Source organism: Neolamprologus brichardi, chromosome 6 (assembly GCF_056152115.1).
Source record: "Neolamprologus brichardi isolate AB-2024 chromosome 6, ASM5615211v1, whole genome shotgun sequence".
NCBI classification, from domain to species: Eukaryota; Metazoa; Chordata; class Actinopteri; order Cichliformes; family Cichlidae; genus Neolamprologus; species Neolamprologus brichardi.
This window is the reverse complement of record NC_142109.1, coordinates 36,951,596-37,023,684: the sequence shown is the minus strand read 5'-3', so window position 1 is coordinate 37,023,684 and position 72,089 is coordinate 36,951,596. Positions and strand designations below refer to the sequence as shown.

At 46.7% G+C, this 72,089-nt stretch overlaps 1 protein-coding gene across 1 annotated transcript; it reads left to right on the top strand.

The window, feature by feature from the left end:
* The first annotated feature begins 14,736 nt into the window (after window positions 1-14,736).
* LOC102780741 (glycine receptor subunit alpha-3-like) lies at window positions 14,737-64,822 on the top strand. Its single transcript, XM_087842289.1, has 10 exons — window positions 14,737-14,966; window positions 30,197-30,333; window positions 31,985-32,052; window positions 44,411-44,634; window positions 47,692-47,774; window positions 51,938-52,075; window positions 53,773-53,987; window positions 57,243-57,392; window positions 58,586-58,714; window positions 64,148-64,822. The coding sequence occupies exons 1-10, from the start codon at window positions 14,905-14,907 to the stop codon at window positions 64,472-64,474; spliced, it is 1,533 nt and encodes a 510-aa protein (XP_087698415.1). The 5' UTR covers window positions 14,737-14,904; the 3' UTR covers window positions 64,475-64,822.
* Window positions 64,823-72,089: the final 7,267 nt, after the last annotated feature.

Sequence of the window (72,089 nt, the reverse complement as noted above, 5' to 3'; positions counted from 1 at the left end):
CGGAAGGGGCCCAGCCGGGCCACAGGCGCCAGGCCCCGCCAATCGGCCACCAGCAGTGAGCCGGTACATACATGAGCGCCCAGCCCCAGTCGACAAGAACCACCAACACACCAACGTCTGAGGGCATCAGCCACCGGCAGGGAGTGTGGTGAGGGGAGATGGGCCTCTGTACTTTGGAGGGCCTGAGATGTTCCCAGAGAGGCAAGGCAAGGCAAGTTTATTTGTATAGCACAATTCAACAACAAGGTGATTCAAAGTGCTTTACAGAGACATTAGAAACAAAAACAAATAAAAAGCATGATTTAAAATTGATTAAAACAAGCAAACAAACTAACTAATTAACAAACAAACAAACAAACAAAATAGTATATAAAATCAAAACAGATAAAATCAGAACAGTAGATAAAATCAGTAGTTAAAATGTAAGTTTTGAGTGCGGATTTGGTGCTTTATTCAAATGCAGCTGAGAACAGGTGAGTCTTCAACCTGGATTTAAATAAACTGAGTGTTTCAGCTGATCGGAGGCTTTCTGGGAGTTTGTTCCAGATATAAGGAGCATAAAAGCTGAATGCGGCTTCTCCGTGTCTGGTTCTGACTCTGGGAACTGATAAAAGACCGGATCCAGATGACCTGAGGGATCTGGAAGGTTCATACTGGGTCAGGAGGTCACTGATGTATTTTGGTCCTAAACCATTCAGAGCTTTATAGACCAGCATCAGAACTTTAAAGTCGATCCTCTGACGGACAGGCAGCCAGTGTAAAGACCTCAGAGCTGGACTGATGTGGTCCACTGTTTTGGTCTTAGTGAGGACTCGAGCAGCAGAGTTCTGAATGAGCTGTAGTTGTCTGACGGATTTTTTAGGTAGACCTGTAAAGATGCTGTTACAGTAATCAAGCCTACTAAAGATGAATGCATGGACTAGTTTTTCCAGGTCCTGTTGGGACATCAGATCTTTTATCCTTGATATATTCTTGAGGTGATAGTAAGCTGATTTTGTTATTGTCTTAATGTGTTTTTCTAAGTTTAGGTCTGCATCCATCACTACACCCAAATTTCTCGCCTGGTTTGTGGTTTTTAGGTGTATAGACTGAAGTTCTCTGGTGACCTGTAATCGTTTTTCTTTGGCGCCAAAGACTATTACCTCAGTTTTGTTTTTGTTTAGCTGGAGAAAATTGTGGCACAACCAGTCATTAATTTCCTCAATGCATTTACCAAGAGCCTGTACAGGGCCTCGGTCTCCTGGTGACATTGTGATATATATTTGTGTGTCATCTGCATAGCTATGGTAGTTTATTTTGTTGTTCTTTATAATCTGTGCCAGTGGGAGCATGTAAATGTTAAACAGAAGAGGTCCCAAGATGGAACCTTGGGGAACTCCACATGTGATACTTGTCTGCTCAGATGTGAAGTTACCTATTGATACAAAGTATTTCCTGTTTTCTAAGTATGTTTTGAACCAGTTTAGTACAGTTCCTGAAAGACCTGTCCAGTTCTCCAGTCGTTTGAGTAATATGTTGTGGTCAACTGTATCAAATGCTGCACTGAGATCCAGTAAAACTAAGACTGACATTTTTCCACTGTCTGTATTCAGACATATGTCATTAAACACTTTGGTCAGAGCGGTTTCAGTGCTGTGGTTCTGTCTAAAACCTGACTGGAAGGCATCATAGCAGTTATTCTGTTTTAAGAAGTAATTGAGCTGTTGAGAAACTGCTTTTTCAATGATCTTACTTAAAAATGGGTGATTTGAGATCGGCCTGTAGTTGTTCATTTGTGTCTTGTCGAGATTGTCCTTTTTTAGTACAGGTTTAATTACAGCCGTTTTTAGTGATTCTGGAAACACACCTGATAATAAAGAAAAATTGACGATCTGTAACAGGTCTGACTCTAAAGTCTTTGAGACCTTTTTGAAAAAACTTGTTGGCAGGACATCTAAACAGCAAGAGGAGGAGTTCAGCTGACCTAAGATGTCCTCCAGGTCTTTGCTGTTAATCGGGTGAAACTGTTTCATGGTGTTTAAACTGTTTTTCGGTGGACACAGTACATATTCTGGATCTGCTGTTGATGTACCAATTGCTTGTCTAATCTTTTGGATTTTTTCTGTGAAGAATTTGGCAAAGTCATTGCAGGCCATGGTCGAATGAAGTTCAGCTGCCACTGACACAGGAGGGTTTGTTAGCCTGTCAACTGTAGAAAATAAGACCCGAGCATTATGACTGTTTTTGGTGATGATGTCAGAGAAGTAGGACCTCCTTGCACTCCTCAGTTGTAAATTATAATTGTGAAGTTTCTCTTTATAGATGTCATAATGAACCTGGAGGTTTGTTTTTCTCCATCTGCGCTCAGCTTTCCTACACTCTCTTTTTTAATTTTTCACTAGTGTGGAGTTTCTCCATGGAGACTTTTTCCTTCCAGAGATAACCTTCACCTTAATGGGAGCAATTGTATCCATTACATTTAACATTTTAGCATTGAAGCTATTGACGAGCTTATTGACTGAACCTCTGGACAGGTCAGGTGTTAATGGGAAGACCTGGTTAAATATCTCACTACTGTATTCAGTTATACACCGTTTTGTGATCACTGCTGTTGATATATTTGTGTGGGCTGAGATTTTACTTTCAAAGAAAACACAGTAATGATCAGACAGGCCCACATCAGACACAGTAACCTTTGAAATGCTCAGGCCCTTGGAGATCAGCAGGTCAAGAGTGTGTCCTCTATTATGTGTGGGCTCTGTTACATGCTGAGTCAGCCCAAAGTTGCCCAGAGTGTTACTCAGGTCTTTAGTCCCTTTATCCTGAGGGTTGTCCACATGGATGTTAAAATCCCCAACAATAATTACACAGTCGAAATCAACACAGATCACAGACAGCAGTTCACTGAGATCATTAAAAAAGTCTGTGCAGTATTTGGGAGGCCTGTAAACATTAAGAAACACAACTTTGGATGGGGCCTTCAGCTGTAAAGCCACATATTCAAAAGACTGAAAACTTCCAGGAGACAGCTGCTTACATTGAAATGATTCATTAAATAAGACAGCAACCCCTCCTCCTCTCCTGCTCACCCTGGCCTCACTGATAAAACTGTAGTTAGGAGGGGTCGTCTCGATGAGAACAGCTCCACTGTTACTTTGGTCCAACCAAGTTTCAGTTAAAAACATAAAATCAAGGCTGTGCTCAGTGATTAAATCATTAATTAAAAATGTTTTCCCAGCTAAAGATCTAACATTTAATAAAGCCAACTTAAGTGTTTTAGAGGTATTATTTGTCCCCTCATGTTTGGGAGCAGTCTGTGGCACACAAGGTATGTTTACTATATTTAAAGATCTTTTAGAGTGCAGCTCTCTGTGTTTTGACCAGGCCACATGTCTCCTTCTGTCACCTAAAAGTACAGAAATTTTAAAACCTTCTAGTAAACAGGGTCCCAGCTTCTCCTGGGAAAAGTCACCACTGCCATAATCCTCGCAGCCCGGACCCTCCACACATCAGACATCAGACTGCGGAGACAGGGCATGAAGGTGGTAAGGAGGAACTAAGGGGGGCGAGGCTGGGCAATGTGACTTCGATTGCTCTGTTGAGGGTGGGGCTCGATGGCGAACCTTTGGCTGCTCTGGTGGGGGGTTTATGGGTCTTAGGCGGAGCCTAAGACCCAACCTGACATATAGACACAGACGAACAGGCGCACGCGGACACAAACGTGCATTTACACCCCCATATACACAAACAAATACTCGGCACTCACCCAACGTGTAGACAGACACAAATAGACACCGCACAGACAGTCGCACTCCCCAAACATACTCTATATCCCAGGTCCAGGTAGCCCCGCCCCCAATGGGGGGCAAGCCGCACCAAAACCCAGGAGATGGGCAAAATCTCTGGGGAAATCTGCCGCAGCTGCAGTATTGATTCTGCTCGTCCATCCTGACCATCAGCCTCCTCCTGAAACAATCGATCCAGCTCCACCAACTCATTCACTCACTTTATTTATTAAAGATCTGCACACTCAGGAGGCGCGTGGGGGCGGGGCTAAAGCTTTAACCTTAATAATATAAAGTGTCCTGAGATGAATGATGTGATAGTTTGACCTGATATCAATAAAACAGAAGTGAATTTATTGACCTGTGCGCGTCACAAATCTGTCCCCACAAGGACGCGCTCCGACCGCTCGATAGCTGCAGATTTAGGGTCAGTGTTCAGACCACAGAGGGTAAAGGTCAACGAGCTGAACTTAAATTAATTGTTTTTAACTGTAAACCGTCTAATCAGCCTGTCTCGTGTGTTTGGAGTCTGCAGTGCTTTAAAGACTCGCTCACTCTGCAGAGGGCGATGATGCACGAGGACAGTTTCAAACGATAAATATTCTTGTTTTCATTTGGACTCCTTCTGTCCTACCAGAGGAATGAAAGCATTGTATTTCTCCTCTGATCGCTGACGGTCTACTTTAAGTTCAGGGTTCTGTTTTTTTTTTGTCTCGGTTATTTAAATGTTTAATTACATCTACAGCGAGGTCAGAACGTGTTCTCATGCTGGTGTCAAATAATCCAGTGTTTTCAGATCCACGTCTCACCATCACACACAGCTGGTGTCAGCACCTTGATAGAAACATGACTGTGCTTTTTCTGCACACCGGGCTGGATGTGTAGCTTTGGTTTATCACTGTCTGCGTTCTTTAGGTACATAAAAAATAAATTACCGGCGTAGTTTTAGGTCAAGATTGCAGTTTGGGTTAACATACAACATGTATATACACTTTATATACTTATATATTTATATTTACTACTTTCTAAACTGAAGACTTCATGTATGAAACAACAAACAACACATGGAGGTAGCAAAGAAAAAATGATAAATTCCATGTGTTGTTTGTTGTTTCATACATGAAGTCTTCAGTTTAGAAAGTAGTAAATATAAATATATAAGTATATAAAGTGTATATACATGTTGTATGTTAACCCAAACTGCAATCTTGACCTAAAACTACGCCGGTAATTTATTTTTTATGTACCTAAATTGGGGCGACCGTGGCTCAGGGGGTTGGGAATCGTATCTGTAACCGGAAGGTCACCGGTTTGATCCCTGAGCTCTCTGTCCTGGTCGTTGTGTCCTTGGGCAAGACACTTTACCCTACCGCCTACTGGTGTTGGCCGATGGCGCGATATGGCAGCCTCGCCTCTGTCAGTCTGCCCCAGCGCAGCTGTGGCTACAATGTAGCTGCCTCCACCAGTGTGTGAATGTCAGAGTGAATGAATAGTGGCATTGGAAAGCGCTATATAAATCCAATCTATTATTATTATTAAATAACTCTGAATATGTCTTATTCTTTGCTTTGTTGACAGCGCTGCAGACACTCAGTGAGCTTCATGATGTCGTCACCTGAGATGGTTTCACTTCACAGGTGAGCCTGGCAGGGTTCATTTGTGGGATTTTGTCCTCTCAATGAGGTTGGGACCATCAGGTGTGTTTGCAGACGTCAGGTTGGTGCACAGCTGACATCACTGAGATGCACCAGCAGCTTTTTAACAAATCCCTATTATTTGACTCCCAGGGAATCAAAATTAACTGACACTCTTTATAAATCAATAATATCAACTCATTGATTGACTCGTGGGCGTGTCCCTGTTCTGGTAACAGTAACAGTTTGACAGCCCAGCAGACCTCTCTGGCTGTTTGCTCGTTTGCACATTTAATATAAAACGCTGGTTTCTGACCAGAGCTGCTGACAAGCTGCTACTAGTTTCGCTTTCACTGCACTGGGATCAGTTACCATCAGCAGCTTGTGTGGGAATGAAGCTAGCAAATAAACAAGCAGCCTTAATATAAGTTTCCTCTCACCAACATGTGAGATTAGAAAGCTTAGAGCCTGATGTGAAAACGAACAGCTCATTTAGCTCATCACTCACTAGCTTAGCTTAGCTCCAGCAGCGTCTGGTTAAATACAACAGGCAAAATGAACCAGATGCTCCATCAGAACAGCATCTCTGAGAAATCACAACCACATGTTTAGCCGCATGTTCTCCTTAAACTGCTGGCTGTCTGAGTGGTGTCCCAGTAATGATGTGGGCTTCATAGATAATTGGCAAACCTTCTGGAGGAAACCTGGTCTTGTTAGGAGAGATGGCATCCATCCCACTTTGGATGGAGCAGCTCTCATTTCTAGAAATATTGACAAATTTATTAAACCCCTCAAAATATGACTATCCAGAGTTGGGACCAGGAAGCAGAGTTGCAGTCTTACACGCCTCTCTGCAGCTTCTCTCCTCCTGCTACCCCCCCAAAAACCCATCTCCATAGAGACTGTGTCTGCTTCCAAAAAGACAAAAAACAAACTAAAAACCAGCAACAAACAACTTAAACATTTACAAAGAAAGAACAATACAGTATCCACATCTGAACCAAAGAGTAAAACAGTGAAATGTGGATTATTAAATATCAGGTCTCTCTCCTCCAAGTCTCTGTTAGTACATGACTTAATAATTGATCAACAGATCGATTTACCAGACAAGTAAAGATGCCCATGCAGCAAACAAGATCCAAAGGCTGCCAGCATGCGTAGAAGAAGAAAACAGAGGCAGCTCAAAGTCATTGTTACGTGCCAAGAGGTGTGGCTTTGCTTTTGTGTTCTAGTATCCTTCAGGTGTCAAGCCTCCACCTATTGGCCAGTTCGAAGTTGATTGGCATGTGTCTATTGGCTGGTCTGGGCCCAGTTGGCCAATCACACGCCGAGGATCACTACAAATGAGCAGCTCCCTGGCCTGCTGGTGGCTGTGTGTGGTGGGAGGCTGGACAGGTAAGCTGTCTAAACCCTACACACTGACTGCAGGCGTTAAACTATTAGACACACTGGCTATGCGGTTGATGCCACTCTTGTCGAGCAGCAGGTAGGCCTTTTGTTTTGCATTTTTGTTTCAGTTAGGCCCTGCGAGCTCTCGACCTCTTTTTGTTTTATTACTTTCTTTGATTTGGCTCAACCGCCCAGTCCTCCTCCCCCACCTTTTTCCTTATAGACTCCAATAAATCCTGATTCTTAACTGTCCTGTTGTCCTCCTCCTTCATTGATTGTGGTTGTCCGGTGTCTCCTTCCTGCAATTGCCGCCACCACCATGGTGGGGGGTGGTGGGGGGGGCGTAACAGTCATGAAATTGTTTTCATCTTGTCCAGTTAGTTCTGGAGAAAGATCTTTCCTGTGACTGATGCAAAATCATCCAGTACGAATGAATATCTGGTGTCTTTGCATCAGGCGAGAATAACTCAGATCTATCTCAGAGCTCCTGGTGCTGCTAACAAACCAGTGAGACCACAGTAACTGTGGGTCATGTGCTCTGTGACCCAGACAGCCTCTTTGCTCATTACCCATAAATCACAGCCCTGCGTTCCTCTCTGTGAATCCTGTTCTCCACACAGGATGATTTCCACAGTAAAAACATGCAGTTCTGGGACACTCAGGGTAATTTTACTGTGCGGCACACTGAGCCCTTTATAATAAATATATCCTGCTTAGCTGCAAAAGTGGATTATCATATACAGAAAGCACATCTGTGAAAGAGTCTAAGCAGCTCGCTGTGGTTAATGTGGGACAGGTCAGCATGGACGGAGCAGCTTCAACCACGTCACAGTTAGACGAACCAAAGAGGCTCAAAGGTACCAGGACACACGCTCGCACTTCTTTGCTTTTAAAAGATGCAGTGAAGAATCTTATTATCAGTTAATGTCAGAATCCAAATATTTATTAATCCCAGAGGAAATGATGTCATCGCTGCAGGACAGGAAGAACAGCAACGACCAAATTAAAGCATCAATTAAATAATACATTAAAAATATATAAACATCCCAGTAGTTACACAAAACTGGACACACAGTGTTGGAGATACACATATCCTGGTCTCTCCATCAGGTGATCAGTGATCCAGGACATCAGCGAGGATCCACCTGCATCGCTGTCACGCGCTCGAGCAGGTAGACGATGGCGAGTCAGGGCCACAGGGGCCACTGGGACGCGGCGTCTTTGGTACAGGAACGAGGTGTGACGTCCTCCACAGCACTGGGACCCTCTGTAGGAGGTTGGGTTGGTTTAAATGGACTCACTGTGTTGGTGCACGGGTGTGGGGCGTGTCATGGGTGTGGTAGATGATAAATGTGGTTGCACTCACCTGTTCACAGCACCTGATGTTGGTGAGCAGAAAGGTGAGCGTGAGCATGAGGCAGAACTTCCTGTTGACCACAGCTTGAATGATTTTGATGTATTTTAACTGGAACTTGATGGTTTTTGTATATTTGTGCACTAATTGATGCCATAGACCAAGTTGTAAGTTGGCATTGTAATTAGTGCAGTTATTGGTGAGTTGCAGTTATTTGTTTGTGCAGTCTGTGCATTTGTTTAATAGTTAATCCCATGTGCTGATTTATATATTGGACAGTTGGAATAAAAGGAGCAAATGGTGCAGAAGTGTTTTTCATGCGTTTATTGTTGCGCGTCATCTGTGCCCTCATGTTTAGCCTGCCGCGGCCATAGGTTGGAGGAGCCGCAACACCCTCTGTTTGGACATTCACAGGAGGCGACGGTGCCGTGTGGAGAGAGAGTGGAGTGGCTGTGGACTGAAGGCTGACTGCAGGCTGCAGGAGGGGTGAGCATTACCTGAAAAACTCTTCAGCTCTGTCCTCAGCGCCCACAGCTCCTCTGCTGCTGGCTGGCATGAATCCAGTGATGGTCTTCATCCTCTCTCGTGCTGCTCTGCTGAAGTTTCTCCTGTAGCTGTCCTCCCTGATCTTGCCCCTCAGAGACCCCTGAACCATTCTCACCTCCTCTCTGAAAGCCCTCTTCTTGTCATTGAGGAGAGCTTTAATGTTCTTGGTCCACTGCTTGTTATTTGTCCAAGCTGGGACAATGGAGCAGAAGGTTGTAGTCAATGAGCCCACAGATGTCCTCACTGTGGGGCCACAGAGAGCCTGACAGTGAAAGCATGCTTACACAGCAGGAGTATCGACTCGCCACGGCTCAACTTGATTTGACTGGTTTTCCATTAAAACCGCCTAATGGTACTCGTCGTTATGGCAACAGGGCTGAGCGTCCGTGATGTAATTATGCGACACAAACGCTACAACAAAGGTGGAGGCGATGATGCACCTGCTGCTGTCTGTGGCTTGTCATTCCCAGGTGTCCCATTCTCATTCCCGGGTTTCAAAAATGGCAGTTTTGGTTTTCATGAGATGCTCTAAGGACTCAAGTGGCGCCACTTACAGCCAATCGGTGGCCTTCAGTCTGTTGGCGTCACATTTTGGGACCCCGAGCAGGTAGAAACAGCACCTGGTGCTATGAGCTAAAGGAAAAGGGACTCCAGTAGCCACAAAAACAATCCTGCTTTGTGGTCGAATGTTTGATGCAGACGACAGAAGAGCTTTTGTTTCATATTAACAACCTTTTAAGCGAAAGCCTCAGGAGCACGGCAGATCCAGCTGTAAATTAATGATAGTATTGTTCTAATTTAGGAAAATGCCTTTTGACAGGTTTGGGAAATGGAAGCCCTCCAGCTACGACCGGTCGGTCTCCGGCTGTTTGCTCCGAGGCAAAAAGATGAAGCGACATCTTCAGAGGCAGATTAAGGTGAGTCAGAGTCGCCTGCAGCGGCTCCACCTGCTTTGATGCTGTTTGTCTTTGCAGACTACAGTACATCGTTTATTTATTCGTATGTGTGCAGCAGCTGACGTGGTGCAACCGCCCATGATGGCTGTTTATTAATGAGGAGCATTAATAATAAAGAGCTGAGAGCATGTTGGGCTGTGACGGGGGAGAAACCACGGGGCAGAGGAGTGCGTTTGAGACGGGAGGCGTAACCTTCAACAGTCAGAGGGAGAACGGCCTCAGTGAGGTCGTCCCTCCCTCAGAGGAAGGTCACCTCTGCGCACGCTGAGTGCGTGAAGCGACGGGTGTTTGCTGTTTGGCTAACAGATCGTGACTGCTTTGCACTTCTGGCTGATCTTTCACAGATACGCCCACAGAGGATGGTGATGATCATGTGATGCTGTTGGCACAGCGCCGCCCTGATGAACGCAGTGAGGATTTAGGACGTCTCAGGTGAGGTCTCAACATTTCAGGTGTTCCTGATTTTAAAAAGAAAAGAAGAAGAAGAAACAAAGTCCAAAATCCAAATCTGCAGATGTTGAGTGCAGAGCCAACTGGTATGACCCGCTGATAGCAGCAGGAGATCCTCCTGCACCAAGCAGCATGGTGGTGCTGGACCAATCACGCGCTTTGCCTTAGAGGGAGTTTATCCTCGTCTTTAGGTCACAGAGAGGAATCGTTCTGTTGTAGCACTTTATACAACTCGCCTCAATCACACGAGCACTTTTTCTCTATCAAAGTGCTTCGGCTAAATTTCCTGCCCAACGATGTTTGGCCTGCAGACTGGAGTAGATGGGAATTGAACCACCAACCTTCCAGCGAGTAGGTGACCTGCTGTACTTCCTGAACCCCTGTGGAGCTGACAGTAGCCGACACCGCCCTTACACCATCAGTGTTCGTGTATGTGGAGCAGGTTTCTGTACATTCACTAAAAGCTGACAGACTCATCGCTGATATTTAATCTGCTGTAAGCGTGCAGACTCAAGGACTGCAGAAGACGAGCTGCCCGGACATATTCTTCAGGTCCATCCATAAAATCCACTCATGATGTCACTCTGCAGGTGAACTGTGGACAGTCGGGGACTCCAGCTCTTGTGCTCCAGCACAGCGAGGCCTTAAAATATATGACAAAATATAAAATAACATTCAACTTATGTAGATACTCGAGCTTTATGGTGATCAGCGATGAACTGAAACATGACTCAGATGGAAAACTGGTACAAAAATAGATGCAAGAAAGAGCATGTGCGTATTTGAAACGTATTTGTTTCTATGTATGTGTAAATATACATGAATAAATATGTCAACAAAACAAACGCAGCACAAAACAGATTTATGAAAACAAACAGGAAGTAACAGTGTGCTTCTTCCTGCTTCTCTTGTTGATGTATTTAATATTTTTTTTTTATTATTATTATTATTATTATTATTATTATTATTATTATTATATTATTAGTGTTGTTGTGTTTTGTGTGTAGATGTGAAATCATATTCAGCTCTGGTCGTAAAGAAAGGTTGTGAAGGAAATCAAGAGATTCACCTTAAAACAAAAAGATTTGACATCTTTTATTGGACATATGCTGGAAACAGAGCTGTGTGTGTGTGTGTGTGTGTGTGTGTGTGTGTGTGTGTGTGTTGGACCTGAGGCTCGGTGTTTTCCTTCTTGTTTCTCTTCAGATGAGATCATATGATCGTTGGAGAGTCCGGTCTTCCACAGGCTGTAATCTGCTGCGCATCCTTCGGGATGTTTACCATGAGAAGGGGGGTGGGGGGTCTGAGGGGTCGGCGGCTGCAGCCACAACGATTTGACTTCTTTGGGTTCCTGGCGACGCTATAAAAAGTTCTTGGTGATGTAAAGGATGTGTCTGACAGGCTGCAGTCATCCATGATGGATGTGGTGAGAGTGGGATCAGTCCAGGTATGACATGTGAGCTTTGAGCGTCCATGTTTCTGTGATTCTGTGCAAAACGAGGCTCTGTTAAAAACTCCTTGAGTTTCTCAAACTGAATGAAGTGAGAACACGAGCTGGAGACAGCCGTCATGGCTGCTGAGTTTTTTGGAAGTAGAAGAAGCGTAGCACACGCCTCAACCCTGAAATCATCATCATGACCAGCAGGGGGCGACGCGCTGGATCGTAAGCCCGTGTTACTGCTCTGTGCACACCCTCCTGGTGGGTTTATGTTCTCAAGCTAATTTCATTCTGAATAAAACATGTTTACTTTGGAAACTCCGTCTCATTTGAGCCCAAAAGGAGAATAAAGGCTCACCTGTGAGCATGAAGAGGCCTCTGACCTGGGGCTGGGTATCACTGATTTCTAGAATGATTCAAGTCCAAATCACAAGGTTCTGGAACGATTTGATCCACGATTCGATTCAATTCGATTTGATTCTGGGAAATTTTGACAGTCAGAAATATTATAATTCAGATCAGTACATTTACATATTTTTGTATCTATAAAAAGGAAGCTGACACTTTCCAGACTTTATCAAAGGTGTGAGCGTCACAGCAGAGGCCTTTGTGTCAAAGTAGCTGAAGATAAAACACAGAAAAACATGAAGGTGATTTTCCTGTTCTGGATTTTATAAAAATATTCTGCAGTACATCAAAAACAAAAGAAAACCATTAATCAGCACATGAACATTACCTCTGAGTTACAGCGGTTTGATTAGAGACAGGGCTAAGCGTTTTGCATATTTTTAAAAAGTTTAAATTTGTTCAGTATTGAACAGCAGAAATTAGGTTTTATTTTCGGAAGTATGTAAAACGAAAAAAACGTCGGCTGACAGCCTGTAAACAACGGTGGACTTGTGCGTAACAAGCAAGCGAATAATGCAGAAAATAGATTTTTAGACAGGAAACTGTTGTTGAAGAGAGAGAGAGAGAGAGCTGTGCATGAAGTGTGATTTTATCCTGGTGGAAGCAAAACAGCAAAAGTCAGAGTGAATTCATGACGATGTTTATGTGAAGCGTAGTTTGGATCTTCTTTTGCTGCTGATTCGGTCAATATTGTTTGGAGAGAGATAAACTAACAGCTTCAGAATCAGCGCAAAAAGGGCGTGAACACAAAGCGCGGAGCCGCCGAAACATCAGAATCAGCGAGCTGTCAGTTTTTAGCCCCGACCATGTCCGTGCCGTCGGTGAGAAAGTCACATCTCACTGATTCTGATGCGTCGGCGGGTCGAGCTTTGTGTTTACGTCTCTGTGCAGAATCCATGTTCCTGCTCTCATTTACTGTCTTAGCTGTTTGGTGGTTGTTGAAATTTTGAGATTTCACCTGAGATTCTGGCATTTCGGGCAAAATAAATTTATATTAGAAAAAATCGATTCAGGGGTGGCACGGTGGTTAGCACTGTTGCCGCACAGCAAGAAGGTTCTGAGTTCAATTCCACCATCAGGCCGGGGTCTTTCTGTGTGGAGTTTGCATGTTCTCCCCGTGTTTGCGTGGGTTCCCTCCGGGTACTCCGGTCCAAAGACATGCAGCTTGTGGGGATAGGTTAATTGGATAATCCAAATTGCCACTAGGTGTGAATGTGCGAGTGAATGTGAGTGCGAATGGTTGTCTGTCTCTGTGTGTTGGCCCTGCGACAGACTGGCGACCTGTCCAGGGTGTACCCTGCCTCTCGCCCTATGACAGCTGGGATAGGCTCCAGCGCCCCCCGCGACCCTGAAAAGGAGAAGCGAATGGATGGATGGAAAATCGATTCAGGATTTTAATGAATCGATTTCACGATATCCAAGCCAGAATCAATTTTAATCAATAAATCGATTATAAAAAGCCAGCCCTACTCTGACCCCTCACTCGAAGGTAAAGCGTGCTGTGGTGCTGCACAGACGCTGAGAGCCGGGGGCGGGGACCATGTGATGAAGGGGCAGGTGAAAGGAGTGCGTTAAAGTGTCACCGCGCTGATGTCTCATTCATACACATTAGTGTGAACATGATGATGAGTGCCTGAAAGATGTTCTCGCTTTCAGCACCTTCATCATCCCATCAGTGTCACATGTGCACGTGCAGCGAGGAGTCAGCCACGTTCTGGGTCGTTCAGTCAGCTCAGGAAATGAATGGAGGAGGAGGAGGAGGAGGAGTGAAGGTTCCTCCATCAAAGCTTCAGTACATCTGCTCCCACCCACTCCTCAGGTAACCTGAGTGTTACCAGTGTTCAGCATCCCGGATAAAAACATTCCCAACAACATCCCAAGAAGTCTGCCACACCTAAAGCACACCTGTGGATTCATCCACCCGCTACAAGCGTGACATCACCTGGACCTCTGATGACCTCACAAGCAAAACAAAATAACGTTAAACCTCCACATGTTAAAATCATGTTTATTATTCCTGCAGCTGAAACTCCACACGTGAAGTCATAACTGAGGGATTATCACCACGGCCTCCATCCAGCGCACGGGAGCGCCGTCCTCCACACAGCCGCCAATCACAGACACATGTGGTTCTCCAAACTCCTGCTCAGCGGAGCAGAAAGACGATGAACCAGAGACAGATGGAGCCAGGAGAGGGGGAGGGGGCAGCAGGGAGAGAGGAGGGGGGCGGCAGGGAGAGAGGAGGAGGAGGGCAGCAGGGAGAGAGGAGGAGGAGGAGGAGGGCAGCAGGGAGAGAGGAGGAGGAGGAGGAGGAGGAGGAGGAGGAGGAGGGCAGCAGGGAGAGAGGAGGAGGGGGCAGCAGGGAGAGAGGAGGAGGGGGGCAGGGAGAGAGGAGGAGGAGGAGCAGGGCAGGAGGGCAGGAGCAGGAGGGGAGGAGAGGAAGAGGAGGGGAGGAGGAGGAAGAGTACAAGAGGGCAGGAGGGGCAGGAGCAGGAGGGGAGGAGAGGAAGAGGAGGAGGCAGGAGGGGCAGGAGCAGGAGGGGCAGGAGCAGGAGGGGGGGGGGAAGAGGAGAGGAGGAGAAGGCAGGAGGGCAGGAGGAGCCGGGGGAGGGGGTAGACACATACAGGCGGAGATGAGAGCGGTAAAGACGCCACTCTGGCTGCAGCTCGCGGGCTCCTGGAGTCAGACACGATTGGTCGAGCTGCCTGCCACTCACGTAATCCGGAGCGGGGGCGGGGCTTGGTGCCCCGTGCCTCGCGAGGGCACAGAACGAGCCCAGAGCGGGTCTGCACAGCTGCGCGCGCTGTCCGCGGTGATGGGACCCAGCGGAGCGCGCTCCGTTTCTCCGGCATGTGCGTGAGCTTCCCCCCGCGTGCCGCGTGAGCACAGTTGGAGCGCGAGCGCTGTTCGCGGTGCTGAAAGCATCCAGAGGCGCGAGGACAGCAGCGCGAGGCTCTGACCGGCATGAGGAGGACGCTGTCCGCGGCGGGCTGCCTGCTCGCGTGGCGGGTAGTGCTGCTGCTCAGGTACGACCCCCCAACCCCCCCTTACCTGTGTGAGGCACGCTGAGGACTTCCTGTTGGAGTCACAGGTGCTTCAGGATGAGCTGAACTTCAAACTGTTTGAAATGTTCATGTGAGAGAAACGTGGCTGCTGATTATTTTTAATGTTTTTATTTCATATTTATTTAGTTTTATTTTTATCGCTGATGTTTTCTGTGTGAAGTCTCCTCGGTGTAATTTGCTGGGATCAGGGTTATCAGTGACCCTCGCCTCCGCTCGCGCCCATGTGTCACGTGACACCTGACTGATTGAGGAGCCTGGAGTGGCTGAGCACGTGCACGTGATGATGCTTGTCCTGAAGCAGCTGTTAGTCCAGTAGTTTACCTGTGCAGGTAAAGTCGTTAATTATTAGACTGCTGCCTCTGGTGGAGGCACCAGGACGCCTCTCTCTCTGACGACGCTCCGAGCGTGAAAACGTGTCGCTCAGATTTCATTGATGTGGTCAGTCAGCAGAGATGGTAAATGGTCTGTATTTGTACAGCTTTACTCGTCCCTAAGGACCCCAAAGCACTTTACACGTCCAGTCATCCACCCATCCACACACTGGTGATGCAGCTACATTGTAGCCACAGCCACCCTGGGGCGCACTGACAGAGGCGAGGCTGCCGGACACTGGCGCCACCGGGCCCTCTGACCACCACCAGTAGGCAACGGGTGAAGTGTCTTGCCCAAGGACACAACGACCGAGACTGTCCAAGCCGGGGCTCGAACCAGCAACCTTCTGATTACAAGACGAACTCCCAACTCTTGAGCCACGATCGCCCCAGATGGTGGTGATAAGCAGCTGTTAGTCCCAGCCTGCGCCCCCCCCCCCCCCCCCCCCCCTCGTTCATAAACCCCAAACACTTGAACTCCTCATCTTAGAGCAGCGGCCTCAGACTGGGAGGTGCTGATCCTCATCGCAGCTGCTTCACACGCAGAGCTGCAAACTGTGGTCGAGCCAACAACTGACTAGCTCCGCCCCTTCACTGCGCCTAAAATTCTGTCCAGAAAATCTCACAGCTACTGTTTTAATCTGCAGGGGAGCGACGGCGGGCTGCTCCAGGCTGCCGTGGACTCCGTATCTGCGTGTCTGTATCTATACGGTCTGTGTGACGGCGTCTTTACCGTCCTGTGGTGTGAACATGTGTAAACGTCATCGCTGGCTGAGTCCACGATCATGTGACCACATCTCTGAGTCACACATGCAGGGATCAGAGCGTGCACTCGAGGGACAGCCGTGGGACAAACGACTCCTTTTATAGGACGCAGTTTGAGTCTGCTTTACAGTTTGTTCACTTCCTGTTTGGATAATTAGGCACAGTGATCAATATCACCAAACGGTGCTGTGACTGATCGTGACCTGGCATAACTCCGAGGCTGCCCCTCAGCGTCTCACCAACTGGGTCAGGCCTTCAGCTGCGCCGTGACTCATTAAACTCTCTCATCATTCAGTCCCAGTGAGTTTCCAGCCAATCCGCTGACAGCACGCGCTCACAGGCCATCCTCGCTCTGCAGGAAGCGCTCCTGAATGAAACGTCGCTCACACAGACAGCGAGGTCTGTCCGAGGAAACAAAGTCAGAGGTTTGAGAAGCTTGAGCCGTCAGTGCTGTGATGGCTTCCTGTCAGCCAGCCTCGATGACTGAGGTCAGGGAACGAGCTCACGTTCAGCTCCGCTGTGACAGCAGTGTGGCTGCACACGAGGAGCTCAGTTTATTTGCCTTTTCACTTATTTAAAGACCGAAGTACTGGATCATGTCCAGGTTTGCTGTACCCTCACATATTTATGACTGTGAGTCTTCATTTTTGTTGATTTCTTGTAAGTTTACAGCGTTAATCTCGGCTCATTATCCTCTTCCTCCGTCTCTCTCTCGATGTAAGGAGTCACGCTTTTGTTCAAACCTGCTGAGCCTGAAGAGTCTGGAAAACTGGGATCAGTTTCTGAAGTGTCACATGATCAGACCGGAAAAACCCTCAGACAGGAAATAAAATATCCACATTCGGTTTGTTCTGGTGAAATCGAGTAAATGCAAACTGAAGGTTGGAGTCGCACCAACATGTAAAAACCATTCCACCTTAAAAGCTGGCACGGTGCTTTTCCTTTGGTCGTCTTATTTAAATTACCCTGTTTATACAAACTCAGTGTTTCCTGTGGTTGTTTCAGATTAAAAGCTTCTCTGTGTTTCACATAGTTTTCTTAATCAGGCTTTTATTGTGAAACGTTTAAAGAGACGTATCAAAAACTCAAAGCAGTTTTAACTTGAGGAAATGTCAGAATACCCGGCTGATGAGCGGAGCAGAAAGAGGAAGACGAGGATGTCGAAGCTTTAATCTTCAGTCTAAGATTGAATCCTGGGGTCGGTTAGCCTGTACTGGACTAATGTGTGCAAACTGGGCTGAGGTCACACAGCTTTGGGAATGAGCCACGACTCAGCTGTGGTTGATGCTTCGACGTCTGCTCGTTCAGCTCGTTGCTCCTGTAGCAGCAACAACCTAAAGTAACAACAGTAATCATTCTGCGTTTCTCACGTGGACACAGATTTTCACGCACGCGTCTTCACAGCGTTGCTTCAGTTCACTGAGGTCGATGCACGGCTGGGTCACACACTGAGGTCTGGACAAACGTCTGCAAACGTCAGCCGTGTTGTTCCCAGAGAGGAGAGGCTTTCTCCTGCAGTCCTTTCAAACCAGCTTTAACTTTAACCTTTAGCGTGCTAACTGAGGCCTGTAGAGTCTGAGCAGGCGCTCTCTGGCACGATTGCACGTTACTGGATAATGGATGTCACATGACTGATGTTGGTGTGACTGTAGCTCCTGGTTCTGGTGGATTTGCAGTGGATCTGCCTTCCGTGATGTGAAACTTGAGGCTTGTGAGATTTTGTCTTTGAAACCACAAATAGTTCCTGTAAAGTCGGGCTGATACTAAAGCGATTTCCTGTTCTGTCGCGGCGACTCTTCCTCCTCCCGCAGCCTCACATCCTTTATTAATGAGCCAACTTTTAGACGGAGATACTCTTCTCTGCATTTTTTATTATCAGCTCTGGAATGAAAACAATGGCGGTTTCCCAAAAGTTTGAGCGAGCTGCATAAAAGGCTGAACACAGGAGATCAAAGCTGCGGTAAATCTTCTTACAGGGTCACGGATGGATTCAGAGACAAAGTTTAACAGGCTTACGGTCTGTCACTCCCGAGCGCCGGATGGGCCGTCGCTCCTGCGTAATACCCAAACGTCTGCTTTGTCTTTTCCCTGCCTGACGTTGCACAACAGAGGCTGAAATATTAGAGCAGGTTCTCCTACCTTCACCATCTCTGTGGGCGACCAAGGGGACACTTTACACTGACATGTCCACTACGATAAAAGCTGTTTCAGTAGCTTTTTCCTTAATTTCCATAATTTCCCTGCATAATGCAGTAAACATGTCGACTCCTGCAGACTCTTTAATGTTTCAGTACTCGCTGCTGCCTCCGTGCTTTGTCACGAAGACTCTTTCTGCACTCCGAGTGTTTCATGCAGATGCTGGAAAAGACACGTCCATCTTTTCCACGAGACGCACAGAGATCTGATAGCTTTGCCTGGGTGGATGAAAAGGACGGAGGTCACGGTGGCCTGAACACTAATCCAAACACAGGAAGCAATCATGTAATTTCAGTCCAGCTGTCGGGAAGAAGGACATTAAAACAGCTGTTCTGTGTTATTCTGACAGTGTGTCGCTGTTCCTCTGACTCACAGCCTGTTTATAAACACAGATGACGCGTCGCTGCTTTACATTAGCGAGGCCCAGATATGATGGAAATGGGCCGTGTCATCTCGCACCGGGGAAGTCGAGCTTATAAAAACCCACAGAGTTAACTAACAAACTGCAGCCTGACGCCCAGAGCACAGCAGAGCGTCCACGGCGGGGCGTCCGCGGCAGGGCGTCCGCAGCAGGGCGTCCGCGGCAGGGCGCCGCTCACATTATTATTAACTGAACTGTAAAAATACTGATGTGAAAAAAGTAAATCAAGAAGAAATTATGTTCTGGAACATTTTAGGCGCATTATGTTTGCAAACCTTCCCCGACTCCTCTGAACAGTTTGACCCGTGTTGCTTCAGCTCAGCTTCAGTGGCATTTTGAGTGAAACTCTGCAGGAAGGAGTGGGTTTGGTGTCACCAAAAACCCCAGAAACTCTCAGGTGAGTGGATGCACAGAGTCAGGTACCCCCCAGCTTCAAACCGGCTCAGTGACTCCGTCCTCAAGAAGCCGGCCGGCCTCCAACCCTCCTCTCCTCAGGAAAGAGCCGTGTCCACCCATCCAACGATCTTCTCATTACTGCTGACTCCCACTGTCCTGTTTGGGTTTTGCACCAGAGAGGCTCCAGAACTCAGCTGCCAGGTTTCCAACATGCACTCAGCTCTGGGGTCACGTCACCCCCACCCTCACAGACCTCCATTGACTTGTGGTCAAGTCACCACATCACGTATACGACCCTTCTGCTCGCTTGTAAATCTGTCCGGCCCTCAGCACCCGTCTGACCTGCTGCACCTGCACACAGTCCTCTGCCATGGGTCTGCTTCCTGTCCCATCCACAGAGCCTTCGGTGGGGCGGCCCCCACCCACTGGAACTCCACAACGCCCCATCGCTGCACTCAAAACTCACCTCTTGGCCCTCTTGAAAGATGCTAAACGAATCTAAATTATGATGATGATGATGGTGATACAGTTCAGCGCTGACGTTCAAACACGGGTGACGAGTGAGTTCGTCCGTGTGCGCTCTCTGCTGAGTTTGTGGTGACGGTAACTAGTCTGAAGTTTTAATGGATACAACGTTCATCCCACTGAAGTCAACAAGCCGATAAAGCAGAATATTTACGACTGTAATGCATCGCAGCGCTTCTCCGTCAGCTTCTCCGTCAGCTTCTCCGTCAGCCTCAGGGTTCAGACAGGACCTCACTAACGTGTGATCGACTCGTCAGGCAGCTTCTGAAATGCAGAATTGGTGCAAAGCTGCACGAGGAGACGACCTTAAAGGGGAGCTTGGCCAAATTTCATGTTTTCATTAGCTGAGCTACAGGACACGATGAATGTCCTGAATGACTCCCAAGTTCCTGCTTCAGATTTCGTCCATCATCATACCCCGTGGAAATGTCAAGTTTATTTACGTTTGTTCTGACTTTATGCTTTTCTCCCTTAAACATGCTTCTTAATATGTACTTTGTACTTGCTTCAAAGGCCGCTCTAAGTGTACATACAGAAACATGTCACGATGGTTTATGTCAGCCCAAGGAGGATGTCACAGGAAAATACTCGACACTCCAGAAAGCGTTCCCGAGGCTCCACGTCGGGTTATCTCTTGCATTAGCACGAGGGAATAGCTGCAGAGCTACTTCGTGAAGTCGGTGTTTATCTCCCATTTCACAGCTCCTGGGAGTCCATACTTCAACAGTCCAGCTACAAAGATGCAAATATACACAGATACAGAATGAGATCATCTGAGTGCAGATGGAACATGTTTCACCTGCAGACGTGCTGCAGAAAACGCCGCTCCCAGCTTTTAATGTGTTTCCTGTTAATCAGCTGTCATGATTGCATTAATGAAAAACACGAAGGAGCACATCCTCTGCCGAGGCCGGTGCCCTGTACACGCCCCCAGTCCATCTACACAAAGACCTAATGGCTTCCTCCTTTCTTCATCTTTCCACCGAGTTTCCTCAAACGTGCCCACGTCACATGTCCTTGGTGACCAATCACAGCCTGTTGCTAAATGATGTGACATTTCCAGATGCCAGTGGTTGATGTTGGTCTGTTGTGTCAGCGTAGCTTTGTGCCGGTTAACGCTCACTGATGGTGAGTAAACCATTTAACCCTTTAAGACCTACCATAGAACCAAGTCCGCCAGAGCTCATATTATATGTTTACATGCTGTGGAGCCATTTTTGGGAGCATTTCAAGTTGCTATACATCAATACAACCATTATAGTCCAGATTTTAATAATATGTCTGCATTAAGTGCATAGTAATTACATAAATTGCAAAAAAGTGCAATAAACTACAAAAAAATTGAAAATCGTTTTTGTTTTTTTAACATATATTTCTAGTTAGAGAAATTTAAGAGGTTTATCCCTCAAAACTGTAAATACAAAAAAGTTGCACAAAATAGTTTCCCACCACAGGAAATTTATTTTAAGTGTCTTCATAGTTTTATTTTTGAAATACACCAATTTTTATACACTGCAGGAAAAACGAAAATAAATATTATAATGCAAATTTGCAAAAAAGCAGCATATGCATCAAAATAAACTATTTCCAGCAGTGCAATATGAGTCCTAAGCATCCCAGAAACCACACAGAAAGTCAGAAAGTCAAACATAACTTTTAAAAACACCAGTATAGGCTCATGAGGCCCTGATGGTAAAAAACTACATTTCCGCGAAAATGACGTCACTTCCGGTTTTGGGCAGGTCATGGCGGACATGCAATAGATCACGCTGATGGACGTAGGAAGTGTTATGAACAGCTGATCGGATCAGCAAAGCGTGTTTCTGGAATATTATGTTTTTGTTGCTGCAAGTGCTTTTTATGCAGTTTTTGCAAAACTATATGTGGAAGGAAACTGTGACCGAGGACAAGCTGATGGCATAAGATGTAAGTACAACTCCTCCGGTTTCGTATGCAAAAAAAATTATTGCGCTAGCTCACGTGGTTGCAGAGCTACCGGGATTTAAAAATAGTTACGCAAAACAGAGCGTGCTGCTCCGACCGGCTTTAAAGAGTTAAAGACTTGTTTTGTGTCTGTGGCTAAAAACCATCACTGCCGTCCCATTTTATGATCTATGCAAACGCAGTAAATATTAATACACAGCATCAAGATGCACATTCAGACGTGAAGCACACATTTACATGTTGTCAGTGCAGTCAGAAAGAGGCACAGGGAACTTAGAGAGGATGCAGAAGCTCCTTGAAGTTTTAGGAAGGCTCCAAAAGCTGCAGTGGCAGCTGAGCGTGTGCAGGAGGGGTTGTTGAAGCTCGTTTCCTGTGGACGAGCTCAGCTCTCGTCTCATCGCAAAGGCTGCTCAGTGCACACGGGATTATTGGCAATGTCAGAGAATCAATATCAAACTGTTTCAGTGACCTTTGACCTAGCATTGGGTGAAATTATGGGTTCTCCGAGGATGCTCCTACACGAGTAGAGGAACCGGGGATTGAACCGCTGACCTTCTGATTGGTAGATGACCCGTGGGTCATGACCCAGCTATGAGTGAGTGAAACTGGGGGAATAACCGGAGTCACCACCCACCGGTGGTCACAGGAAGCTGAGTGTGGGGTATAACAGCGATGAGTGTGTCTGTGGCCTGCATGACAAATATGAGTGAAACAACACTTGTTACTGCTGAAGGAAGCATGTCGGTGCTGCGGCTGGTTGTGTGCACGTGGTGACGGGCGGCGGGAGGGGGCGGTCTCTACGCTAAGTGAACATTTGGCCGAGGGCAGCAGTCGACACCGTCGCTGTCACGGCACCGGGCTGTCCTCGGCTGTAATGCCAGAAAAGGCCCGAGGGGGAGCTGCAGAACATACGTGTTCATCGAGCAGCTAATTAGTATGAACAAGCTCCACAGCAGCAAACGGAGCAGAGAGGCTTCAAATTAACACGAGAGACACGACGAGAGGAGCGTAGGCGGGAACTGTTTCCACCTCACAGCGGGGTCAAGTGTCTGCAGACGCCTCGGTTCACAATCACGCCAGACCGGCGCTGTGGCTGTGAGGCCCGAGAAGGCCAGACGCAAGCATGCGGAAGAGGAACGCATGCTTCCACGCCGTCTCCCCCAAAACAAACTGAGGCGAGTCACATGACTCGGTAAGCCCCTCCTCCTGGTTTGTCCCATATTTATTGATACACTCGCCGACTCACCAAACTAACCGATGAATGTGTTTATCAAGAACAGGAAATGTGACGCCTCAGCCAGATCACGCAGAGCTCAGAGGGTTTACATCAGGATGCTTAGTAATGCACCTCTGGAGTGGAGCGCCACACAGTTTAAAATATTAACCAACCAGATGTGGCTTTGCTGGTATTGCTACTAGAAAGAGGCAGCACGGCTGGAGAGTTTGAGGACGGTGCACGATGGCGGCTGTAACACAAACACGCTCCTCGAGCAGGTTCGTGATTATTGGAGGATGAGTACTGTAGTGGTGCTTATCAAAGTGCTCAGAGGCCAGCCCTCCAGAGGAGCCGATCCAGCTGTTGGCGCTGCAGTGGGCGTGTCAGAAATAGCCTGCAGCTGTGGTAAATGACAGGGCGACCAGATACTCAGAATCTGAAGAGCAGCGCTGGCAGAACTGAAGAAGCAGCTGTACACAGACGTGCTAAAAGGACAGACGCCATGATTACGTCACGTGCAGGTGAAGCAGAAGACAGACCTGCATTCATATTTCAGGCCGAACATGGAGCCAGTTTGTTTGTTGCTCAGCATGAAGGAAGTCGTCCTGCAGGATGTTCTGCTCGGACCCACAGAAGTGAGTTCTGGTGTTTGTGGGACCTGCCTGACGTCAGCAGCAGCTACACGGCACTGAATCATTGGTTTCAGCAACATGATAAGAAAGAGTCTGACGAGCTTCGAGCTCGGGTTGGCTCAGGTCAACACATCAGCAGGAAGGCGTGGAGCGCTCAGAGTCTGGGCGGATCTGAGTGGCGTCCCTGTGAATGCAGCACTCTTTGTCCTTCTTTTTCAAACCAAAGCACTCTGCCTTCATTTCTTCCGCTCCCTCTGCTCGTCTTTATGTTGGAAATCGCTGCTCTGGACACGCTCGTCCTTTCACGCTCGTCCTGTCGTCTTTGTTGGACGAGTTTTGTTCGCCGTGCTCAGCGGCAGCGTCGCTGTCTTTCTCTGACACCTGTTTTTACTTCCTGTGTTTGTGCAACCCTCTGGGTGTGAGACCACCTGCAGAGGCAGCGAAGGAGCAAATATAATGTGGAGTGCTGTTAAAATAAACTTTATTCAGCAGTGGCCTCAGGGCGCTTTACATGGTAACGTGGAGACCCGACAGTAATGCCAATGAATGGGATGAAGTGAACACAGAAAGCTGTAAATGTGGGATTGACTCGCGCCTCATGTGGACACCAGAGGAACTACAGACAGATCAAAACATGATTTTTTTATTTGACTAAAACAATAACATGACTGTCACACTCATGCTCAGTTAGATTGAAGGTGCTCGCAGCAGATTGTTGTCAGGTTCACTGTGTTGGGCTCATTTTAAATATGCTTAATGAAAAGTTCTTAAAGCATAGTGGTTACATTATGATGTAATTAAATTTACCTACAAACCTGTAGGTTCACTAATACAGTGAGATAACGATCCAACATTTACAGGACAGGAAGTGATAAAGAAATAATTCTACTGTAAGTAGTTTTAAGTAGCAGATGGCCCCGCCCCTCCCTGAGCCTGGTGCTGTCGGAGGTTTCTTCCTGTTAAAAGGGAGTTTTTCCTTCCCGCTGTCGCCAAAGTGCTGCTCATAGGGGGTCATATGATTGTTGGGTTTTTCTTTGTATGTGTTATTGTAGGGTCGACCTTACAGTATAAAGCTCCTTGAGGCGACTGTTGTTGTGATTTGATGCTGTATAAATAAATGGTAAATGGTCTGTATTTATATAGCGCTTTACTAGTCCCTAAGGACCCCAAAGCGCTTTACACATCCACACATCCACACATTGGTGATGGCAGCTACATTGCAGCCACAGCCACCCTGGGGCACTGACAGAGGCGAGGCTGCCGGACACTGGCGCCACCGGGCCCTCTGACCACCACCAGTAGGCAACGGGTGAAGTGTCTTGCCCAAGGACACAACGACCGAGACTGTCCAAGCCGGCAACCTTCTGATTACAAGGCGAACGCCCGACTCTTGAGCCACGATCGCCCCAAACTAAATTGAATCAAATGCGATGCGCCAAACAGGATTGGTACATCGTGCAGTATTAAAGTTATTTAAAATGACAGCATAATTGTTCCTCCTGTCTTGGATTGTTGCTGCCTCATTCTCGTCTCCCGGAGCGTTTGTAGGTAAATATAATTACGTTATAATTTCATTGCCCTTTGTGCTGCCAACTTTTAAAATCACGAGTCAGCTGATGGTTTTCACACACCTGGATGACGGATTACTGACAGTTTGTCGTCACCGTTATTTCCCCGTTCTGCTGCGAGTGTCTCTCCTGCTGACGGAGACGTTACGTAATGGGGGGGATAAGTCGAGGTCTCCCAGCCGCTCGGTGCGGCCAGATGCAAAGGGCCTCGTCTCTCTGTCTCTTCGTGTCGGCTTCACGGAGCCGTGTTGTTGCATAATCAGAGAGCTAGTTATAAATAATTCTGTCAGCGCCTCGAACCGATCCTCACCAGGACGCTTTTTAGCAGCGTGGTGGGTGAGAGCGGGTGACATGTTAGGATGTCCAGATGAGTGCAGATGTTGAGTCCTGTGGGGTTTGTGGGAGCTGCTGCCTCCATAAACATCTGCAGCATTTCACCGTGTGGTTGTTTACTGGGCAGAAATACAGACGTGCTCGCTCTGCTCCAGCGCTGCCAGGTGCAGAAGGATATCTCCAGCTGACCATAATCCGTCAGCTGATGAGTAGGGCGGGATCAATATGAGCTCAGAGCCTCTGTGACCAGCAGGAAGCTTTACGTCATGTATGCAGGATTTCTTCTTCCCTCAGCTCTCTGCGTGTAAAACTGTCGCCATGTGGCTGCAACAGTGAAAGAGACGCGAGTGTCAGGCTTTCTGAACTCCTGAGAAGCTCCGCCTCTTTTTATACCTGATAACTGTTTATGATCAAATGTCCCTGCAGCTGTTTTATTTTTAGCAACTTTTGTTGCTTCTTTAATTCCCACTGATGGAATATTCAAATCATTACATCCTATATTTATGCTTTTCACACACTCTGCCAACTTTCTCAGGTTGTGGTTAAACGTGCAACACGTGTCATGATGCATGAGTAACAGGTCAGTGTGATCAGCAGGGAGTGTTTCTGATTGGCTGAATCTCCACCAGCTGCAGTCTCACCGAGTCCTGGGTGAGACTGCAGCTGCAGGAGTCGTCGATCAGAGACGAGCTTCAGAGTATAATAGTGTGTGAGTGCGTGTGTGTGTGAGTGTGTGTGTCAGTTATTGAGCAGCTCACTGTAAATGAACGCTGTCTGAACTACAGTAAACACATTCAGCTGGAGCTTCCTCTTGCATGCGCGATGGTGCTTCCAGATTAAAGGCTCATCCATTATTGATAAGGATCAGCTCTTATGTGCCGTCTCCATCACTTGTTACTGTCCTGTTTTGTTTCAAAGCAGCAGAAAGACAGAGGAGGAGGAGGAGGAGAGGTGGAGTTGTGAAGAGAGGCGAGCAGAACCAAAGATTGGGAGCGGTATCGCTACAGCAACCTAAGCAGCTTAACGTCTGATTGAAGATGCTGCAAGCCGACAGCTGTGTGACTGTTAGCGGTGCGGTCCAAAGAAAGACGCCGGGTCACGCGATGATTCTGCAGCGCCTGTGGGCACGTGCACAGTTTTGGGTTTAATGCACCTCTGTCTCTGTGAAAACTGCTCTCCCATCTTTAGCCTGCGTGGCTTCAATCCACAGCTGGATGGTGAAGGCTGGCGAGCAGACAACTGAGAAATGTAATAAGTTAGCTCCGTCAGACGGCCCCTGATGGACCTGAGACACATGATGCTGTTTGTTGTGTCCAGATGTTTTCATCTGTGTTCAGGCTGAAAGCCTCAGCTTTGGTGTGTTGGTTTTATTTGCAGCTGGAGGCGTCACACCTGGCTGACAGGTATGATGTCACACAGACACCTGCCGGTCACGAACATCCTAGAATTTAATGGTGCACCAAACTCTGCCTTAGACGGTGTGCTGGTGCAGTTGTGCTGTTAACATGGGTCGTGTCCAAATTCATGGGCTGCTTCCTCCTGAAGCCGCATTTGTAGACCGATTACGTCACAGCGACGCGCCGAAGGCTGTCCAAATTCATAGACTCCTCCGAATGCAGCCGACAAATGCGTCCTCCTTTTCCCCGAATTTGAAGGATGGGTCGGGTGTGTCCTTCTTGGCCCACCATATCCCAGAATTCATAGCGCGGCCCAGCCAAACTCCAGTTTCCAGCAATGGCGGCCGCTACTAAGTTTTAAAATTACTCTTATTAATCTTTCTGGGTCACAAAATAAACTTTAAACATATTTTCAGGCGAGAATGTGGGTTAGCTCGTTGATAATTAAAAATGAACACAAAAAACGGAGGAAGATTTCGGGTCCATTTTCGATTTTCGTGCCGTGGCGCTGACAACCGGAAATACTCTGAATTAAGGGCGGGAGTAGATCGAGAAGGCGAGACCGTCCAATTCCATAGCCGTGTACTTCCAGCCTACCCGACCTCCTGAGGACCCGACCCACGTAGACCGCGAAGGCCGGGTCCTCAGGAGGATGCAGCCCATGAATTTGGACACGACCATGGGCGTCTATAGGCCTGACTCCCTGCTGCCTCTGGTGGACATCAGAGGAACTGCAGGTGCTTCAGCTTGGCTTCATGCTGCAGCTGTTTGGTGTAAATTCAGTGAACGCTGCCTGAACGCTGACATGTGGCGTTTTAATGTCGCATGAACTATTATAGAAGTTATTAAAGAAACGATTCCTGCGAACAGGCGACGATACGCTCGGCCTCAGTTTGTGATTTACGCGACCTGACTGAACAGCGAGAGGAGGCTGCTGACCTGCTGCTGCTTTCTGTTTGTGTCTGAGGTCTAAATGTTGCTCTCGTCTCCCTCAGCTCATTTCAAATGAATGAGTTGCAAACGGTTTGTCCTCATGCCTTCGCTGTCGCTGCTGCTGCATCTTTATTGGAGGAGCTGAAAGCGCGATCGAACCCGCGGTAAACAACCACGTGGTGTCTCTGAGACTGGGAGCTTCGTCCCCGCCGGGCTAAATGGAAGCTAATCCAAATGCCACGGTGAAGGTTGATGATCCTGAAACTACACTTGGATGTGTGCGTGTTAGACAGTATGACCCATGCTGTGTGCAGAGTTATTTTTGGATTTGTTCCCTCTTGTCCCAACTGACAAACACACACATGCACAGGAGCAGTTTCAGGATCATCAGGCTTTACCTTGGCATTTAGAAGCTACAACCCATCACCCCAGAGTGCACACACACAGACACACACACACACACAGACAGACACACACACACAGACACAGACACACACACACACAGACAGACACACACACACACACACACACACACACACACACACACACACACACACACACGCACACACACACACACACAGACACACACACACACAGACAGACACACACAGACACACACACAGACAGACACACACACACACACACACACACACACACACAGACACACACAGATCTGTATAGTTAGTGTTAATTTAATGCTCGCAGTGATGATTGTAATTAGCTGTGATTAACATGACGATATCCTGTGACATTAATGGGTCTGCAGCACACGCATACATCACTTACATACGAGCACAGCTCATCAGCCAACACATCACACGCAGCGCGCTGAGCAGCTTTGCTCCAAGTGTGCAAGTGCATAATAAATACATAATAAACTCAGTGAATTATTGACTTTATTCTATCACTTTGAAATTGTAATATAATTGTCGGACACTCTGTTGCTAAGGTAACGTCACAGCAGCCATGTTATTGGTCACATGATGCCATTAAAAACGCTCCAACAGCACAAACACGTCCAGAGGTCCAGCAGACGTGAAGCTACAGCTACTGTGTCAAAGAGGCCACGCCCCCTAACAATCCAGACTTTAAGCCTTAATATGATTTAAACAGGTGAGTTATATGAATACATGCCCGGATGTCCTGAAGCTACAGATCAAGAGTTTTATAGTTCACTAAAACTAAATGTGAATAAAACTTTTAGCTACATTTTACTGAAAAACTAGACTTAAAATAATTGTTAGCTTTAGGCCAGTAAGGTCGACCCTACAATAATCCATACAGAGAAAAACCCAACAATCATATGACCCCCTATGAGCAGCACTTTGGCGACAGTGGGAAGGAAAAACTCCCTTTTAACAGGAAGAAACCTCCGGCAGAACCAGGCTCAGGGAGGGGCGGGGCCATCTGCTGTGATTGGTTGGGGTGAGAGAAGGAAGACAGGATAAAGACATGCTGTGGAAGAGAGACAGAGATTAATAACAGATATGATTCAATACAGAGAGGTCTGTTAATACATAGTGAGTGAAAAAGAAACACCCAGTGCATCATGGGAATCCCCCGGCAGCCTACGTCTATTGCAGCATAACTAAGGGAGGATTCAGGGTCACCTGGTCCAGCCCTAACTATATGCTTTAGCAAAAAGGAAAGTTTGAATCTTAAAAGTAGAGATAGTGTCTGTCTCCTGAATCCAAACTGGAAGCTGGTTCCACAGAAGAGGGGCCTGAAAACTGAAGGCTCTGCCTCCCATTCTACTTTTAAATACTCTAGGAACAACAAGTAGGCCTGCAGAGCGGGAGCGAAGTGCTCTAATAGGGTGATATGGTACTACAAGGTCATTAAGATAAGATGGGCCTGATGATCTGATTAACTACAGCTGTTCTGGGGTTGCCTTTAGTTTTTCTTCATGTGGTAAAAATCGCTGTCACAGGTGATGATGATTTTATGGACGTGATGTTTGTTTTTGTTGTGATGAGTCCTAAAAACAATAATACTTAAAAAGACTAAAACTAAAGTAACTAAACTGAGTTAAAAACAAAGATCAGGTCAAAGCTGTAGTTCCGCAGCTCCTGTATCAGGCTGTAAACATGTTGACTCTGGGCTCGCCTGATTGGTTTATTCCCACAAACACATCTGGACCAGCTGCTGTGACGTCACTGCAGACTCGTCTGTGACGTCTGAGTGGTCAGATGCTTTGGTGCACGCTCTGCAGACGCTCCACAGCTTGTGGTTTCCACCATTTCCTGCAAAGGTCAGAGAACAAATGTGAGCTTGTATGTGAAAGCTGATCAGAAGTGACGCGGTCAGCGGCTCCCACGGTCCAGCTGAGAGTCGCTGCACCGAATTATGACTGAACTTTATTGTGGAGGCGTCGTCCTCGGCGTGTTTGAATCTGCTGTCCAATGATCATCGAGTGTCAATAAGTGGAGTCAGATTCATAACGTAAGCGTGTAATGTTGGCGATGCCGTGACCGTTACGTGTGCTGTGTTTCAGTGACAGCGTGGCTCGATGTAAGGAGCTGGACCACGCCGTGAGGACACGCCAGGTCCCGATGTCTCCCTCTGACTTCCTGGACAAACTGATGGGGAGGACTTCTGGCTACGACGCCCGGATCAGACCGAACTTCAAAGGTAACTACAGAGACGCGCGTGTTTACTGCAGGAGGTCGTTTGGCCCGTGAGGAAACTTGTTGACGCGTGGCGAGCTGCTTGATGCAGACGGCTCCCGGCGTTCGTGACTGAACTTTGAATCAGCCGCACGTCTGCAGCTTCACAGCGAGCCGCTAAACATTCATGATTACTGATTATGAAACACCTGCAGCCGTGTCGCCTCCACCTTCTCCTCCTTCAGACGCAGAAACACACCACGCTGCCACAACCGTCAGGACACAGCGGCTGATTTTACTCATGCATTAGTTCATAAAACCGTTCTAACAGCGACCGCTGCAAAGACAATAAATAATATTACTGCAGCATTTCCACCAATCAGAGAGCGTGTTTGTGTTTGTTTGCACGCATGGACGCTCATCCTCCTACGAATGAGTGAGAAGCACAAACGTCTTCTCTGTCATGTGAACATCACACACATCTGCAGAGACGTGAACATGGAGGTGAAGGCGGGACTTCCTGTTGAAGTAAAGATTAATTTACAGTTTAATGCAAACTGGATTTAAAAGATATTGATGATTCACTTTCTGCCTAAAAGAAGACAAACATGAGAATAATCTGCATTTCGTGTCCCACAGCTTCGTCTGTCTGAACTAACCTCAGACTGATGTGAAGTCACGATTAAATAAATGATGAGTTTCATAACTTCCTGCAGTCGCACCTGCGCTCTTTTGCACTGTTTGCTAAATGACTTTTTATGTTTCTGCACATAAAAAGTCATAAAAACTTCTGCAAATCTGACACAAAAACATGAATGTACGTGCTGCGACAAACGTTTGCACAAATGTTCAGAAGCAGGATGTAAACCACAACTGGTTGGCGCAGGCATGCGGTCACTAGATGATTCTTGTAGTTCTTTTCACACATTCCTCCACCCGTTGCTGTGCAGCTAAGACGGAGGCAGACGTGCTGGATGCATGCTTCATGATTCAGCCCAAACCTGCCGTGCTCGCCCCACGGCTGTGGTTCAACGGCTGCAGGCGCGACTTAAAACACGTAATCCTTCATACGCTCAAGTAACGTTTTAGTATCTCTATATATATGTAAACACATGTGTCGAGTATTCATATCTTAGTGAGAACGTCTAACCCGGAACCATCACCTGTAACTGGAACATGACACTAAACCACATTTAGATGCCTTCAAACTTGTGGGGACCAGGACCCCACAAAGATATGAATACACGCACATGCACACACACACACACACACACACACACACACGCTCTCACTTAACCTCAGCTGCAGGTCTCGAGAGCAGGACTGAGATTTATCTGTAACACGAGTAATTCATGATAATCATGTTGGAGCTGAGAGGGTGGAGCTGAGTGGGTGGAGCTGAGTGGGTGGAGCAGAGTGGGTGGAGCTGAGTGGGTGGAGCAGCCACGGGTGCGGCGAGTCGCTGGCCTGAGGAGAATACGAGGACTTGGTCCTGTTCCCCCAGAAGTTGGAACAGGAAGGAGACTCAGGTTTAGAGAGCAGTGTAAGCCAGCAGACGTAGACTGACTGTTACTGGCTGAACTGGTGTACATACACCCAAACCAGTCCTGTAATCAAACACACACAGGAGAGGTGGGCGGAGGATGAAGCTGACGTATGTCCTTGTGTCTCGGCAGGTCCTCCCGTCAACGTTTCCTGCAACATTTTCATCAACAGCTTTGGCTCCATCGCTGAGACGACCATGGTGAGTAACAGCGTCATGTTTTTAGAGCCATAAACATGTTGCAGCTTCCTCCACCTCTCAGGAGCCGAGCAGGAACACTGGACACCGTCAGGTGCTGCTGCTGCACAGCGTGTGTTAAAGTTCGTCCTTGACTGCTCGATAGAATACTTGAGTGCACGAACGCTCGCCGCACGGAGAGGAAGCTGTCGGGCTCATTCAGCTCAGACCAAACGCACCCCGAGGGCAGGATTAGTAATTCAAGCCTTTCATCACTTCCTGATTAGTGAGTATTGTCAGCATGTTCTCAGTGTGCACGCTCGAACCACGCCCATCACAGGTCAGAGGTCATCGTTCTCTGAAAATGTTTGAACCAAATCACAGCCACAGTCAGGAAGGTTTATGAGTGTCACTCAGAAAAGATCCTTTTATTGTCCAATCAAACGAGCTTCAGAGAGACGGTGACCAACCAGAGCAGGTCTGTGTCTGTGCTGGGAACACTGGGAGCTGAAGGGTCCTGATCATGTGATCACTGTGAGCTGTGCTCGCTGCCAGGATGATGTTGAGGTCCGGGCTCTGCAGCGTTGCTTTCACTGCACTGGCGCTGTGTGAGACACCAAGCCTCTGCCAATCAGAGGCTCCCGTTAGGCTCCCTGTTGTCGTCCGTCTGAGCTCTGCTTCAGTCTTCAGTCTCTGTCCCCGGTCCTGGTGTCACGCGTCGTAATCGGAGTCTCGCTGTGCGTTACTTCCTGCTTTATTTTGTTAATCTCCTGTCTCGTGTGAGGCAGTTTTGCTTGTTCTGTGTCGTTAGTTAGATTTAGTTCACCTGAGTTCTCAGGTGTGTTCCAGCTGTGTCCGTCTGATCTCTGCTCCGTGCAGTTCCTGCTTTCTGTTCAGCGATGAAGCTGTTCTGTGTTCTGCAGATGGCTCCACGTCTGCCTGCACACGGAGCTTTCAAGGAGCTGATGTCCAACGAAGGAGTTTGAAAACCTTCACACAGCTGCAGAGCTGCGGCTCCTGTGCAGCAGTGTTGTGTGATAAGAGGATTGCATATGTAGTTAACTTGTAATCAGTATTTAAAGGCCAAATAATCAGATAAAGAAAAGCTTCAAACTGCGAGCAGACAGGAAGTCACGGTGACGAGCGGAGACGCTGACAGAGCGAGGCAGACAGAGACAGGAATCAGAAGAGACAGACGAGCAGACAGGAATAGCAGATGTGCGCCGCAGGCGTTTACCGAGTCTGACAGCAAATACTTTAAAGTGACGTGAAGGCGGCTCGCCGTGCACGCGAGCTGCTTTGTACACCGATACGCGCACAAACGCGGCTGCAGACCAGGATCAGGTTTCTCGCTGCGCCGACACTTCAGAGCGTCCGGTTTGAATGTCCCCGCACGCTCCGAGTGATGCTCGCGGCCTCTGACGTAATAAAAGCATTTTTTCATCAGTTTTGTAACCTGTGAAAGTCACTGCAGCTCCTCCAGGAGTTAGGAGTGCTGCAGCCTGTCCCACCCTGTTAGGAGCCCCCCCGCCCGGCGGCAGGACAAACAGGAGTGCACTCGAGGAGACGCTGGTGGAGTAAAAGTGATTCCTTCCAGGATGTCGTGCATTCATACTTCATCAGCTGAGACATGAATTTACAACAACCATGGTGATTTCTTTCCTCTTAGAACACAATGCATATTCAGAACTTCACTCTGCAAATGTTAATATTTATTTGGTTTGTCCGTCATTAAAAGCATCCGTGACATCACGACTCGCTGCACACGAACGATGCTCAAAGTCAGAAAACATTCAGAGAGTAAAAACAGGAAGAGGAAACAGAGTGATGAACCTTTCTCCTCCCTCATCATGTAAAACTGCCTGAAAGCCTTCAGGCTGCTGACAGGCGGCCCTGAGTGATGCTGCTACAGGCTGCTGGGGGATTACCCATCATGCTTTTCTTTTCACACTTCACGTTATTAACCTTCATCTTTTTTGATCTGTCCTCGTCTCCCCTTTTCTCGTCTCCTCACTCCAACTGTTGGAGTTTCTTCCTGTCAAAAGGGAGTTTTTCCTTCCCGTTGTCACAGATTGCTGCTGCTACGGGGTCATGTGATTGGACTGTCTGCTTATCTGGTTAACAGTTAAAGTGATTACTAACATCTGCTCGTCACAGAGCCGGTCTCTGTGGGGTTAAAGCGAGCGAGCGTCGCTTTAGGCGCCTGTAAACCCACAAACGAGACTTTACATCTGTAAATGTAAGGAATGAAATATTTCTGTGGTCTGAACTGCTCTGACACCGGGTCACTTCCTGTGGCGTTCCTGCATAATTATCTGAGCAGAGCCGGTTGAGATCCGCGGAGCGCTCTCGAAGATGGATGGACGAGCTGATGGACGACTGAAGCGACAAGGTCTAAGTGCTCTGTGCACCGCTGGGAGCTGCTCTGATGGAGCCCTGTGTGTGTGTGTGTGTGTGTGTGTGTGTGTGTGTCTGTGTGTGTGTGTGTGTGTGTGTCTGTGTGGGTGTGTGTGTGTGTGTGTGTGTGTCTGTGTGTGTCTGTGTGTGTGTGTGTCTGTGTGTGTGTGTGTCTGTGTGTGTGTGTGTGTCTGTGTGTGTGTGTCTGTGTCTGTGTGTGTGTGTGTGTGTGTGTCTGTGTGTGTGTGTGTGTGTCTGTGTGTGTCTGTGTGTGTGTGTGTGTGTGTGTGTCTGTGTGTGTGTGTGTGTGTGTGTGTGTCTGTGTGTGTGTGTGTGTGTCTGTGTGTGTGTGTGTGTGTGTGTCTGTGTGTGTGTGTGTGTGTGTGTGTGTGTGTCTGTGTGTGTGTGTGTGTGTGTGTGTGTGTGTGTGTGTGTGTTTGTGTGTTTGTGTGTCTGTGTGTGTGTGTCTGTGTGTGTGTTTGTGTGTTTGTGTGTCTGTGTGTGTGTGTCTGTGTGTGTGTGTGTGTGTGTGTGTCTGTGTGTGTGTGTGTGTGTGTGTCTGTGTGTGTGTGTGTGTGTGTGTCTGTGTGTGTGTGTGTGTGTGTGTGTGTGTGTCTGTGTGTGTGTTCACCTGTCACTGTATGGTTTATTGCGGCTGCCTTGGTCAGAGGAGGGGAGCAGCTTGGATGTTTTCCCTGATGGAGAGCAGTTTGTTCAGTGACCTCTGACCTTAGCTGACTCAGATGCCAGTGATGGTTCCAGCTCCTCAGCCATGTTTTCACAGTGTTAGTCGCAGTCATTTTCCTCTGGAAGGCGACCACGTTCTCTTTTGTATCCTGACATTCAGGAGAAGGTGATTTCTGACGCACGTCTCCACCGAGCTCCTCAGCAGCTCCCTGCACTCTGACACAGCCGCTGCAGGGTCACCAGCGAGCATGATTCAGCGTTTGGGTCGCTGGAGTGTTAGGAAGTGGTTGGGCATTGAAGACACTGGAAAACTAAAAAAACATGATTCTCACCGAGCCACCAGTGCCACGCAGGTGAGACTGAGCACGCTGCACCAGGTAGATAACAGCATCATCCACCCTCACAGCAAGAACCAGACTGTCCACCTCCGTGATATGTGACCTTCTGATCAACACAGCGCCACGTGGCGCTAGGACACCACGCTCACTGGACGTGAAAACATAAGCAGAGATGTGCAGACGTATGTTAAAGCTGCTAATCCAGCGAGAGATTTGGACGGAGCGTTAGATCTAAAATCAGCTGATGGGGGCGTGGTCAAGCACAGTTTAATCTGGTATCCGTAAAGAGGAAGAAGACAGGGCAAAATTTAACCATCACTCCTGTCAAACAGCTGAGCGCTAACCGCCTGAACACGTCCACCTCTGCTAAGAACCCCAGAACGATAACTGGGGCAGAAACTGGGAGGGCGGCGATCGCACTGATGAGGGTCATAAACACGTTCATACTGAAAAGTTCAGCATCTGCATTTCTAGGAACACGTAGACCTTCAGCACCGGTACATCTGAACCCAAAGTGCCCAGTTTGTCTTTGGATTGCTGTCAATAAAGTTCATCAAACATGTCACAGCTGCCCTACATCAATATTATCGGTAATTACCGAAATCACTCTTTATATTTCTGAAACAGCTGATCCAAGTGTCCAGACTCTTCAATCTAAATGTTTTTGATTCTAAAATATAATTATTGCTGTTGTTTCCATGGATTTAAAAAAAGCAGAAAAATGTGGTTGAATTAGTGATAAACAGTCTTTCATTACTAAAGAAAACTTATAATGAATTCATGTTGAGACGTCTTGTTCCGTGAAAAGAGAAGTGACAGTAAAGGAGAGGGTGGGCGTTACAGCGCGTCGTGATGCTGGACGCTCTCTGAGACTAACAGCGTGAGACAGGAAGTGTTCTCGCTGTGCAGTCGAGTACACTTCGAGTCGATGGAGAGACGGGTACTTAGAGAATGCACCGAGGACGAGGCGGCAAACGCAGGCTGGCGGAGGCAGATGTCAGGAAACTCGAGAATTTAAATACTAGAGACAGAAGGAAGTCCACTGCTGACCTTCAGGCAGAGATCAGAGTCTGACAAAGTCTCCAGTGTGAGTAAAAGCAGACAACTCAATGAACCAACAAACAGCTGCTAAGACGCCATTATTCATCCAGAAAAGCCTCAGATCTGTCAGTGCGCATCACCAGACTGTAGATGACTGGAAGAAGCTACTCTGGATGGACCAGTCCAAGTTTGAACCCTTCGGTTTATGTCTGCTTTGAATGGAGAACGTTGGATGCTAGATACACCCACACCCACACTGAGCGAGGACCACCAGCTCCACATCTTGGTGCATCATGCAGTCTTTTCTTAACTAACAAGATGATGAAGATGAATAAGGACATTTTAGTAGTTTCAGTTTATCTTACTAATAAATAATAATATAGCTGTTGTTTTAAACAAACAAATTTACAAATTTAAATTTCTAAAATATTTGTTAAGTAATGGATGCATGATGGATGGATGGATGGATGGAAGGATGGATGCATGATGGATGGATGGATGGATGCATGATGGATGGATGGATGGATGGATGCATGATGGATGGATGATGATGATGGATGCATGCATGCATGATGGATGGATGATGGATGGATGATGATGGATGGATGGATGGATGGATGGATGGATGGAAGGATGCATGATGGGTGGATGGGTGGATGGATGGATGGATCGGTTGATGGATGATGGATGGATGGATGGATGGATGGATGGATGGAAGGAAGGATGGATGGATGATGGATGATGATGGATGGATGATGATGGATGGATGATGATGGATGGATGATGATGGATGGATGGAAGGAAGGATGAATGGATGATGGATGATGATGGATGGATGGATGATGGATGGATGATGGATGGATGGATTGATGAAGGATGGATGGATGATGGATGTGGATGATGATGATGGATGCATGCATGCATGATGGATGGATGATGATGGATGGATGGATGGAAGGATGCATGATGGGTGGATGGATGGATGGATAATGATGGATGGAAGGATAGATGCATGATGGATGGATGATGATGGAAGGATTAATGGATGGATGGATGATGGATGGATGGATGTGGATGGATGGATGGATGCATGATGGATGGAAGGATGGATGCATGATGGATGCATGATGGATGGATGGATGGATGGATGCATGATGGATGGATGGATGGATGATGGATGGAAGGATTAATGGATGAATGGATGATGGATGTGGATGATGATGATGGATGGATGGATGGATGGAAGGATGCATAATGGATGGATGGATGGATGGAAGGATGGATGCATGATGGATGGATGGATGTGGATGGATGGATGGAAGGATGGATGCATGATGGATGGATGCATGCATGCATGATGGATGGATGATGGATGGATGATGATGAATGGATGGATGGAAGGATGCATGATGGGTGGATGGGTGGATGGATGGATGGATCGGTTGATGGATGATGGATGGATGGATAGAAGGATGATGGATGATGATGGATGGATGATGATGGATGGATGGATGGATGGAAGGAAGGATGGATGGATGGATGATGGATGGATGATGGATGGATGGATTGATGAAGGATGGATGGATGATGGATGTGGATGATGATGGATGGATGGATTGATGAAGGATGGATGGATGGATGGATGGATGATGGATGGAAGGATTAATGGATGGATGGATGATGGATGTGGATGATGATGATGGATGCATGCATGCATGATGGATGGATGATGATGGATGGATGGATGGAAGGATGCATGATGGGTGGATGGATGGATGGATAATAATGGATGGATGTGGATGGATGGATGGATGCATGATGGATGGAAGGATGGATGCATGATGGATGCATGATGGATGGATGGATGGATGGATGCATGATGGATGGTTGATGATGATGGATGCATGCATGCATGATGGATGGATGATGATGGATGGATGGATGGAAGGATGCATGATGGGTGGATGGATGGATGGATAATGATGGATGGATGGAAGGATGGATGATGGCTGCATGATGGATGGATGGATGGATGGATGGATGATGGATGGATGGATGGATGGAAGGATGGATGGATGATGGATGGATGGATGGATGGAAGGATGGATGATGGCTGCATGATGGATGATGGATGGATGGATGATGATGGAAGGATGGATGGATGGAAGGATTAATGGATGGATGCATGATGGATGATGATGGATGGATGGATTGATGAAGGATGGATGGATGATGATGGATGGATGGATTGATGAAGGATGGATGGATGATGATGGATGGATGATGGATGGATGGATGGATGATGATGGATGGATGGATGGAAGGATGCATGATGGGTGGATGGATGGATGGATGGATGGAAGGATGGATGGATGGATGGATGATGGATGATGATGGATGGAAGGATGGATGGATGGAAGGATGGATGGATGGATAGATGGATGATGGATGGATGGATGGATGGATGGAAGGATGGATGGATGGAAGGATGGATGGATGATGGATGATGATGGATGGATGGATGGATGGATGGATGATGATGGATGGAAGGATGGATGGATGGAAGGATCGATGGATGATGGATGATGATGGATGGAAGGATGGATGGATGGAAGGATCGATGGATGATGGATGATGATGGATGGATGGATGGATGGATGGATGATGGATGATGATGGATGGATGGATGGATGGATGGATGGATGATGATGGATGGAAGGATGGATGGATGGAAGGATCGATGGATGATGGATGATGATGGATGGATGGATGGATGGATGGATGGATGGATGATGGATGATGATGGATGGAAGGATGGATGGATGGAAGGATGGATGGATGGATGGATGGATGATGGATGATGATGGATGGAAGGATGGATGGATGGAAGGATGGATGAGTACCAAATATAGGTAAAAGCAAACTATGCAGAGCAGATAAGATAAAAACTGGAAATTATTTGTGTGGAAAAGAGAGTAAAGCTACTTCAGAAACTGCAACAACAACAATAATAATTGTTCACATCTTAAACGACACGCTGTCAGGAATCCCAGAAGCACATCAAACATGTCCTGTTGTAGCACTCATCCATCCGAGGCGCTGTGGAGGTCTGATAGAGATCTGACACACGTACAGCTGATCAATCTTTAAAGATGAAAACTCTTAATAAGCACTCTTATATTCATGAAAACATCTATTTTGGAGTTTATATATTATAAACAGACCTTTAATAAATGCAAATATGTGGTACTATTTGCTAAAAATGCCCGGGTCAGCACCAGTTTAACTTCAGCTGATGTGTCTTCAAGTCCTGGACAAAAAGTCAACGCTCACATTCTTTTAGCAGCTTTAGTTCATTTTTAGGGTTTAAACGATTTTAAATGCAGGAATTTATAAAAAGTACCTTTCAGAGAAACATCAGTTTAATGGCAACGAGTCAGTGGAGTCATCAGACAGAGGATCAGAGCTCCAGAGAGATTTTTTAACACACAGTACCACACATCCTGTACGTGCGCACACACACTCACACACTCACACACACACACTCACACACACACACAGACAGGGCTTAGCGCCAGGTTGGCTCACTCGGCTCCACGCTATCTCTGATAAACAGATTTACTTTTGTTAAACAGTTTTTATTTGTTCACTCAGTCTCTCCGTCCTCTTTAATCCACTGTGTGTGTGTGTGTGTGTGTGTGTGTGTGTGTGTGTGTGTGTGTGTGTGTGTGTGTGTGTGTGACATGATGATGGTTGTCCTCACTGGAACCTTTTTCAGTTAAACCCTGTGTGAGAAGGTTTTTGTGCACCTGTGCGTCGGTTTGCAGCCGACCCCTTAACGTGCTTGAATGCTTCAGTTTTGGTCACTTGGGTGCAGTAAACACCCGCAGCTCATCTTAAGCGTTTCCAGTGGGTGTGCTGGCTGCAGAGGTGGACGTAGCTCCTGTTACCTGTTGGTAGGTGAGGATTTCACTCAGAGCAGCTCTCTGCTGTCACAGACAGATGGCTGCGTGGACAAAGTGAGCACATGTCCTTTGTCCTTTTAAACGTGCACAGGATTATTGGTTTTAAAATGTTTGAATTATTAGCCGATCGCACCACATTTCTTAAATATCCGAAGACAGGACTGTGGGCGGAGCTTTGGGACCAGAGGTGGTGCTGGAGCAGCAGCGCTAAAGGCAGGAACACCTAAAGAAATGCTTTGAATGTCCTTCAAGAAGCCTGGAGAACTTTTCCTGGAGATACTCAGAGTTGAGTCTGTGCTGAAGGACAAAGGTGTTCACACCAAACGCTCACTTTACAGCTTGTTAGAGTTGGACACACTGCTTTTGCCTGATTTGCTGCATTTCCATGTATGTTTGCACATTTCAGTCTCAGAGAAACCAAAGCAGTGAGCTTAAAGACGCAATGAGAACGACGTCCTCGGGGGATTTCCTGTGATTCATGACAACAACCGACACATTTACAGTGGACTAACACTACTACTGCTCTTAATTTGATCCATTTTGAAGCATTTAAAAAAATGCAAACTCAAACGAATGTGTTGCATTTGTTTACCTTCCCCTCTCCTTCATTAGACTGCAGTAAATACTTAAAGCACGGGGCGAGTGTGTACCGGGAAGCATTTTGAAACAGGACTATGAAAGAAAGATTCTGTTTCATGCATGGTGCAAATACTGCGTGAAAGCTAAAATAATTGATAGCTGAACAGATGCAGGACTCTCTGGCTGCCAGCAGAGATCAGGAGTGTGAGAGCGTGCAGGATCGCCCCGGGTCAGCCACTGCATCGCTGCACAGTGTATTTCCTGAGTCCTGCGTCAGTGAGCGCTGAGACACCAATGAATCTGCAACATGACTCCCTGGGAGCCGTGATCATGACGTTCGCTCTCCTACGACTGCAAATGTGATGCAGCGGTGCAGAATAAGTCACCTGTGAAATGTAATATCCGCACAGCTCTGCCCTCGCTCTACTTTTATCCACCTTCTTACTCTGCTGTGCTACAGCGGGGGTCTGATCTGGGTTTCACTTGGGCAGGGCTGTTGTGGGTTTGGGCCCTGCGACACGTCTGAGAAGTCGCAGCTCGTGAAATAAAAGCAGCGCGTTCAGAAGCATCGACGCTGTTTGTTTCAGCAGCCACATGTCTGCTCGCTGCACAGCGACTCCAGCTCCACCCGAGCTCTGCTGAAGTGGAAGAGCAGTGATGTCACTTCCACTCAGTGAGCACAGCGAGCGGTGATGCTCACTGCCTTTTACAGTGCATTCTGGGAATTTTCTATGGAGCTGTCGTGCAGTGGAGTGATAGTGTCATCGGGGCACTCGCTTCACCGTCAAGGGACCAAACAGCCGTGTTTCCTGCAGATGGCTGTGCTGCTTTTATCCTCCTGGAGCGTTAAACCTTGCAAAAAATCCTCAAACAGACAAATGGAGCTGGTTCCTTCACTAAACTGCATCCTTAGGAAAAGAGGAAGGATCCTGCTGAGTCATGCAAACTCCCCTGTGGGGTCTCTAGCTGTTATCCCGGCAGATCAGCTGATCTGAGTGCTCAGCTGAACACTCAGTTTGCTAACAACTTGATCTGATGTCGTCGTGTTGGTGTTGTTCCTGGATCATCATCACTGATGTTGGTCCAGGTTAAAGTGACCAATCACACTGTGGTGATGCCAAAGTTCTGGGAAACACAGTCACACCCTAACCACCGTCTTTGTTAGATTTTTTGTCCTGAGTGGACATCTGCAGTTTTTTTTCCAAGTCACAAAACTATGACATCACCACACGGCTACTGTGATTGGTCAGATCCAATGTTGGTGCATAAACAACACTGACACAAGGATATCAGATTGACCAAACTGCTTCAGCCTCTCCAAAGCTGCTGCACACCTACCTGCGAGCCACTTTGCAACCCACGTCCACCCCGGCTCCTTCTTTTATATTGCCGGTCGTTGTTCGTGTTGATACCCAACCCAAGAAATATGGTTGTTGATAACGAATTAGTTATCTTATATATTTTTAATGCTTCCATGGGATCCCTGCTGTGATCAGATGTCTCTGGAAGATTAACGATGTCACATAAGGGTTTGTAAGTCACAGAGTAAAGGATGTGATGGTTTGACTTGATGAATTTGCCCATTCTTTGTACCGTTCCTTCAAAGACCATTTTTCATTTACTTTTACTTCTTTCATCTTTATTTAACCAGGAGGTCTCTCAAGTTTACTTTCTATCTATCTCTAGGTAGGCTGGCTCGAGCCCAGTCGAGTGTGGCGCCATCTGTTTAAAGGTGCACTTTAGCTGTAGACATGGAAGAAGAACAACATCTCATTGGCGACAAAGATCCGCCTTTACCGAACCCTGATCCTGCCCATTCTACTTTACGGCGCAGAGACGTGGACAATTTTCAAACACGACCTGAGCAAGCTCGAAGTTTTCCAAATGCGTTGCCTTAGAGGCATTCTCGGCGTTTCCCTTCGCGACCGTCATTCGAATGACACCATCCTCACCAGCTGCGGCAGCCAACCGACGATCGGCGACCTAATCCAGCGCCGCCGACTCCGTTGGTTTGGCCACATTTGTCGAATGGACCCGAGCCGCTACCCCCATGGCCTACTCTGGTTGACCCGCCCCACCGATTGGAGGGTGCATCGAAATGCACCAAAGAAGACATGGATGAAACAAATCCAGGATGATTTGAAGGCCCTTCGACTTGACCTCGAGCAGGCAAGAACCATCGCCTTAGATCGAAAAGCGTGGAAGATAATCGTTGGTCAAGCAAGAGAACCTGCGGCACCTACAGCAGCGTACTGGTTGCGCGGCAGACCACCGCCGCTGGTCGCCCGCTAAGGACAAGAAGAAGAAGAGAAGACATGGAAATAAAACAGGGCCTAAAATTGAGCCTTGTGGGATTCCTTACAGGAACTTGATTTACATCCATCTGTACAAACACACTGAACCAAGCTGTGGCCCCTGTAGTCACTCAAACTATCATCTCTGAGTCTTCACAGCAGCAAACAGGGCAACGCTACTTCCTGTCCAAAGCATTAAAAATATAACTTGTTGCTGCTGTTTTCGTGCTTCGACTGAGCTTAAGAAATGAGTCGCCTCGAGGACACTTCAAGGCTGATTTGCAGTCACATTGCTGCACGCTCATGCCTGCGTATACTGATGGGAGTAACGAGGCGTCAGCCGCCTATAAGGTGTGCCTGTGCATGAACACGTGTTCACTGACATGTTTGCATCACGCTATCCTCCAGCACAGCTGATGCACAGGTCTATAATTGATTTACAGGCCTCTGTCTCATCTGTGTACACCTCAAGCCTTCCAGTCAGGATAAAAATATGACGGGTTCAGTGATTGGTTAGACGAATCAGGTTCCAGGACCTCTGTGAAACGACACGCAGCCCAATTTATATTCGCCCTGTGAGAACATGTTCAGGGAACACGAGCATGCATATATGTGTGTCAGGGGACATGCAACAATATGCAGGGCCTCCTTTGTCATGCTTTTCATTCCCTAACACGTCAGTGTGTGAAAGGTCTGCGTTGCAGGCCAGTTTAGACTCTATCGACTCACTCGCTGTTGGACTTGATTCCATCAGCTGCCTGTAGAGCTTTGATGGGGCTTCGTGGACGTGGACTAACGTCCTCCTCGTTATCTTTGACCTGATAACAAGCTGGATGTTTGCCTCCTCATCAGTCTGGAGAACGCGGTATCCTTGATTTCCCGTCAGTCAGGCCACAGGATGGTTTCCACGTGGTCTCGAGGGACAACTGTATAGTTTCTCCTCCTGTTCTTGTGTAAATGATTTCCGTGGTTATTTATTTTTACGTTTCTGACAGTCGCATGTGTAAAACAACAACAGCATGTGGTTAGTGTATGTGCTTCTCTATGTGTGACGTATTCGTGTTACGTTGTGTGTCTGCAGGACTACCGAGTGAACATCTTCCTCCGTCAGCAGTGGAATGATCCCAGGCTGGCGTATTCCGAATACCCCGACGACTCTCTGGACCTGGATCCCTCTATGTTAGACTCCATATGGAAACCGGATCTGTTCTTCGCCAACGAGAAGGGAGCCCACTTCCACGAAGTCACCACAGACAACAAACTGCTCAGGATATTCAAGAACGGCAATGTTTTGTACTCTATAAGGTGAGCAGCAGCACGCTTAAGAAAAACCTTCGTGACACACAGAGTCATGTGACTCTGACCTCTGTTTGTTTCCTGTAATTTGAAGGTACAAGCTCCTTTATGCGTGAAACCAAGGAGCCGTGTGCTGTGTATATACATGCATGCATGCTTTCATAGCCAGAGGCACGCAGCGAGATACCGAGGAAGACGCATCTGCAGAATGGATATATGCACGTCTGCAGTCGTGTTTAATCAGGTCACTGATATAAAAATGTTTAGAATATCTTCCTGTTGTTGGATTTAAGTCCATCGCCTCAGACTTCATGGTGCTAAATGTAAGTCTTTGATATGTAAAAGTAAAGTGCTTTACAGGTTAGTTAATGAACAGGTCCAAACTTTGGAGCATTTTGTTCTGATTGTTCTGATTGGAGCTCGCTGCTGCCTCGCCACACGTCCTCTGGCCTGACACTGTTTTCTCACTCCTAGCTTGTCGCGTTTAAACACTGGACCGCATTTATTCATTTGACTAATCTGACTTGCAAATGTTATAATATGAGCTCCGATTAAACATTTATTCTTAATTTTTGGGTTTAGTGGAACTTTTTATGTCCATCGTGGGTCAAAGAGAGAAGGTCTTCATGTGCCGGCCCTCAGGCTTTAGGATTTAAATATTAGATGCTGACAGTTTGTCAGCTTGAGCGGGATCTCGTTTCTGAATATTTTGATGTATAAAGTCTGATATTATCGGTAGGGCTGCCACGATTAGTCGACTATCAAAATCGTCGACGACTGATTTAATAGTCGAAGCGACGTTTGAAGCTTTGTAAGATCACAAAAGACGCAGGAATAAGTAGTAGGATTTAAGAGTGTAATAACGGACTGAAACAGAAGATGGCAGCACTGCATGTACAAGGATGCCAGCTGCCGTTAAACCCCGAAGAAGAAGAAGCTGTGTCCCAGAATTCATAGCGCAGCCCAGCTCAGTTTCCAACAATGGCGGCAGCTAGTTAGTTTTAATATTACTCTTATTATTCTTTCTGGGTCACAAAATAAACGTTTAACATATTTTCAGGCGAGAATGTAGCTGTGTAAACTAGTGATGGTGAGATGAAGCCTCATGATGAACTGAAGCTTTCCACCCAATTGGTCGACTCATGGTTCGAAGCATTGTGATGATTCATTTGCTCTACTGCGCCATCAAGTGGACAATTCAAGTGAAGCGGGCTCTGTGATTATAATGATGTGTAAACCTCTAAACTGAATAAGTAAATTGTTTTCTTGGTTATTTATCCCGAATATTGTCTCAGTATGTGTGATACAAAAGAGAAAGTGGAAACTATCAGGACAGAGTTTTGGTATGATTGTGTAACTGTTAGCCTCAGACAGTCAGTCAATAGTATAATTCAGATCATAGATCAGTACATTTGCATATTTTTATAACTATAAAAAGAAAGCTGACACTTTCGAGACTTTATCTAATGTGTAAGCATCACAGCAGATGCCTTAGATTAGAATCAGTGAGCTGTCGGCTTTCAGCCCCGACCGTGTCCGTGCTGTCTGGTGAGAAAGGCGACATCTCACTGATTCTGATGCGTCAGCGCTTTGTGTTTACGTCTTTGTGCAGAATTGGTGTACCTGCTCTCATTTACTGTTTTAGCTGTTTGGTGGTGGTTGAAATGTAGTAATATTTATATTAATAATCGATTCAGGATTTTAATGAATCGATATCACGTTATCCAAGCTAGAATCGATTTTAATCGATAATCAAAACCCGCTAGTACCTGTGTAATCATGCTTATGTACATCTGGATAATGACACAAACTAGTATTTGGCGCTTCACTTTTTAATAAACTAAAAGACAGAAATCAGATTATAGGATCTGTAGTGTTGTTTACTTATATTATGGTGCTTATCATTTGTGATATTTATTACTGTGTGCATACTTTATTAGGAGAGATAAAATGAAATAAAAAATCTCTTCCTTCCTGGTTCCATCGAAGAAGAAATGCTCAAGTAACTATGTAACACGTACGTAATCCAATTCCACAACACAGTGTGACGGGAAATCAGCTGTGTTTTTCTGTCCATTTTATTTCGAATCTGGCGCGAACCGGTGAACCAGTCCCTGAATCAGTCACGTGGTACGGACTGCCCGCGAGGCCTCGAACGTCACTGCATACGTAATCAAAGCAAGCCTCGATACGCGCTTCACAGACACGCCCCCGAGATTACCCGACACACGATTCGACGCTTCGACACACAGGACACATCACTAGTGTAAACCTCAAATATCTGCTCAGTTTATCAAGACACCACATATTTTCAAAAGCGCTCCGACGTTTTCGGAGACGTCTGTTACCCACCAGCTCGATAGCTAGCCGGGGGCTAGGCTAACTAGAGCCGTGAGAACACCGGACTCCCGGCTAAATCGTTTTCAAACCCACCGCCGTCTTTCGCTACTCAGGTTAAACATGATATATAAGTCACTTAGATAACTTAAAATGTTATTGTTTGGCTTTTTTTTAGTATTTTATTTGTTCCTGAGTAAATCGGTTTGGCTGAGATTAAAGTTATAGTTTTTACACAGCTGAATAAACGTCAAGCAGACAGCTGATTATCAGAAGTGTGAGATGCTCGAGAATTTACTCCGGTGTCCTGTTATATTTTAGATAGCAAGGAGTTTATTAAACTTCACCGAAAAATCTGCAAATTTCATTAAAATTTAATAAACTATCATCTTGTCTTTATTTTTAGTTAGCACATACCTTAAACACTTAAAGCTGTAAGCTAATGATAGTTATATAAGAGCAGATGCTGCTGGTGCAATAAGCTGTATGTTTTACGTCCAATGGATGATGATCTGACTAGTCGACTAATCCCAAAAAATAATCGGTGACTAGTCGACTATCAAAATAATCGTTTGTGGCAGCCCTAATTATCGGGTATCCTCTTGGTTCCAACAGTGCAGGTGGCACATTGATATAAAACTGACATATAAACTGAGATGTTGGTACATCACGATGTCTGTGACTTTGAACCCACGGTCTCGGTTTTCAGTGTCTCCTCTTTTTTTTCAGGCTAACATTAACTCTGTCGTGTCCCATGGATCTAAAAAACTTCCCGATGGATGTTCAGACGTGCATCATGCAGCTGGAGAGCTGTAAGTACTGCATGACTGTACACACTCGCAGCACTTTCAGTATGAACGATGTACAGAGTGTCTTTAACCCTTTAAGACCTACCATTGAACCAAGTCCGCCAGAGCTTATATTATATGTTTACATGCTGTGGAGCCATTTTTGGCAGCATTTCAAGTTGCTATACATCAATACAACCATTATAGCCTAAATTTTAATAATATGTCTGCATTAAGTGCATAGTAATTACATCAATTGCAAAAAAGTGCAATAAACTACAAAAAAATTGAAAATCGTTTTTGTTTTTTTAACATATATTTCTAGTTAGAGAAATTTAAGAGGCTTATCCCTCAAAACTGTAAATACAAAAAAGTTGCACAAAATAGTTTCCCACCACAGGAAATTTATTTTGAGTGTCTTCATAGTTTTATTTTTGAAATACACCAATTTTTATATACTGCAGGAAAAACGAAAATAAATATTATAATGCAAATTTGCAAAAAAGCAGCATATGCATCAAAATAAACTATTTCCAGCAGTGCAATATGAGTCCTAAGCATCCCAGAAACCACACAGAAAGTCATAAAGTCAAAGATAACTTTTAAAAACACCAGTATAGGCTCATGAGGCCACGATGGTAAAAAACTACATTTCTGCAAAATGACGTCACTTCCGGTTTCGGGCAGGTCATGCAATAGTTTCAAGACTTCAAGACATGTTGAGGAGGTCATTTAGCCATTTAAATCAGCTGTGTTGGATCAAGTTCATCTAAACCCTGCAGGACACCGGCCCTCGAGGCCTGGAATTGGACACTTCTGGGTTAAAGGGTTAAGAAACACCTTTCATTCAGGCTGTGACCCATTGAGCCCCGTTCTTAATTACAAAGAAGCTCTTTTCAGCTCCAGATTTTTGGTTTGTCAGCGTTTTTACATCTGATGTGATTAGTGTCACTACCTGGAATCAAACCGGTGACTTTAGCTTACCAGGTAAATGTGCTAACCACTACTAAGGGCAGTTAAATATCCACCGTCAATGTAAAACTGCAGGAGACGCAACGTTATGGTCAAGGTGCAGAGAAGGAGGAGCTGCGACTCGGTCACATGTGAACATTTATGGTCACAACACGACAGGGCGGCTGATGATGGGGCGGGGTCTTTGACTGAGTTTCAGCTGTGCCCCGCGACACCTTCAGGAGTCCTCGTCTTCACATCAGCAGCTGACAGCTGTGTCATTCTGCCACGTGTGTTCATACGTGCGCAAACATGCTTCTTCTTCCCCCGCCTGCCTCTCTCTCTATCCCAGCATCCTCCTGTGTCACACCAACCCTCACACGTCCACAGAACAAACTCTGAACTCGCCTGCGACACATTTTGAAGGTTTCCTCGGTGAATACAGGAGAACACTAACAGATCGCTTTTTTGGTGCCAAAATGCAGCTGACCTTTAAAGAGCCTGTTTGCTCCATGGATGAACACACTACCCCTGCCATGTGGACTCCTGCACCCCCCCCCCTCTTTACCATCGGGGGGACCATCTTTGAACTGACAGTACGCCAGATGGTTCCTCAGCCTCAGTCCAGAGGACACAGCGTCCGTGATGGGAGGAGTTTCTACTTGGTCACAGTCCACCTTAAATGGACCTTGAGCCAAAATGCAGCTGACATTTAAAGAGCCGTTTGGGGAGCTGTTAGCATTGACTCTGAAGCAGACGTGTGCTGCGGCTGGATCATCTAAACTTTCTGACCAGCTGATGGGAGGCTGCGGCCCTGGGCAGCTGTGAATTACAGAGATAGACAGCAGCTAATTACAGCGGCGGTCGTTCTCAGCGAGGCTCAGAATGAGATTAAAACTCTGATGCTTGTAGATAATGTTTAAATCCCCTCACAGACAGATAAAAGCAGCTGAGTGTGGATTAAGACTTCTGTCATGGAGAGGGAAGTTCCTGGGGTTAAAGCTGTGTGCTTAAACATACACCGCCCCCCCCATGCCCCCGCCTGCCGTGTTTCTGCTCCGCGTGAACATGTATATTCCACATCCCAGCGATACGTCTTCTCCGATCCGTCTCGGCGCCCACAGAGGCTCGCTGCGTGACTCTGAATATTTAGCACGCTGCTGCTGCCACACGCAGGAAGTCCGTGCTGCAAACCATGATTTCAAAATCTGTGGATGTCGTGCAGATGATGCTCCGGAAAACTGGATGAAGAAGAGATTCACTCATCCATCCTGAAGTATACTTAGTGCAGGCCCCCTCTCCCTCCACGGGGACATATTTTAGCAGCATTTCCTTTTAAGGAAGCCGTCGTGTTCAATGATGTTGATACAGTTATGATGACGAATCTGCCCAATCAGAGGCCTCAGGGACAGGTAGTTCCAGTCTCTGACCCACATACACACACAGAGAAACACACACACACACACAGACACACACAGATTATTTGCGTTGCTGCTCCCTGATGTCAGAGGAACCATAAGGACACATCAGGACATGCAGAGGAAATGAGTCGTGACGTGGTCGTGTCCTCGGTCCAGGTTTACGTCTCGTTCATGAAACATGATTGGAGGCTGTGGTTGCAGCCTGACCCCGTTCAGGTCGCGTCTGGGACCAGCCGAGCTCGTGAGTGCAGCGAGTCGACAGTCCGCTGCCACCGGAGGCCGTCGTAAGCGTTAAAAGCATCCCGAGCCGAGCACAGATGCTCGTGTGGACGGCTGCAGGCGCGCTCGCCTCTGTTCTCCTCTTTTTTAACATGCAAACACTTTTCACGCACTTTCAGCTGAAGCTTAAGAAGCAGGATGAACTCATTCTTTCTGTGCATGGCTGCAGGCTCGCACCAGCACGTACCAGCTGCTTGCTGCGCTCGCCGAAGAGCCCCGCAGCGCTGCGACCGCACGCGTTCATACGCGGCTTCCGCTCTGCCTTCACCCGCACAGAAGAAGAGGCCACTGAAGCCGAATGTAAGACGCGTGTGTGAAAACCAGAATAATATCACGGCATCTGTTTGCATTAACGTCAAGCCTCCTGCATCATCTCTGGCCTGTCCTCGGGCGCGTTGCACTCTCTGATGTGTGTGGTGATATCTGCGCTGGTGGCGTGAGCTCTGTCTAAAAACATCCAGCGTCCTGCGCGCTGAGGACGGGACGCACCAATGAGATGCACAAGTCCTAAAACTGGGAAAACTAAAGAAGCTAAACAGAGAAATCAGCACCGACACAAGAACAGGCTGCAGTGATCTGCAAACGTCTGAGAGCAGCTGCTGGACTCTCACAGCTCAGCAGTCCTCGCTCTGCTTCCTCCTTCTTTTGGTATCCAGATGTGCCAGCTGTGAGTCCCACAGCCACGCCCCGAAACATCAGAGCTGCAGGCGTTGACCTGAGCGCTGATAATGAGCTGGATGCTCTCCTCTCCATGTTTGGACGGGTCTGACCTCAGATCAGTTTTAAAGGAACTTTGGTCCAGAGGAGATGGCGCCGTCACGTCTGGCTTCTTCTCTGCTTTAACCTGCGCACAGAGATTCCTCCACGTGATGATGATGAGATGTTCACAGTGAGGATGTTGAACTCTGAGAACTTCTGAGACGCTCTTTTTATACCCGATCATGTGACTGACCTGCTGACAGCCTGATTAGCAGCTCGGTGTTCCTCCAGCCTCCGACTTTTCCAGCTTCTTGTTGCAGCCCTGCAGATCTTTTAGAGACGTGTTGCTCATAGTTTTCTCACTTTAAACATTTGATGTGTTTTTTATGTTGGGTTGTGAAAAAATCTGAGATTTACGAATCATTGTGCTCGTGTAAATGATGTTGTACAGAGCGAGAACCAGGCCAGCTACCATGTGAGGCACAGGTGAAAACACAGCAGACGGTCACAAAGGGGGAAAAATCAGAACAAGACACGAGAGAAAAGTACCCTTCAAAATAAAACAGGAAACGATGCCGACACAGAGATGCACATTTAAAAACATTAAAAACAATAAAAACACTGAAGCTGCATAAATGGAGACGCTGGGTGTGTTCAGCATCCGTCGTGGTGCGGGCCGCACGAGGAAGGAAAACGTGTCTGCTGCCCTGAAACACGACAGTCCGCAGACACAAGTCGACACAATCTGAACAAAAGATGGTCAAACTCCTCGCTGCACACAGACTTGTGCTCTGTGGCCTTTTTAAATCTATTGTCTGTCATAATTGTGTGTTTCAGTCGGGTACACCATGAACGACCTGATCTTTGAGTGGCAGGAGAACGGACCTGTTCAAGTGGCCGAGGGCCTCACGCTCCCACAGTTCATCCTCAAAGATGAATCAGACCTCCGATACTGCACCAAGCACTACAACACAGGTAACACACACACACACACACACACACACACACACACACACACACACACACACACACACACACACACTGCTGTAAGCATCAGGATGCAGGTAAGACGCACACAGGTTGCCACGTTTCATCCGTCACGTTTGTGCTCCGAGGATTGAGTCGAAAAACAAAGTGAGGGAGAAACAAACCGACTGACAAAGTGTGTGTGTGTGTGTGTGTGTGTGTGCACATATGTTTGTAGGGACCAAAATTTGGAAGTTTACTAGACGAGTTCAATTCAATTCAGTTTTATTTATATAGCGCCAAATCACAACAAAAGTCGCCTCAAGGCGCTTCATAGATACAGAGAAAAACCCAACAATCATATGACCCCCTATGAGCAGCACTTTGGCGACAGTGGGAAGGAAAAACTCCCTTTTAACAGGAAGAAACCTCCAGCAGAACCAGGCTCAGGGAGGGGCGGGGCCATCTGCTGTGATTGGTTGGGGTGAGAGAAGGAAGACAGGATAAAGACATGCTGTGGAAGAGAGACAGAGGTTAATAACAGATATGATTCAATACAGAGAGGTCTGTTAACACATAGTGAGTGAGAAAGGTGACTGGAAAGGAAAAACTCAATGCATCATGGGAATCCCCCGGCAGCCTACATCTATTGCAGCATAACTAAGGGAGGATTCAGGGTCACCTGGTCCAGCCCTAACTATATGCTTTAGCAAAAAGGAAAGTTTGAAGCCTGATCTTGAAAGTAGAGATAGTGTCTGTCTCCCGAATCCAAACTGGAAGCTGGTTCCACAGAAGAGGGGCCTGAAAACTGAAGGCTCTCCCTCCCATTCTACTTTTAAATACTCTAGGAACAACAAGTAGGCCTGCAGAGCGAGAGCAAAGTGCAGGCTAATCGAGTAAATCGATCTGTTGATCAATTATTAAGTCATGTACTAACAGAGACTTGGAGGAGAGAGACCTGATATTTAATAATCCACATTTCACTGTTTTACTCTTTGGTTCAGATGTGGATACTGTATTGTTCTTTCTTTGTAAATGTTTAAGTTGTTTGTTGCTGGTTTTTAGTTTGTTTTTTGTCTTTTTGGAAGCAGACACAGTCTCTATGGAGATGGGTTTTTGGGGGGGTAGCAGGAGGAGAGAAGCTGCAGAGAGGCGTGTAAGACTGCAACTCTGCTTCCTGGTCCCAACTCTGGATAGTCATATTTTGAGGGGTTTAATAAATTTGTCGACATTTCTAGAAATGAGAGCTGCTCCATCCAAAGTGGGATGGATGCCATCTCTCCTAACAAGACCAGGTTTCCTCCAGAAGGTTTGCCAATTATCTATGAAGCCCACATCGTTTCTGGGACACCACTCAGACAGCCAGCAATTTAAGGAGAACATGCGGCTAAACATGTCACTCCTGGTCTGATTGGGGAGGGGACCAGAGAAAACTACAGAGTCCGACATTGTTTTGACAGAACAGAATCAGAGTTTGTGTCGCCGAGTGGGGAAAAGCGGTCAGACGCATGAACAAGTTGGTGGTGTCTTAAACAGAAGGTACACATAAGTATCATTACTGCTAAAGGAGGCCGAGGGACGGGTGAAGCGGCCATGCTGCTAGCGGCTACGAGGTGGGAGTATCCTCTCACCCCCGTCACTCGTGCCAAAGCCGGCGCTGCAGTTTTGCTGTCTGCAGGTTCGTGACTGTCGCTCCTTCGTCGCAGGAAAGTTCACCTGCATCGAGGTGCGCTTCCACCTGGAGCGTCAGATGGGCTACTACCTGATCCAGATGTACATCCCGTCCCTGCTCATCGTCATCCTGTCCTGGGTCTCCTTCTGGATCAACATGGACGCCGCACCGGCCCGCGTGGCCCTGGGCATCACCACCGTCCTCACCATGACGACGCAGAGCTCAGGCTCCAGGACCTCACTGCCTAAGGTGTGCGTGTATGTGTGTGTGTGTGTGTGTGTGTGTGTAAAAGGCCTCACGCTGCACACACTGTGAGGACTGTTGTTACCTGACTGCATGTAGATGAAGGATAATATTAGTGCGACATGTTGTTCGTTGTGAGGCTGTAATGATGACGCGGTTCACAGTAGGCGGTCCTTAGCCGCCGCTGCGTCCAGCAGAGGTGATGCTGCACGTCTTCTCTTCTCTCCTGCAGATTCATCCAATCATCCATCTTTCTTTCCTTCCCATCACAGACTCAGTATTTATTTCTATCGCACATTTAAAAAGGCTGGTGTCCATCAAAGTGCTTCACACGGGGCAGATTCCAACGAATGGCAACAAAAACAGTTAATAAACAGGTTTAGTTACAGTTACAGTTACAGTTACATAGCACACATGCAGACCGGGTGGAAGTCCGAACTAATTTGCTTCAAAGGTGGAACAGCTGAGTGTTTAAATGATTGACATGCGGCGTTTAGGTGCAGCCACTGCAGAAGCTCGGTCCCTCTGGTCTTTGGTTGGGCCTTTGTTGCACGAAGAGCAGTTAGTTAGAGGATCTGAGTGTCTGCTAGGTGAGGTCTCTTTAAGCTTTTGGTTGGTGGTGGTTTCCTACATGTGGATAAAAAGCTCCGCCTGTGTTTCAGCTGCAGTTAGGTTGGTGTTTGGAGCGTGGAGCGTTAGGTTGGTTGGTTGACTCAGGCGTGTGAAGCGTAGGGGGAGTCACAGCCTCATCACAATATTTAGTTTGCAATAATGATAAAAAGGATGTTCTTGGTGCTGTCAGCTCGCAGGCACGAGCGTCTGTGTGTAAATAAATGATGATTACTGTCACTGATGATACGCTACCTAATTCAAAGTGTGAACCTCTCCCAGCTGCCAGCAGCACAGCGTTGCAGTGCAGCTATTCAAACGTCAGCGCAGAAGAAACCGACTCTCACTCTTCAGGAGAAAGTCCTGCTTTTGCTCCACGGAGCTGCATCAAGAACTTAAATCCACCTTTTGTCTCGTGGAGCCTGCGAGTGATGCTCGGTCACACATCACCAGCTCTCAGTGTCTCCTCTGCTGCTGTAGGACAGCTGTTGTTTTGTCTCATTCACTGACGTATTAAACTTGATCATTGAAGCTGGAGTTTTGTTCCAGGCCAGCGAGGCAGGAGTTCATCCCACCAACTTGTCTGACTCCTTCATCTTCCAAACATGTTTCTGTACTTCTACCGTTCAGTCCAATTAAACACAGCTCAGCCTTCAGAGCAGCCACATCACCATGTGCAGGCACTTCAGTTGGTGTTAGTGGAGGTGTAGCTGCTCTGCTGCAGAGTAACATCTACACACCTGCTTCAGCCGCCTCCATCCCAAAGTGCTGCCGTTCCTACCCCAGAAAAACAAAAGCGCACACTCAGCTGTTCACAGTGTTGGGGAGTAACGGAATACATGTACCGCCGTTACGTATTTAAAATACAAAATATGAGTAACTGTATTCCGTTACAGTTACCGTTTAAAAAGGTGGTATTTAGAATACAGTTACTTTGTTGAAATAAATGGATTACACGGCGGTACTTCCCTGTTTCATATTGTGGCGGGTCAGGACTGTTTGGGTTTTGTTTGACAGCTACGTTCTGTTGTTCCAGGCAGCGTTACCATGGTTGCCATGGTTACAGGGTGGCGCTCTCTCTCTGCGTGTTTCCTGGGTGAGAGAGCGCCTGTTGTTGTTGTGCTAAGCTAACAGGCAGAATGCTACAGGTATAGCTCTAAAGAATGGAGCATCATGGGCAGTGTAGTCCGTGCTGCAGGGAGAATGGACTGCCATACCCGTTATGTGTCTGTGAGCGAGGGAGGGAGAAAAAGGAAAAGTACGAGCTGTCATCGAGCAGAAACGGGAGCTGGAAGCATGTAAATATAATAATAACCACTGCAGCCAAGAAGAGAGCCTGACGAGCCCAGCTGTAAGTAAGCTATTAAGACTCGACTGTACACCGTGTTCCTGTTTTCCTCTGAAACAATAAGTTCTGTTGGAGCAGCCTTTCAACGCCTCTCTCTGTCTCTGCTAGCAAAGTTGACCCAGACAACAAAGTAAAGCTAGTTTTCAGCTACCAGCCGACACAGAACCCACCGTATTAGCCAGAGGTCCCTTTACTACGGTTCGGAGCCGCGGACCTTCAGTAACAGTAATAAATCACAGCAATAGTACATTCATGTAGTTGTAAACAGCATGATAATATATTAAGTAATCCAAAGTATTCAGAATACGTTACTCTCATTGAGTAACGTAACGGAATACGTTACAGAATACATTTTGGGGCATGTAATCTGTAATCTGTAATGGAATACATTTTAAAAGTAACCTTCCCAACACTGGCTGTTCATGATGTAAAACCTCACAATTCAGAGCAGCTTCTACCACAGCCAAGACAAAGCTGCTGCATCCACTCTGGAAACAGCTGCTGAAGCTGCAGACACAGGGGTCACACAGTGACCCAGGAATGTTTTGGGGTTTTCGGGCGATGTGATTGGTCGAGTGGACAGGGGTTTATACATGTTAATGTCTCATCTGGAGTTTGCTTTGGACAGAGGTTAGGTCTGCAGCAGATGTTACCATGGTGATGTGCTCCTCCATCTTACCGGATGTTTTGCACAAACCGAAAAGTCTGTTTATTCCACACATCATGCGCGTGGCAGAGCGTGAGTGAGAACAAGCCCCACAGTCCTGCTCTGGTATCGTGTATGCATGAGGAACAATCAGACACGGCGCGCTCGTTACATAAGCCTTATTAACTCATCAGCACACTCATCCCTCCCTCGCTTACTGTACACACACAAAGGCCGAACAGCTGTGTGTGTGTGTGTGTGTGTCTGTGTGTGTGTGTGTGTGTGTGTGTCTGTGTGTGTGTGTCTGTGTGTGTGTGTGTGTGTGTGTGTGTGTGGAGGTTAGGAGGTTTCTCATGTTTCCAGTGCTTAACAGAGCTTTGCACTCCAGTATGTTACATGTGTCTGAATAAGTCATCGTTTCATAAAGGAGGGCAGTTACATCTTTCTGACACCACGGGTGTCACAGCAGCGCGCACACACACGCACACACACGCACACACACACACACACACGCACACACACGCACACACACACAGCTGAAGCACTGAAATAAAGTCTATAATTATTGCAGAAAAACGAAACATCTGTGCAGAGTTACGTTTGAGACTCACTGCACTGACGGCGCCTCCAGCCTGCTGAATGAAGTGTGTGTTTACAGGTCTCCTATGTGAAGGCCATCGACATCTGGATGGCCGTGTGTCTTCTGTTCGTCTTCTCTGCGCTGCTGGAGTACGCCGCCGTTAACTTTGTGTCGAGGCAACACAAAGAGCTGCTGCGCTTCAGACGGCACAACAAGAACAAGAGCAAGGTACAGAAAAGTCCCACACACTGCACAGCACAGCGAACGCAGCACCATCCAGAGTGAGGAACACCTACACACAGTGTGACCTGCATCCACAGACTGATGGACCGCTGTGTGCTCTGGGCCGAGGCTGCCACCGTGTGGTGACATGTTGTTATTGCAGCGTTCTGCTCAGAGACGAGGTGAGAAAGGCCCAGATCCAATCCGGCTCGCTGTGAGGAGCTCCACGCTGTCCCAGCTGAGGGGAACACTGACAGCAGCACAAATCATTCATCGTGGGATAAATGTTTAGAGTTCAGGAAAACTTTGACGCTGCATCCAGGAAAAAATCTCTTTCAACTTCTGTTATTTAAATTTTTCATGTATCTGTGCAGAAGTCATAAGTAAACTTTTGGCTCATCCCAGGGTGGAAAACTCCCTGAAAGATTTCAGAATAAAAGTCTGGATTAGCTTTAAATGTGTGTCACGTATAATCCTGCGCACACATCTCGTTTGTTTCTATGGAAACACATTTGAAATGTGCTGACTCGTTATTTTTATTCTCATTAGAATTTATAGAAAGACAGAGATGTGGGAGCATGTCAGACATGGATTTATTACTTCCATCTGACGTTTGAGCTCCCATCGGAGAACAGCTCAGCGTGGAGCGCCAGGTCGGGTTGGAACTGGGCCGGACAGGGAGGAGGAGTCGGTGCTTCTCGCTCCGCATGTTTGAGTCACCTCGCTGTATCGGTGCATGACGCAGCATCAGTGCGATGATTCTGTGTTTCTGCAGCCATCCAACCCGGATGAGCCTGAGCTCGGTGCATGATCACGACCTCGGCGGGCTGGAACATCAGCATTCAGTCAACTCGCCAACACAAACATTGACACGTCCTGATGAAGCACGGACGCTCTGTGAACAGAGACCTGCAGACACACTAAGTTTACACATCAGAGGCTTCGTGTGAACACAATGAAATAAAAACAAACATATTTTGGAAAAAAAAAACACATAAGAAATCATTTTACGGTCGATTTAGCAACACGAGCGAACACAGACTGCTCGTGTAGCGTCTGATGCAAACCCATCAGCGTTCATATCTGTGCGTCTGTGCGAGCAGCTGAGCGTTGACTGGATGGCTGAGCGGCCCAGCCTGCACTTTTTCTTTTGTTCTTCCTTTTCTTTCTGTTGACGTGTGCATGCTGTCGGTCGGTAGATCAGTGGAGGCGCGGTTGATCCGGAGGAGCTAGCCGAGTCCCTTCGTCGTGTTAACACTGACAACGGCCTCAAAGCGGCAGACCCTCTGTACGGATCTATGACCAACATCTACGCCAACAACCACAGGGTAATGCCACGCTGCATGTGTGTGTCTGTGCGCATGTTTCTCTTGCATGAGCTCCATCAGTCTGACACTTTTCACACAGCAGCTTCATGAATAAGACAGGATGTGTTTCTCTGATGTGTGCGAGCCTGTTTCTGTGGGTTTTAATGATGTGTTTCCAGATGAGTGAGCGTGTGAAACTTCAGCCTCCTTTCTTTCAGTTTAGAAGTCGGCTTAATGTCTGATGTCTGATGTGTGGAGGGTCCGGGGTGCGAGGATTATGGCAGTGGTGACTTTTCCCAGGAGAATCTGGGACCCTGTTTACTAGAAGGTTTTAAAATTTCTGTACTTTTAGGTGACAGAAGGAGACATGTGGCCTGGTCAAAACACAGAGAGCTGCACTCTAAAAGATCTTTAAATATAGTAAACATACCTTGTGTGCCACAGACTGCTCCCAAACATGAGGGGACAAGTAATGCCTCTAAAACACTTAAGTTGGCTTTATTAAATGTTAGATCTTTAGCTGGGAAAACATTTTTAATTAATGATTTAATCACTGAGCACAGCCTTGATTTTATGTTTTTAACTGAAACTTGGTTGGACCAAAGTAACAGTGGAGCTGTTCTCATCGAGACGACCCCTCCTACAGTTTTATCAGTGAGGCCAGGGTGAGCAGGAGAGGAGGGGGGGTCGCTGTCTTATTTAATGAATCATTTCAATGTAAGCAGCTATCTCCTGGAAGTTTTCAGTCTTTTGAATATGTGGCTTTACAGCTGAAGGCCCCATCCAAAGTTGTGTTTCTTAATGTTTACAGGCCTCCCAAATACTGCACAGACTTTTTTAATGATCTCAGTGAACTGCTGTCTGTGATCTGTGTTGATTTCGACTGTGTAATTATTGTTGGGGATTTTAACATCCATGTGGACAACCCTCAGGACAAAGGGACTAAAGACCTGAGTAACACTCTGGGCAACTTTGGGCTGACTCAGCATGTAACAGAGCCCACACATAATAGAGGACACACTCTTGACCTACTGATCTCCAAGGGCCTGAGCATTTCAGAGGTTACTGTGTCTGATGTGGGCCTGTCTGATCATCACTGTGTTTTCTTTGAAAGTAAAATCTCAGCCCACACAAATATATCAACAGCAGTGATCACAAAACGGTGTATAACTGAATACAGTAGTGAGATATTTAACCAGGTCTTCCCATTAACACCTGACCTGTCCAGAGGTTCAGTCAATAAGCTCGTCAATAGCTTCAATGCTAACATGTTAAATGTAATGGACACTATTGCTCCCATTAAGGTGAAGGTTATCTCTGGAAGGAAAAAGTCTCCATGGAGAAACTCCACACTAGTGAAAAATTAAAAAAGAGAGTGTAGGAAAGCTGAGCGCAGATGGAGAAAAACAAACCTCCAGGTTCATTATGACATCTATAAAGAGAAACTTCACAATTATAATTTACAACTGAGGAGTGCAAGGAGGTCCTACTTCTCTGACATCATCACCAAAAACAGCCATAATGCTCGGGTCTTATTTTCTACAGTTGACAGGCTAACAAACCCTCCTGTGTCAGTGGCAGCTGAACGTCGACCATGGCCTGCAATGACTTTGCCAAATTCTTCACAGAAAAAATCCAAAAGATTACACAAGCAATACATCAACAGCAGATTCAGGATATGTACTGTGTCCACCGACAAACTGTTTAAACATCAAACAGTTTCACCCGATTAACAGCAAAGACCTGGAGGACATCTCAGGTCAGCTGAACTCCTCCTCTTGCTGTTTAGATGTCCTCCCAACAAGTTTTTTCAAAAAGGTCTCAAAGACTTTGGAGTCAGACCTGTTACAGATCGTCAGCTTTTCTTTAATGTCATGTGTGTTTCCAGAATCACTAAAAACTGCTGTAATCAAACCTATACTAAAAAAGGACAATCTCGACAAGACACAAATGAACAACTACAGGCCGATCTCAAATCTCCCATTTTTAAGTAAGATCATTGAAAAAGCAGTTTCTCAACAGCTCAATTACTTCTTAAAACAGAATAACTGCTATGATGCCTTCCAGTCAGGTTTTAGACAGAACCACAGCACTGAAACCGCTCTGACCAAAGTGTTTAATGACATATGTCTGAACACAGACAGTGGAACAATGTCAGTCTTAGTTTTACTGGATCTCAGTGCAGCATTTGATACAGTTGACCACAACATATTACTCAAATGACTGGAGAACTGGGCAGGTCTTTCAGGAACTGTACTAAACTGGTTCAAAACATAGAAAACAGGAAATACTTTGTATCAACAGGTAACTTCACATCTGAGCAGACAAGTATCACATGTGGAGTTCCCCAAGGTTCCATCTTGGGACCTCTTCTGTTTAACATCTACATGCTCCCACTGGCACAGATTATAAAGAACAACAAAATAAACTATCACAGCTATGCAGATGACACACAAATATATATCACAATGTCAGCAGGAGACCGAGGCCCTGTACAGGCTCTTGGTAAATGCATTGAGGAAATTAATGACTGGTTGTGCCACAATTTTCTCCAGCTAAACGAAAACAAAACTGAGGTAATAGTCTTTGGCGCCAAAGAAAAACGATTACAGGTCACCAGAGAACTTCAGTCTATACACCTAAAAACCACAAACCAGGCGAGAAATGTGGGTGTAGTGATGGACGCAGACCTAAACTTAGAAAAACACATTAAGACAATAACAAAATCAGCTTACTATCACCTCAAGAATATATCAAGGATAAAAGATCTGATGTCCCAACAGGACCTGGAAAAACTAGTCCATGCATTCATCTTTAGTAGGCTTGATTACTGTAACAGCATCTTTACAGGTCTACCTAAAGAATCCGTCAGACAACTACAGCTCATTCAGAACTCTGCTGCTCGAGTCCTCACTAAGACCAAACAAGTGGACCACATCAGTCCAGCTCTGAGGTCTTTACACTGGCTGCCTGTCCGTCAGAGGATCGACTTTAAACTTCTGATGCTGGTCTATAAAGCTCTGAATGGTTTAGGACCAAAATACATCAGTGACCTCCTGACCCAGCATGAACCTTCCAGATCCCTCAGGTCATCTGGATCCGGTCTTTTATCAGTTCCCAGAGTCAGAACCAGACACGGAGAAGCTGCATTCAGCTTTTATGCTCCTTAGAGCATAAAAGCTGAATGCGACAGTGACATCACTGTTGATACACGGGCATGGTTTTAAATGATGATGTCATTCATTAAGGGAACAAAGGTGTCCACACCTGCCTGTCCTGAGTGTAACCTGATACCTGCTGTTTGTCTCATTGGAGGGTTTCCAGCATCAAAGCATCTGAGTCTGGTTTAAGTCCAACTTTGACTCGGACGCTCCAGAACCTTTATTTTGTCCCTTTGAGCCAATCAGAGGCGGAGCTGCTGGTTCCTGCATGGTTCCCTGAGTCACAGCAGCCAGACCGCCACACGACCGCCACCGTGGCTACTGCTGCTGCTGGGATATTTCTGTCTGATGCAGATGTGACTCAAAGCTTCCAGAAAGTTCAGCTTCTGTCTCGTCAGCCCTCAGAATATCATCCTCCAGATGTTTGTTGGCAGATGTGCGACGAGACTTTGTGATCTTCTTGGTCAGCAGTGGTTTCTGACTCTCCCATCTTTGCCCCGCCTCTTTCTTACTGTTGAGTCATGACCTCTGACCTTAGCTGAGCTTAATAGATGTTGTTCTGGGCTCTTCTGTGACCTCCTGGATGAGTCGTCGATGGTTTTCCAGGCTCTCAGCGTGTCGCTGGAGTCCCACAGCCTTAGAAATGTCTCTGTAACCTCTCAGGCTGATGATGTCACTGACTTTGCTCCTCAGCTGGTTCTTGAGATCGTGGCGTGCTGCTGTTTGAGATCTTTCAGTCTGCTTCAGGTGGTGTTCGTCTATTTTAGTGATGGCAGACCTGGGAGGGGAAGCTTTCCAAAACTTCATCGCAGTTCACTCATGATTTGAAACGAGTTACTTTTTCAGGGCAGGAGGGTTTGGATACATACAGCTGTTTACTGATGACTGACACATCTCTGCACATTTAACTGAAAGCGCAGCTGTAACACCTAAACTAATCTTTAGCTTATTTTTGTGAATTAATGGCTCCCAAAAACATCTTCATCCTTATTATCTCATATACAAACATTTCTCGTCACATTTCTGCCTAAGATTTGACTCAAAAGCACACGGCAGGTGTAAAGATACCTTTTGTAAGTTTAACTAAAGCTTTCACCACCAGGGGGCAGAGTTTAACCCTTTAAAACCGGTCGGAGCAGCACGCTCTGTTTTGCGTAACTATTTTTAAATCCCGGTAGCTCTGCAACCACGTGAGCTAGTGCAATAATTTTTTTTGCATATGAAACCGGAGGAGTTGTACTTACATCTTATGCCATCAGCTTGTCCTCGGTCACAGTTTCCTTCCACATATAACTTTGCAAAAACTGCATAAAAAGCACTTGCAGCAACAAAAACATAATATTCCAGAAACACACTTTGCCGATCCGATCAGCTGTTCGTAACACTTCCTACGTTGGAATAGACTCAGCGCGAAATTTCACATGTCCACCATGACCTGCCCGAAACCGGAAGTGACGTCATTTTCGCGGAAATGTGGTTTTTTTACCATCAGGGCCTCATGAGCCTATACTGGTGTTTTTAAAAGTTATGTTTGACTTCATGACTTTCTGTGTGGTTTCTGGGATGCTTAGGACTCATATTGCACTGCTGGAAATAGTTTATTTTGATGCATATGCTGCTTTTTTGCAAATTTGCATTATAATATTTATTTTCGTTTTTCCTGCAGTGTATAAAAATTGGTGTATTTCAAAAATAAAACTATGAAGACACTCAAAATAAATTTCCTGTGGTGGGAAACTATTTTGTGCAACTTTTTTGTATTTACAGTTTTGAGGGATAAGCCTCTTAAATTTCTCTAACTAGAAATATATGTTAAAAAAACAAAAACGATTTTCAATTTTTTTGTAGTTTATTGCACTTCTTTGCAATTGATGTAATTACTATGCACTTAATGCAGACATATTATTAAAATTTAGGCTGTAATGGTTGTATTGATGTATAGCAACTTGAAATGCTCCCAAAAATGGCTCCACAGCATGTAAAAATATAATATAAGCTCTGGCGGACTTGGTTCTATGGTAGGTCTTAAAGGGTTAAACTCTGAGGTAATATTATTAGAAGGAGCTCCTAATGACTCGTCGCACTGCTGGTTTCTCGTTAGCGCCTCACAGCTGTTGTTCGTCTGTAGGTTTCAGAAGGTTTTAAACAGGAACGTAGAGAAAGTAGCTCCGAGCTCTTCTTCGTTTTGGTGCCTCGCTCAGAGGTCAAACCGGTTAACAGATTCACAAATAACCTGTGACCCCCTACCCCTTCCTCCCCCTGCTCCTCCTCTTCCTCCTCGTCTCTCCAACAGGAAGGGGGGGCACATGAGAGAAGGCCGACCCCTGCCGCCGCCGTGACCTCCACCCCGAGCAACAGCAAGGAGTCGAAGGCCAGCGCCAACAACGCCGTGAGTGCGCTGAACACGCCGGGAGCCACGGCGCAGAACGCTACCCAGAATGCACCTGCAGCAGCCAGCGGGGGTAAAAGCACGGAGGAGATGAGGAAGCTGTTCATCGACCGAGCCAAAAAGATCGACACTGTGTCGAGGGCCGGCTTCCCGCTGGCCTTCCTCTTCTTCAACATATTCTACTGGGTCCTGTACAAGATACTGCGGCACGAAGACGTGCACAAGCAGTAGAGACAATGAGAGATTATTCAGACGCAGGCGCACAAACATCTGCATTTCCTTTTCCATGAACCCCTGAGAGCCAATCAGGATGAAGGATGGATGAACTGCCTGAAAACCACAGAAAACTTTTTTAAAGGTTCATCTAGTTAAAAATAATCTTCTGATAGTCTTTGATACCAAGTCTGTGATGTTGAAATTAATGTTGTTGAAGAGTGCGTGGCAGACGTAGCAGCGAGCGCTCCACGTGCCGGGATCACGTCCTCCACGTGCAATTCATTCTTTTCCAGTCTGATAATATTTTAGTGAAAATCTGACCTGCCAAAGACGAAGCTGGTTCAGTTAACTGAAACCAGCTCGATCAATAGCGTGAAGGATACTGTGACTCACGGCCAGCTGAGCGTAAGTGCGAGAAAATGCAGTTCCTCTAATGGCCTCTAGAGGGCGGCGCCAAAAGTGAGTCAGCGCCTGTAGACTCGTAGAGCAAAGGAGAAACTGGCATGTTTACAGAAAACATCCGATCTGGTCTCTGTAGCTGATTTCACCCTTTGTAACAACTCCATCCATTTAAACTGTATTAAGGCTTTGCATTGTGAGGGGCAAGGCCTCGTGATAAACAGGTGGGTGGAGACACAGGCGGTGTATCAGTCAGCACAGTGGTCTTGAGTTTGAAGCACAGCCTGCAGCTTCACTTCCAATTCTGCTGTGTTGTGTGTAACAGGTGTGAGGATTAGACGCTGATGCAGTCTCAGCAATCACAGGTCTGCTATCAGCTGAACACAAAACTTCTGGAAGCTTAAAAGTATTTAGAAAAATAACCAGTAAAAAGACGAGTGTGTAGATATCTTGTGTGCTGGCCAGCTCCGGCTGAGCTGATCAGAAACCGCCTGGAAAGAATCCGAGTGAAAGCCACAAACCTGAGGAGGACTCTGATGTCAAAGCCTTAATGTTATCGTTCTGGCTCCCAAAGGGGAAGCGATCAAATGAGCTAGCCTGGTTAGCAGACTGCATGTAAGGGTGTGGCAAAACAAAGTATCATCCAAGTAAAAACCTTGAATTTCGCTCACCAGATACGACTCCAAGCACAGTGACCTCACAGCAGCCATGTTATTGGTCACATGATGTAACAAACAAACACGGTGCAGACGTCCAGTTCAGGTGAAGCTAGCAGCCGCCTGTGTCGCCATCCACCTGCTGCAGAGGCGGGAGTCTATGGGACTGGCTCGCTGCCTCTAGTGGACGTCAGAGGAACTGCAGCACTGGTTTCATCTTTCAGCTGAAGAACAGAACACTTGAGCTGCCCAGTTCAGGTTTCCTCTCCGTTTAAAGTGACGCTTGCAAAAGAAAGAGCAGCCGAACAAAAGCTGTGCGTCTTTGGCAGCTTTCTGTTACTCAGCATCTGTGAGTCAGCTTTGATGCACCCACTGTGAGAGTTGTCCTTTCTGCACTGATTTCCCCCCTGACACGCTGACAACGCCCTGATGTTTCCTTACAGATGTGTCATACATGCTTACGCGACCCACACACTCAAACCTCACTGCGTATGTTGGGAATGGCCGTCCCACGCTGCGGTGGCGGCGGCGCAGTCACACTGGAAGCCCACACTCACTCCCTTTAGGAACATGCGAGCAGCTAGACCCAGGTTCATCCTTGTTGTCATCACATTTCCAGTCTTCCTTTTCATTGTTTGTGCAGACGCGCCGTGCGACAGAGTTTTGACATTTGACAAGTTTCAGGTTCAGCTCTGAAACGCAGCGATTCTCTGCTTTGCTTGTTTTTGGGATAAATTACTGCTGGCTTAGGTCACCTTGACCGTTCACGGAGTTTCTTTGGAATTTTGTTGTGTTTTCTAGGAAGCAGTGTGGTAACATAAATTACTTTCAGCTGCTGACATGAGCAGCGAGGGGGGAGCTGCAGCATTCAGTCATCTCCTTTTATATCCTGCTGCAGTCATTTGGCACGTTTAGCCAGTTTCCTAATAATGAAACCTCATGTTCACTGACACTGTGTCACAGTGACCTAATCGCTGCAGCAGCGCAGGGAGAAGGCTCCAGGTTTGAGGACTCTGCAACGAGGCGAGATTAACCAAATGTTGTTCAGGTGTCTCCTGTTCAACAGGACTCGGTTAGTCGTGGTTCTGTTCCAGCTGTGATGCCAGTTTAGCCCTTTTATTTGTTTTTGAGAAATCTTTGTTTGTTTAAAGCGAACAGAATATTTCTGTGATGGTGGCACAGTCTCCTCTGTGCTGTGTGCAGCACTCCTGCTGGAGAACCAGCTTCACGCTCAGGCCACGTTTGTCCAAACTGTTTCCTGGAAGGATGTTCAGTTAGCTTAACACGACGCCGTCGCTGCGTTATTTACATCAGTGTTTCCCTCCCAGAAATATTTGCATAGTTGTGATGAAAACAGCCTCTCTGCAGGACGACGACCGTCTGCAGCTGCGTGCAGACTCTGCATCAAATCCTGACTGTGCACGTTTGCGTCATGTCTCTCATTTCTGTGCTTGTGTCCATCATCTTAGTCCACAGTCAGATGTGCTGATTACTGCTTGGTATAGAGTTAGGACACAGTCGGTGTGGAAATCTACTTGTTTTGATGATGTCACAGTTGCGTTGCTGCTTTATGTGCTTTGATTTTGTGTTTTTGGTCAATTTTATGCAGCATGTGTTTCAATCGGCTTTCAGGCTGATTTTCAGAGAGTGAAATAAATTCAGATTTAGCAGCTCAGGTTCAGAAAGGCTGTGGTACAGGGAGATGACACTGTGACGTAACACGTGTGTAATCTATTACATATTCTTTTGTATTGGAGATTATGTATCAGAATTTCAGGAGCGGGACCACGCCTCTATATCGGTTCCCCCAGTTCTGCAAGCCGATCATTCTCATCTACGTGCCCCTCCCTCCTTGTTCTCCACTCTTTAACTTCTTCACTTCTATTTAGTACACGGGGATCTGCCCGGGAGCCGTCGGCCTTCCCCAAACCTCAGCTCAATTCATGTCAAAGCATCACCTTTACCTGCTAAAACGCTGTCAAACTTAAATGAGGACGTGGGCCCAGCTGTGAAAGATAATTCGTTACATCATCCATTACATTAAAGTAAAGCGGACTCGCCTGTTCTGTTAAAAAGACCATGTTTAGCTACATGTCACAGCCTGTATAGAAAAGATGGATTTGTAACACTGCCAAATGTTTTTAGAGCCAGAAGTGACCGTACTTACAGGAGAAGGTGGTGTGCTAAGTTATTAGCTAATGCTAGCCAGCCTGGTTAGCATTAGCTACGTTTTTAGCTAATGCTAGCCAGCCTGGTTAGCATTAGCTACGTTTTTAGCTAATGCTAGCCAGCCTGGTTAGCATTAGCTAAGTTATTAGCTAATGCTAGAAAGCCTGGTTAGCATTAATAATAATAATAATAATAATAATAATGGATTGCTTTTATATAGCGCTTTTTGGGGCCCTCAAAGCGCTTTACAATTCCACTATTCATTCACTCTCACATTCACAAACTGGTGGAGGCAGCTACAGTTGTAGCCACAGCTGCCCTGGGGCAGACTGACAGAAGCGAGGCTGCCATATCGCGCCATCGGCCCCTCTGGCCAATACCAGTAGGCGGTAGGTGAAGTGTCTTGCCCAAGGACACAACGACCGAGACTGTCTGAGCCGGGGCTCGAACTGGCAACCTTCCGGTTACAAGACAAACTGCCAACTCTTTGAGCCATGATCGCCCAAAGCTAAGTTATTAGCTAATGCTAGCCAGCCTGGTTAGCAGTCTGCATCCACAGGCAACAAATACCAGCTGATCACTAAAATCACATTAAAAACTTGGAATTTCCCTCAGTAAAACTGTTCAGACTTGTTGGACAGTAACCTCACAGCTGACATTTGATGGTCAGATAATCATTAAAACAGCACAAACACTGTCCAGAGGTCAGTTCAGGTTAAGCCTAGCAGACAGCTAGCAGCTAAAGCCGCCTGTGTCCTCGTCCTATCAGGAGGAGAACGTGTTTATTCTGCTGAGTGAGTCTCTGTGGACTCACTGCTGGACGTTAGAGGAACTGCAGCCTGTGTAGACGTTTACTTCTGTTGGAGCAGTCGGTCACATGTCCGTGACTCTGGATGAGTTTACAGCACTGTTTTCACTCTGTGAGACACACACACACACACACACTGTACATTTGTGTTGTCGGTCCGAGGTTATTCATTTCTTTGAAACACAAATAAGGTTTAAAATCTTTGAACGTTCATATCGATGTGTATCTGAATCTGTGTGCTTTGTTCTTTTTGCTTCTGTTGGGAGACGAACACCGTTTCATGGACTCATACAGACTGAATCCAGCTCGGCTCTGGAGCCCCGAGGTCCCTCACTGCATCTGCATACGAAGAAAATAATTTCACAGCCATAAATTTTGCATCTGTTGTGTTTGTATTTCTACTCGCGCTGTGGTGAACGTGTCGAGCTGTGTGCGTACTGCGAGTCTTTGTTCACTGCACTGTAAAAACAAAGCCGACTGCCGTCACGTCAGAGCCGCTTCGGGTCTGACAGGTTTTATTTCATCACTGCATCCTTGTAGTCGTTGTTGAGACTTTGTCTGCTGTGTTCAGTTTAAAAGAGAAGAACATCCGTCAAACATTCCTTCCACATTCCAGTTCAGAGCGCGCACACACACACGTTTTTGTAAAATACGATGTGCATATTTTACATGAAACTCTCTCAGACTGAAATAAACTTGGGAGCCACTTCTTAACAACGATGGTCTGCTGTTTCTTGTTTCTAGTAACCGTAAGAGACAAACGTGCTTCCTGCACGTCGTGTTATGTAAGGCCCAAAATGGCCTCCGTACAAGAAAGTAGTAGCTCTAATATTGACCAGTAACGAACCACCACACGCACACTGCAATAGGTTACACAAGATTTATTTGCTCTTTCTCCAGGTAAAACTACTGGCTGAAGACAACTCTGGCCAGGAATCCAAGGCCCAAAGCCACCGTGGTCAGGGTTGTTAGCCTGGTTACAAACAGGGGGAAAGGTGGTCACTTGGAAGAACAAGCAGCCAAAACGTATCAATACTGCATCTTCCTCAAAAAGGCTTGCCACCCACCTTTTCAGGCCTGACTTCGTTCGAGGCTGGGTCTCCACATCACATCCTGGGAGCTGGAACTTCCCCAAAACTGGTCCAGTTTCCTTGTCAGGGGCACAGAGAGTCTCCAGTCCAGTGTTTGTTTTCCTGCCTCCCCGCACATCCACTCACATCCCAATAAAAACGAGTCCTCCCTCCAACATCCTCAGGTTATTTTAAAAGCAAAACCAGGCCAGGTTAAAAATCTTTTCCGTTAAAACGTGCACACTTCATCCTGGATCTTCGAGGCTTCCCTGCTACACCAGTGTCTTACTAAAAAAACAACGACAACACCTACTTCCTGTTTCCTCTCCCCTTTATAGAGAAGGGCTCCAATCCTCCCCAATCCGCTGTTCCCTGTACTCAACTCCAAATAGCTGGCAGCTGGACTAGAGTAGAATCTCCACTCCCACATGAGTGTGGCACACACCTCACATCAAGCACAAACACCAAAGCATGCAATTAATACAAAACAAAATCTAAAGTTATGCCAACCCAAAAGCTTAGTGGGGGATTCTCTCCATCCTTTTCCACCATGCTATACTCTGTAACAGTCGCAAAGAGGAACTTAGATGGACCGCGCTCCGGTTTTAAAAGGTTAAAGTTCTTCACGAGGGCTCTGCAGCACCTGTAGCTCAAAAAGCCTCAAAAGACTTTAAGATCCAGAGTGTCTGTGATTATAATCAGTCAGAAATTTCATAAAATATGTCAGGTCGGGTCTTAGACTCCACCTCTCTGGGAACTCCCAGGCCCTCCAAGTGTGGAGGCCTATCTCCCCTCACCACACTCCCTGCCGGTGACTGATGCCCTCAGGGGTCGGTGCATTGTTGGTTCTTGGTGTCCGGGGCTGGGCGCTCAGGTCATGTGCCAGCTCACTCCCGGTGGCTACTTGGCGGGGCCTGGCGCCTGCTGCTCAGTCAGGCCTCTTCCGGGGCGCGGAGGGCCCTCGGGCCTCTGGCCTCTGTGCCTGCGGCTCGGTTCACTCTGGCACAGCTGGCTGCCGGCGGAGCCGGCGGGCACGCCGGTGCAGCCCCCTCTAGTTTCTGCCCGGTGGCTACTGGGTGACCCCTCGCCTGGGTATCCTCAGCCCTTCCCATGAAGGTGGCATGGATGCCCCTCCGGTGGTCCTCCTTGGGCTCTTGCACTCTGGGACCTCTGGATGTCTGGGGCCTGGATCTCCTCCATGCCTGCTTCATGCCCTGGGGGACAGGGCTATGGCTCTCTACATCCTCTTGCAGACCATTACATGGGGAAACCATTTGAATACAAGCGCGCCGATCCACACAGGTGTGCACACAGGTGTTTGCTGTTTGTAGACTTAAATCACACCTTTCTTGGCTGCTACTTCAAAGCACATTGTGCGCTGTCTGTCCTGCGTGCTGCACAACAACATTCAATATTTAGTATTTACTGCTGTTTACACTTAGCTAGATTAATGCGATGGTGTTGTGTATAGTATGTTGCTTTGTTTTGTTTTTTTGCTTGTTTTCTATTCTTTTTCTCTCAACAGGTGATCCAGGATATTTTCCCCCCCTTTCTCACTGTCCCTCTCCCCTTCTGTTTTTCTTTTCCTTCCTCTTTCTTTCTCCCTTTCCTATCCCTCACTCATGTCTGTCCCGTCTGTAACAACTGAAAATAAAATAAAATAAATAATAAAAACAAAGGTCGATCAAATGGACCAATACGGCAATGCCATGATGATCCATTTGGCAAAATAAATCCATTGGGTCTCCTTGTTGGTCTTCAGACAACAATTCTGACGGCTAAAGAACGAAATGGGACAGGCAAAAAAAAAAAAAAAAAAAAAAAAGAAATTTCATAAAATAATCTCAGAATTACTCGATTTATTATTTTTGTCTCACACTTTGTCTTTTACATGCTCACTTTAAATGTTCTCTCTCGTGTTTCGCCTACTTGAGTGTGTTTATACCACCTCACTGTTATCTGATAATGAAGGCTAACTTTAGTCCACTATTGGATACGATTAGAGAAGCTCTATAGGGATAAATGCTCGTTAGACAGGAGTCCATTGAGATGAATGGTTTCCTGTCCACTCCAATAATAACTGAAGGTTTAGTTCTTCCTTTTGGAATTTGTGAGGACTAGATCTTGTGGATATTATGAGCTCATTGCTCTTTTAGACAGACCTGGATGGAAACATGAGACCTCCTCAGTTTGGGTTCATATTGAATCATCAGTGTCTCTGAAATGTGAAGCCGACTGGAGAACGAGGAGCTCCTGGACGTTCATCAAGCTGAACAAAAGCTTTAAGATGTCTCGAAACAACCTCTGACGTTACTTTCAAATGTCTCTGCAACAGTGTCGACGTCTCTGACATTAACAAAGCAGATCTTTGTTGTACAGACAGACCTGGGCGAAGGATTTGGGAGGACTTAAACTATCTGGGGAAAAAAACAACAATTTAAAATTCTGCATAGACTTCGTCTGTGACACAAGCTGTGTCCCAAAACGTCGGCTGCATCCTCCGGAGGCCGCATTTGAAGGCCGATTAT

Coding starts and splice junctions, on each gene's coding strand:
- LOC102780741 (XM_087842289.1), top strand. CDS start 14,905: ATGAGGAGGACGCTGTCCGCGGCGGGCTGCCTGCTCGCGTGGCGGGTA. Junction 44,635..47,691: donor AATGTTTTGTACTCTATAAG/GTGAGCAGCAGC, acceptor CTTTTTTTTCAG/GCTAACATTAACTCTGTCGT. Junction 57,393..58,585: donor ACAACAAGAACAAGAGCAAG/GTACAGAAAAGT, acceptor GTCGGTCGGTAG/ATCAGTGGAGGCGCGGTTGA.